Source organism: Somniosus microcephalus, chromosome 10 (assembly GCF_052327205.1).
Source record: "Somniosus microcephalus isolate GS21.2 chromosome 10, FLI_Smic_1.0, whole genome shotgun sequence".
NCBI lineage: Eukaryota > Metazoa > Chordata > Chondrichthyes > Squaliformes > Somniosidae > Somniosus > Somniosus microcephalus.
This window is the reverse complement of record NC_140996.1, coordinates 234527772-234598266: the sequence shown is the minus strand read 5'-3', so window position 1 is coordinate 234598266 and position 70495 is coordinate 234527772. Positions and strand designations below refer to the sequence as shown.

Genomic DNA, 70495 nt, shown 5'->3' with positions numbered 1-70495 from the left:
ACTGGTTTTGTTAAATTCCATGGGTGCAAAAACTTATGGGTTACTGCAAAATCTAATAACCCCAGAGAAGCCGGCGAACAAGAATTTCGAAAGCATAGTAGAAATCCTACAGGACCACTTAAACCCCACACCGCTGCTGATAGCAGAACGATTTAAGTTCCATAAAAGGAACCAACACAAAGACGAAAGCAATGCTGAGTACCTAACGGAACTGCGCAAGCTATCGAAACACTGCCAGTTTGGAGCGGGACTAGCAGATACGTTAAGGGACAAGTTTGTGTGTGGGCTACAAAGTGAAGGAACCCAGAAACGGCTTCTATCAGAAAAGGATCTTACGCTGGACAAGGCTTTCAGTATGGCAGTATCACACGAAGCAGCTGCAAGGGGCGCTGCAGAGATACAACGAAGACCGCAAGAATATGGCACCAATGAAATGTCCTATGGAACAGGGAAGTGCTATCGCTGCGGCAGAACAACACATGACCAGAAGGATTGTTGGTTCAAGGACCAAGTGTGCAGACAGTGTGGGAAAGCAGGACACATAGCAAGAGTCTGCAGGTCTGGGAAGAAAACCAACAGTAAGAAATCTCCACAGGAGAAGTACAAAAAGGTACACCAGGTGATGGACAGTGGTTCAGACGAACAGAAAAGTGACACAGACTCCGGAAGCAAGGAGCTGGGTTGTCTGAAACTACATAAGGTAACCGAAATGGAGGATCACCAGACTATCTGGGTTACACTCAAGATAGACGGAGTCCAAGTGAAAATGGAACTGGACACAGGATCAGCCCTAACAGTCATAAACCAAAGGGACTACAAGCGGCTATTTTCACATATACCCTTGAAAGCTACAGAGATTGTCTTGAAGACGTACACGGGGCAAAAAGTCTACCCCAAAGGAAAAATAAGGGTGAAAGTGATATATAAAGGCCAGGAAATACCTAAAATGGATATACAGGTATATGTATTGCCAGATGGAGGACCACCACTGCTAGGACGTGAATGGATCCGGAAGATACAATTAGATTGGCATTCCATACAGACACTGAAGGTTGAGGCCAAAAAGGATGACGACGTCACACCTGGACGACTGTCAAAAATGCTAACTGACGCAAAAGAAGTGTTCCAGGAGGGACTAGGAACACTAAAAGGCATAACAGCAACGATTAAAATAGAGGAAAATGCAAGCCCAAAGTTTCTTAAGGCCAGACCAGTGCCTTATGCGATCAGACCAGCGGTTGAAGCAGAGCTGGAAGGGTTGGAACGTTCAGGAGTACTGTCCAAAGTGGACTGGAGCGAGTGGGCTACACCCATCGTTCCTGTAATGAAGAGGTCGTTGAGTAATACGCCTGGGGAACCAAAGAAGGTCCGCATCTGTGGGGATTTTAAGGTGACAGTGAACCCAGTCCTTCACACGGTACAATATCCACTTCCACGAATTGAGGATATTTTCGCCTCGCTATCTGGAGGTAAACGCTTCACCAAAATTGATCCAGCCAAGGCGTACTTGCAAATGGAGGTAGAAGAAGCTTCGAAACAATACCTTACGATCAACACTCATAAAGGTCTCTATCAATACAACCGGCTGGTGTTCGGGGTAGCCTCGGCTCCGGCTATCTGGCAAAGGGCGATGGTTCAGGTCCTGCAAGGGATTCCAGGGACCCAGTGTTATTTGGACGACATCTTGGTCACGGGCGAAAATGACAGTGATCAATCATAATCATAATCAACTTTATTGTCATTGTTAGTGCACAAGTGCAGTACAACAAAATGTAGGCTTGCGGCTCCCGAGAGTGTACATTTAGATTAAGACATTTAAACATTCAACATACATTTGGCTTGTAATACATTGACATAAACATACCATAATAAAGTGCATTGGCAGATGTGCAGGCTTTAGAGTTTATTTGTGGAGTTCAGTAGGATGACAGCCCTGGGAAAGAAGCTGTTCCTAAATCTGGACGTACGGGTGCGAATGCATCTGTAGCGTCTCCCAGATGGCAGGAGGGCGAACAGTGTGGCTGGGGTGGGTAGGGTCTTTGATGATGGACTGTGACCTCCGTAAACAGCGTTTCTGGTATATGTGCTCTATGGTCGGTAGCCGGGTGCCAGTAATGCGTTGGGCAGTTTTGACTACCCGCTGCAGGGCTTTCCGGTCATAGTAGCTACAGCTGCCATACCATACTGTGATACAGTTCGTCAGGATGCTCTCTATTGTGCAGCGGTAAAAGTTAGAGAGGATCAGGGGTGACAGGTTACATCCCTTCAGCCTCCTTAGGAAATATAGGCGCTGCTGGGCCTTCTTCACCAGAGAGGAGTGATGTGCCTCAATAAATCCGAGACTCGATGTTAGCGAAACAAAACAAGGCTTTTATTGACTTAGAAGGTAACACACAGAGGAGAATGTATCTTCCATCCAGAGGTCTGCCGTACTGGATGTGCTGCAGGCTGGGCCAGCTTACATAGGAGCCAGGTATGGGCGGAGCCCTACACACAGTACAATACAATGGAAATGAAACTGAAACCAACCACAGTCACAGGCAGAGAAATACTGATGAGTGATGAATGGAATATTTCATCACATTCACCCCTTCTATAGATTTAGTCTGTTCGGGGGTTTGATAGTCCTCTGCGACCGACGTGGCTGTTGTGGTGCCGCGGGTGTCGACTGGGTGTCCCCGGTGGCCTCCTGGGTCTCTGCCGGGGGTGCCGCCAGGGTTGTTGAAGGGGTAGTTGGTGGGGGTACCATTGGTCGATGTTCTTCCGGGGGTGATGAAAGAGTAGTGGGTGGGTAAGAGTTGCTGTGGTCGTTGTTGCTGCTGTTGTCGTGGTTGTTGTCGTTACCGGCTGGGGCGACGTCTTTTATGGACACGGTGTCCTCCCTTCCGTCGGCGTGCCGGACATACGCGTATTGGGGGTTGGCGTGGAGTAGGTGCACTGACTCCACGAGAGGGTCCGTCTTGTGGCCCCTCACATGCCTTCGCACGAATACCGGACCTGGGGTGGAGAGCCATGACGGCATGGATACGCCTGAGGTGGATTTCCGGGAAAAGACAAACATTCGCTCGTGAGGCGTGGCATTAGTGGCAGTACACAATAGCGACCGTATCGAATGGAGCACATCTGGGAGGACTTCCTGCCAGCGGGAGATAGGGAGGCCTTTGGTCCTTAGAGCTAGAGTGACTGCTTTCCATACTGTCCCGTTCTCTCGCTCCACTTGACCGTTACCCCGGGGGTTGTAGCTGGTGGTACGGCTCGTGGCGATCCCTCTGGACAGCATGTACTGGCGTAGCTCTTCACTCATGAAGGACGCCCCCCTATCCGTATGGATGTAGCTCGGCATACCGAACAGGCAGAACAGGCTGTTGAGGCATTTAATGACCGTGGCGCTGGTCATGTCTGGGCAGGGGAAGGCGAATGGGAAACGAGAGTATTCGTCCACAATGTTCAGGAAGTAAACATTGCGGTCGACGGACGGGAGGGGGCCCTTGAAATCTAAGCTGAGCCGCTCAAAGGGCCGTGTAGCTTTGATTAAGTGGGCTCTATCTGGGCGGTAGAACCGAGGCTTGCTCTCAGCACAAGTGCGACAGTTCCTGGTCAGGGACCGAACTTCCTCAATCGAGTAGGGTAAGTTGCGGGACTTTATGAAGTGGAACAGCCGCGTGACCCCTGGGTGGCAGAGGTCGTTGTGGAGGGTCTGTAGCCGATCCCCGGTGGCGCTGGCACACATCCCTCGTGAGAGGGCATCGGGGGATTCGTTAAGGGCCCCTGGCCGGTAAATGATGTCATAATCGAAGGTGGAGAGCTCGATCCGCCACCTAAGAATCTTATCATTTTTAATCTTCCCCCTCTGTTTATTATTGAACATAAACGCTACCGACCGCTGGTCGGTAAGTAGGGTGAAGCGTTTGCCGGCTAGGTAGTGGCGCCAGTGGCGCACTGCCTCCACGATGGCTTGGGCCTCCTTTTCTACGGAGGAGTGTCTGATCTCGGGCCCTTGGAGGGTCCTCGAGAAGAAAGCTACGGGCCGCCCCGCCTGGTTGAGGGTGGCCGCCAAGGCAAAGTCAGACGCATCACTTTCCACTTGAAAGGGAGTGTTCTCGTCCACTGCCTGTAGCGTGGCCCGCTCAATATCCTGCTTAATGCTTTTGAAGGCGGCATGGGCCTCAGCAGAGAGCGGAAAAGAGGATGCTTTCAAGAGGGGGCGGGCTTTGTCGGAGTAGTTGGGGACCCATTGGGAATAATAAGAAAATAACCCCAGGCACCTTTTCAGGGCTTTGGGAGTGTTGGGCAGGGGCAGCTCCTGTAGGGGGCGCAATCGGTCGGGGTCTGGTCCGATTTCCCCATTCTCCACCACGCTGCCTAGTATGCAGAGGCGCGTGGTGTTGTAAACGCACTTGTCCTCGTTGTAGGTGAGGTTGAGTTTTTGTGCGGTTTTCAGGAACCTCTCGAGGTTCGAGTCGTGATCCTGCTGGTTGTGACCGCAGATGGTGACGTTGTCGAGGTAGGGGAAGGTTGCCTGCAAGTGGTGGTCATCGACCATGCGGTCCATCTCCCTCTGGAAGACCGAGACCCCATTCGTCACCCCAAAGGGGACTCTGAGGAATTGGTAGAGGCGTCCGTTCGCCTCGAAGGCGGTGTACGGGCGGTCCTCTGGTCTGATAGGGAGCTGGTGGTACGCTGACTTGAGGTCGATGGTGGAGAACACCCGGTATTGGGCGATTTGGTTCACCGTTTCTGATATGCGGGGTAGCGGGTAGGCGTCTAGTTGGGTGTACCTGTTGATCGTTTGGCTATAGTCGATCACCATCCGTTTCTTCTCGCTACCCCTTATCACCACCACTTGGGCGCGCCACGGGCTATTGCTGCGTTCAATAATGCGCTCTTTCAGGAGCCTGTCTACCTCGGTCGCGATAAACCGCCTGTCCTCCCAGCTGTACCTCCTGCTTTTGGTCGCTATTGGCCGGCAATTAGGGGTAAGGTTCGCGAATAGCGAAGGCGGCTTTACCTTCAGGGGGCGGCTGGGACCCACCGTAATTGAGCGTGATGCTTTGGTGGTAGCACTGGAAAGCCAGGCCCAAGATCACGCTCGCACATAGATTCTTCATGATTAATACTTTAAAATTATCGTATACAGTTCCGATAACGGACAATTGTACCGTGCAGTAACCCATAATGGTCGATGTCTGGGTTTTATCAGCCATAGAGATGGTACGCCGAGTAGGGACCACCTTTAGGGAGAGTTGTTGTACCAGTTCAGGGTGGATAAAACTCTCCGTGCTTCCACTGTCAATTAAACATTTAACCCTGCACCCGTTTACCTCGATGTCCACCATTGATTTGGATAGCGGGTGCGGCCTGGTCTGGTCCACTGTGACCGATGCCACTGTAGGGCCCTGATCGAGACAAGATGGCGTCCACGCTGTCTGCTCACAAGATGGCGGACCCCACGAGGTCAGGCAAGATGGCGTCCAAGATGGCTGCTCCCACGGCGCACACGCGGCGGTGGCGGGTTTTCCGGCGGGGTTCCCTCTGCACACCTTCCCGAAGTGCCCCTTCTTACCGCACTTAAAGCAGGTGGTGCCTTTCGCCGGGCACAGGTTTCTGGTGTGCTTCGGCTGCCCGCAGAAGTAGCAGTTGGGTCCCCGACGCGTCGCGGCTGTCGTAGGGCTTCTGGGGGGAGAGCGGGGCCCCGACGGTGTCGGGCTGCCGGGCGGGGAAGATGCCTTCCAAGATGGCGGCGCCCTTGGTGCACACGTGGCGGCGTGGACGGCGCGGGCTGAAGAGTAGGCGTCCGAGTTTCTCTGGGCCACATCCAGGGATCGTGCTGTGTCCGCAGCCTGTTTCAGGTCCAATCCCGTTTTTTCCAGCAGTCTCTGCCGGATGTAAGTGGAGCTGAGGCCTGTGATAAAGGCATCGCGAACAAGCTCGTCAGTGTACACTGCGGCTTTTACATCTTGGCACTTGCAGTCTTTGCCAAGCATTTTCAGGGTGCCTAGGAACTCCTCCACCGATTCCCCAGGTCGCTGTGCGCGAGTAGCGAGCAGATGCCTAGCATACACCTCATTCGTAGGCTGCTGGTAATGCGCCTTTAAGATGTCGCAGGCGGCCGGGTACGTGTCGGCGTCTTGGATGAGGGGGTAAACCCGGTGGCTTACCCAATTCCGCAGAATTCCGAGTTTCATACTCGCAGCGTCCGTAGCGTCTTTGACGGCTGCGGAATTGTCCAGGAAGAATTCCATACACATAAACCAGTGTCCGAAGCGTGCCGATGCGTCCGAAGCATGCTGGTTCAAATCCAAACGTTCGGGTTTCAAGAGTTGATCCATTGTGTTGAAAATTAAGTCAATAAAATTGATGTGCCTCAATAAATCCGAGACTCGATGTTAGCGAAACAAAACAAGGCTTTTATTGACTTAGAAGGTAACACACAGAGGAGAATGTATCTTCCATCCAGAGGTCTGCCGTACTGGATGTGCTGCAGGCTGGGCCAGCTTACATAGGAGCCAGGTATGGGCGGAGCCCTACACACAGTACAATACAATGGAAATGAAACTGAAACCAACCACAGTCACAGGCAGAGAAATACTGATGAGTGATGAATGGAATATTTCATCACAAGGAGGTATTGAGGGACCAGGAGAGGTCTTCCGTAATGTGGACTCCGAAGAACTTAAAGCTGTCCACCTCGCCAACTTGGAGAAGGTGCTCACCAGATTAAAGGAGTATGGGCTACGAGCTAATCGCCACAAGTGCGAGTTTTTCCAGAAACAGATCTCGTATTGTGGCCACGTCATCGATGAAGAGGGGTTACATAAGTCCCCTGAAAAGATTGAGGCAGTAGTCAAGGCTCCAGCACCGGAAAATGTGTCACAACTGAGGTCGTTCCTCGGGCTGGTAAACTACTACCACAAGTTCTTACCAAATTTGTCCACGGTATTACACCCACTGAACACCCTACTGCAAACAGGGGTACCATGGAAGTGGGATGACGAACGTAGACGAGCTTTCCAGAAGTGTAAAGAATTGATCACATCAAAAGAGGTGTTGGCCCATTTCAACCCAGCACTACCAATTCGTTTGGCATGTGATGCATCACCCTATGGTATTGGAGCGGTGCTGTCGCACAAATTCCCAGACGGGTTGGAGAGGCCAGTAGCCTTTGCGTCTCGGTCACTAACCTCAGCTGAGCGCAACTACGCCCAGATTGACAGGGAGGCCCTCAGCCTAGTATGGGGAGTAAAAAAATTCAACCACTATCTGCATGGGCAGAAGTTCACCTTGCTGACTGACTACCAACCACTTGTCTCCATCTTTAATCCTAAGAAGGGCGTTCCAGTGATGACTGCACAACGGTTACAAAGATGGTCCCTGTTTCTAGGGGCGAATCAATATGAAATAGAATATAAAGGCACGAAACAGCATGGGAACGCTGATGGGGTATCGTGCCTGCCACTGCCTACTGTGGAGGAAGCACCAGCAGTGGACCCTACCGAGATATTTTATTCGTCAATAATTGAACGATTGCCAGTGACGAACGCGGATATAGAGAAGGAGACCTGCAATGATCCGACGCTGTCTCGGGTATATGATTTGACGGTGAAGGGATGGCCAACACATGGCGACTCACTGTTGCCAGCATTCTCATCCAGAAGAGAACAGCTGTCAGTATGCCAGGGGACAGTGATGTGTGGATCCAGAGTGGTGATTCCACCCAAGTTAAGGGAGAGAGTGCTAAATGAGCTACATGAAGGTCATCTGGGGGGAGTGAAAATGAAAAGCCTTGCTAGGGCTTATGTGTGGTGGCCGGGAATCGATCAACAAATCGAAGACCTAACTAAGAGCTGCTTAGGATGCCAGAAGGTCCAAAATGCACCACCACATGCCCCTCTACACCCATGGGAGTGGCCTCCTCTCCATGGCAACAGGTGCATATTGATTTCGCTGGTCCATTCATGGACTCCATGTTCTTAATAGCAGTGGATGCTCATTCAAAATGGCCTGAGGTGATAAAAATGTCTTCAACCACTACAGAGAAAACGATTGCAGTCCTACGGACCATATTTGCCAGAAACGGTTTGCCAGAGCAGATTTGCTCTGATAATGGACCACAGTTTGTGTCCGAAGAGTTTCAAAAATTTATGAGAAGGAATGGGGTAAGGCATTACACATCCGCCCCGTATCATCCAGCCACAAATGGATTGGCTGAGAGGTTCGTACAAACCTTTAAGAAGGCGATAAAGGCCATGTGCGACGATGAAATTCCACTACAGCATAAGATGGACAATTTCTTATTAGCCTACCGAAACGCGACACATGCAGTTACCAACCAGACCCCGGCCATGATGTTCTTTAACCGAAGGTTGAGATCTCGTCTGGACTTGCTCCGACCAAATGTGCGAAGAAATGTTGAGGACAAACAATTCCAGCACATCAATGAGAAGCCGACAAGGAGCTTCAATGTAGGACAACCAGTCTTGGCCCGTGACTATCGAACAGAGAAATGGCAACCCGGAACGATATGCACAAGGCAGGGGCCATTAATGTACACAGTGGATGTCGGGGAGAACATTGTGAGACGCCACGTCGATCAGATCTTAGCGTCACAGGAACGCGTCAACCCCATGTCTCGAGTACCTGGGGATGAACCCGACATACCGGTAGCATCTACTTCAGGCCCAGTAGCAGTGGAACCCGATGAACTACCCGATGAAAAGGGGTCAGACTCGCCTCTGCACCAAGAACAAGAACCTCAGGAAAGGCGCTATCCCGAAAGGGTCAGGAAGCCGCCCCAAAGACTGAATCTATAAATGGACTATTGTTGTTTAATGTACATGTTAAAGTGTTAATTGTTATTTGAATATTAGGGGTACTACTAATTTAAAAGGGGAGGAATTGTAGTGTATGTACCTTTAAGACAGAACTACTTTTACAGCTCCTGTATACTGTAGTACCGGCAGTGACCACACCTGTATATAAGCTTTGCGCAGGCCTCTGTACCCCCAGTCTTGAGACTACCCTCCTCCAGTAAATACCTGTTTTATTGTTAAGTTACAGCATCCGTGTGGTTATTGAAAAACAGCATACCCTCAGAATCACGGATCTAACACTTACGCCCACCTCGGGTCGCCAATCTTCCCGCGTTGTCCTGGAGCCCCGTGGAGAGGAAAGATAATCTCCTAGCATCGCCTTGATTTTAAATTCTCATCCTCGTGTTCAAATCTCTCCATGGCCCTCGCCCCCTCCCTATCTCTGTAACCTCCTCCAGCCCCACAATCCCCCAGAGATCTCTGCGCTCCTCCAATTCAATCCTCTTGCGCATCCCCCGATTTCCATCGCTCCACCATTGGCGGCCGTGCCTTCAGCCGCCTGGGCCCCAAGCTCTGGAATTCCCTCCCAAAACCTCTCCGCCTCTCTCTCCTCCTTAAAAATTACCCTTTTGACCAAGCTTTTGGTCACCTGTCCTAATATCTCCTTATGTGGCTCGGTGTCAAATTTTGTTTGATAATCGCTCCTGTGAAGCGCCTTGGGCCGTTTTACTATGTTAAAGGCGCTATATAAATGCTAGTTGTTGCTGTTGCTGTTGCTGAGTTCTGACGCCACAGCAGGTGGTTAATCCATGCCCGGTGCCAGCCTGACTGACAGCTCAGCTCCTGGTCGGGCGGGGAACGCTCCAGAGGAGGCTGAACCCAGGAGCAGGTAGGTTTCCTTCTGCTGGGGTAGAGATTGCGAGGGGCGGTGGGGGGGGTACAGCATGGGATAGATCGGGGGGGGTGATTGTGGGGAGTCGTTGTGGGGGGTCGGTGATTGTGGGGCTGTCGGTGATTGTGGGGAGTCGGTGATTGTGGGGGGTCGGTGATTGTGTGGAGTCGGTGATTGTGGGGAGTCGGTGATTGTGGGGAGTCGGTGATTGTGGGGAGTCGGTGATTGTGGGGAGTCGGTGATTGTGGGGGGTCGGTGATTGTGGCGGGTCGGTGATTGTGGGGAGTCGGTGATTGTGGTGGGTCGGTGATTGTGGGGAGTCGGTGATTGTGGGGAGTCGGTGATTGTGGTGGGTCGGTGATTGTGGGGGGAGTCGGTGATTGTGGGGAGTCGGTGATTGTGGGGAGTCGGTGATTGTGGGGAGTCAGTGATTGTGGGGAGTCGGTGATTGTGGGGAGTCGGTGATTTTGGGGTGTCGGTGATTGTGGGGAGTCAGTGATTGTGGGGAGTCGGTGATTGTGGGGAGTCGGTGATTGTGGGGAGTCAGTGATTGTGGGGAGTCGGTGATTGGGGGAGTCGGTGATTGTGGGGAGTCAGTGATTGTGGGGAGTCGGTGATTGGGGGAGTCGGTGATTGTGGGGAGTCAGTGATTGTGGGGAGTCGGTGATTGTGGGGGGTCGGTGATTGTGGGGAGTCGGTGATTGTGGGGAGTCGGTGATTGTGGGGAGTCGGTGATTGTGGGGAGTCAGTGATTGTGGGGAGTCGGTGATTGGGGGAGTCGGTGATTGTGGGGAGTCAGTGATTGTGGGGAGTCGGTGATTGGGGGAGTCGGTGATTGTGGGGAGTCAGTGATTGTGGGGAGTCGGTGATTGTGGGGAGTCAGTGATTGTGGGGAGTCGGTGATTGTGGGGAGTCAGTGATTGTGGGGAGTCGGTGATTGGGGGTGTCGGTGATTGTGGGGAGTCAGTGATTGTGGGGAGTCGGTGATTGTGGGGAGTCAGTGATTGTGGGGAGTCGGTGATTGGGGGAGTCGGTGATTGTGGGGAGTCAGTGATTGTGGGGAGTCGGTGATTGGGGGAGTCGGTGATTGTGGGGAGTCAGTGATTGTGGGGAGTCGGTGATTGTGGGGGGTCGGTGATTGTGGGGAGTCGGTGATTGTGGGGAGTCGGTGATTGTGGGGAGTCGGTGATTGTGGGGAGTCGGTGATTGTGGGGAGTCGGTGATTGTGGGGAGTCGGTGATTGTGGGGAGTCGGTGATTGTGGGGTGTCGGTGTTTGTGTGGAGTCGGTGATTGTGGGGAGTCGGTGATTGTGGGGGGTCGGTGATTGTGGGGAGTCGGTGATTGTGCGGAGTCGGTGATTGTGGGGGGAGTCGGTGATTGTGGGGAGTCGGTGATTGTGGGGAGTCGGTGATTGTGGGGGAGTCGGTGATTGTGGGGGGTCGGTGATTGTGGGGTGTCGGTGATTGTGGGGAGTCGGTGATTGTGGGGGGTCGGTGATTGTGGGGAGTCGATGATTGGGGGGTCGGTGATTGGGGGAGTCGGTGATTGTGGGGAGTCGGTGATTGTGGGGGTGTCGGTGATTGTGGGGAGTCGGTGATTGTGGGGAGTCGGTGATTGTGGGGAGTCGGTGATTGTGGGGAGTCGGTGATTGTGGAGTCGATGATTGTGGGGGTCGGTGATTGTGGGGGTCGGTGATTGTGGAGTTGGTGATTGTGGGGAGTCGGTGATTGTGGGGGGAGTCGGTGATTGTGGGTGTGTCGGTGATTGTGGGGAGTCGGTGATTGTGGGGGTCGGTGATTGTGGGGGGGTCGGTGATTGTGGGGAGTCGGTGATTGTGGAGTTGGTGATTGTGGGGAGTCGGTGATTGTGGAGTTGGTGATTGTGGGGGGGTCGGTGATTGTGGGGAGTCGGTGATTGTGGGGAGTCGGTGATTGTGGGGGTCGGTGTTTGTGGGGGGTCGGTGATTGTGGGGGTTGGTGATTGTGGGGAGTCGGTGATTGTGGAGTCGGTGATTGTGGGGAGTCGGTGATTGTGGAGTCGGTGATTGTGGGGAGTCGGTGATTGTGGAGTCGGTGATTGTGGGGAGTCGGTGATTGTGGGGAGTCGGTGATTGTGGGGGTCGGTGATTGTGGGGAGTCGGTGATTGTGGGGAGTCGGTGATTGTGGAGTCGGTGATTGTGGGGAGTCGGTGATTGTGGGGAGTCGGTGATTGTGGAGTCGGTGATTGTGGGGAGTCGCTGATTGTGGGGAGTCGGTGATTGTGGGGGGTCGGTGATTGTGGGGGGTCGGTGATTGTGGAGTTGGTGATTGTGGCGAGTCGGTGATTGTGGGGGTCGGTGATTGTGGGGAGTCGGTGATTGTGGAGTCGGTGATTGTGGGGGTGTCGATGATTGTGGGGATTGGTGATTGTGGGGAGTCGGTGATTGTGGGGAGTCGATGATTGTGGGGGGTCGGTGATTGTGGGGGGTCGGTGATTGTGGAGTTGGTGATTGTGGGGAGTCGGTGATTGTGGGGGTCGGTGATTGTGGGGAGTCGGTGATTGTGGAGTCGGTGATTGTGGGGGGGTCGGTGATTGTGGGGGTCGGTGATTGTGGGGAGTCGGTGATTGTGGGGAGTCGGTGATTGTGGGGAGTCGGTGATTGTGGGGGTCGGTGATTGTGGGGAGTCGGTGATTGTGGAGTCGGTGATTGTGGGGGGTCGGTGATTGTGGGGAGTCGATGATTGTGGGGAGTCGGTGATTGTGGGGGGTCGGTGATTGTGGGGAGTCGATGATTGTGGGGAGTCGGTGATTGTGGGGAGTCGGTGATTGTGGGGGGTCGGTGATTGTGGGGTAGTCGGTGATTGTGGGGAGTCGGTGATTGTGGGGGGTCCGTGATTGTGGGGAGTCGGTGATTGTGGGGGTCGTCGGTGATTGTGGGGGTCGGTGATTGTGGGGGGAGTCGGTGATTGTGGGGGGAGTCGGTGATTTTGGGGAGTCAGTGATTGTGGGGGGAGTCGGTGATTGTGGGGGGAGTCGGTGATTGTGGGGAGTCGGTGATTGTGGGGAATCGTTGATTGTGGAGTCGGTGATTGTGGGGGTTCGGTGATTGTGGAGTCAGTGATTGTGGGGGTCGGTGATTGTGCGGATTCGGTAATTGTGGCGGGCCGGTGATTGTGGGGGGTCGGTGATTGTGGGGGTTCGGTGATTGTGGGGAGTCGGTGATTGTGGGGGGGTCGGTGATTGTGCGGAGTCGGTGATTGTGGGGGTTGGTGATTGTGGGGGGTCGGTGATTGGGGGGAGTCGGTGATTGTGGGGGGTCGGTGATTGTGGGGAGTCGGTGACTGTGGGGAGTCGTTGATTGTGGGGGTGTCGGTGATTGTGGGGGGGTCGGTGATTGTGAGGGGATTGGTGATTGTGGGGAGTCGGTGATTGTGGGGAGTCGGTGATTGTGGGGAGTCGGTGATTGTGGGGAGTCGGTGATTGGGGGAGTCGGTGATTGTGGGGAGTCGTTGATTGTGGGGGTGTCGGTGATTGTGGGGGGGTCGGTGATTGTGAGGGGATTGGTGATTGTGGGGAGTCGGTGATTGTGGGGAGTCGGTGATTGTGGGGAGTCGGTGATTGTGGGGGGGTCGGTGATTGTGGAGTCGATGATTGTGGGAGTTGGTGATTGTGGGGAGTCGGTGATTGTGGGGAGTCGGTGATTGTGGAGTCGATGATTGTGGGGGTCGGTGATTGTGGGGAGTCGGTGATTGTGGAGTTGGTGATTGTGGGGGGGTCTGTGATTGTGGGGAGTCGGTGATTGTGGGGAGTCGGTGATTGTGGGGGGCTCGGTGATTGTGGGGAGTCGGTGATTGGGGGAGTCGGTGATTGTGGGTGGTCGGTGATTGTGGGGAGTCGGTGATCGTGGGGAGTCGGTGATTGTGGGGAGTTGGTGATTGTGGGGGGTCGGTGATTGTGGGGAGTCGGTGATTGTGGGGAGTCGGTGATTGTGGGGGGTCGGTGTTTGTGGGGGGTCGGTGATTGGGGGGGTCGGTGATTGGGGGAGTCGGTGATTGTGGGGAGTCGGTGATTGTGGGGGGTCGGTGATTGTGGGGGGTCGGTGATTGTGGGGAGTCGATGATTGGGGGGTCGGTGATTGGGGGAGTCGGTGATTGTGGGGAGTCGGTGATTGTGGGGTTGGTGATTGTGGGGAGTCAGTGATTGTGGGGAGTTGATGATTGGGGTGTCGGTGATTGTGGGGAGTCGGTGATTGTGGGGAGTCGGTGATTGTGGGGGTTCGGTGATTGTGGGGAGTCGGTGATTGTGGGGGGGTCGGTGATTGTGCGGAGTCGGTGATTGTGGGGGGAGTCGGTGATTGTGGGGTTGGTGATTGTGGGGGGAGGGTGATTGTGGGGAGTCAGTGATTGTGGGGAGTCAGTGATTGGGGGGAGTCGGTGATTGTGGGGGGGTGATTGTGGGGAGTCAGTGATTGTGGGGAGTCGGTGATTGTGGGGAGTCGGTGATTGTGGGGGGTCGGTGATTGTGGGGAGTCGGTGATTGTGGGGAGTCGGTGATTGTGGGGAGTCGGTGATTGTGGGGAGTCGGTGATTGTGGGGAGTCGGTGATTGTGGAGTTGGTGATTGTGGGGAGTCGGTGATTGTGGGGGTCGGTGATTGTGGGGAGTCGGTGATTGTGGAGTCGGTGATTGTGGGGGGGTCGGTGATTGTGGGGAGTCGGAGATTGTGGGGAGTCGGTGATTGTGGGGAGTCGGTGATTGTGGGGGGTCGGTGATTGTGGGGAGTCGGTGATTGGGGGAGTCGGTGATTGTGGAGGGCCGGTGATTGTGGGGAGTCGGTGATTGTGGGGAGTCGGTGATTGTGGGGAGTCGGTGATTGTGGGGAGTCGGTGATTGTGGGGGGTTGGTGATTGTGGGGAGTCGGTGATTGTGGGGAGTCGGTGATTGTGGGGGGTCGGTGATTGTGGGGGGTCGGTGATTGTGGGGGGTCGGTGATTGGGGGGGTCGGTGATTGGGGGAGTCGGTGATTGTGGGGAGTCGGTGATTGTGGGGGTGTCGGTGATTGTGTGTAGTCGGTGATTGTGGGGGGTCGGTGATTGTGATGAGTCGGTGATTGTGGGGAGTCTGTGATTGTGGGGAGTCGGTGATTGTGGGGAGTCAGTGATTGTGGGGGTCGGTGATTGTGGGGGGTCGGTGATTGTGATGAGTCGGTGATTGTGGGGAGTCTGTGATTGTGTGGAGTCGGTGATTGTGGGGAGTCTGTGATTGTGGGGAGTCGGTGATTGTGGGGAGTCAGTGATTGTGGGGAGTCGGTGATTGTGGGGGGAGTCGGTGATTGTGTGGAGTCGGTGATTGTGGAGTCGGTGATTGTGGGGAGTCGGTGATTGTGGGGAGTCGGTGATTGTGGGGAGTCGGTGATTGTGGGGAGTCGGTGATTGTGGGGGGTCGGTGATTGTGGGGAGTCGGTGATTGTGGGGAGTCGGTGATTGTGGGGGGTCGCTGATTGTGGGGGGTCGGTGATTGGGGGGGTCGGTGATTGGGGGAGTCGGTGATTGTGGGGAGTTGGTGATTGTGGGGGGTCGGTGATTGCGGGGGGTCGGTGATTGTGGGGAGTCGATGATTGGGGGGTCGGTGATTGGGGGAGTCGGTGATTGTGGGGAGTCGGTGATTGTGTGGAGTCGGTGATTGTGGGGAGTCGGTGATTGTGGGGAGTCGGTGATTGTGGGGAGTCGGTGATTGTGGGGAGTCGGTGCTTGTGGGGAGTCGGTGATTGTGGAGTTGGTGATTGTGGGGAGTCGGTGATTGTGGGGGTCGGTGATTGTGGAGTCGATGATTGTGGGAGTTGGTGATTGTGGGGAGTCGGTGATTGTGGGGAGTCGGTGATTGTGGAGTCGATGATTGTGGGGGTCGGTGATTGTGGGGAGTCGGTGATTGTGGAGTTGGTGATTGTGGGGGGGTCTGTGATTGTGGGGAGTCGGTGATTGTGGGGAGTCGGTGATTGTGGGGGGCTCGGTGATTGTGGGGAGTCGGTGATTGGGGGAGTCGGTGATTGTGGGTGGTCGGTGATTGTGGGGAGTCGGTGATTGTGGGGAGTCGGTGATTGTGGGGAGTTGGTGATTGTGGGGGGTCGGTGATTGTGGGGAGTCGGTGATTGTGGGGAGTCGGTGATTGTGGGGGGTCGGTGATTGTGGGGGGTCGGTGATTGGGGGGGTCGGTGATTGGGGGAGTCGGTGATTGTGGGGAGTCGGTGATTGTGGGGGGTCGGTGATTGTGGGGGGTCGGTGATTGTGGGGAGTCGATGATTGGGGGGTCGGTGATTGGGGGAGTCGGTGATTGTGGGGAGTCGGTGATTGTGGGGTTGGTGATTGTGGGGAGTCAGTGATTGTGGGGAGTTCATGATTGGGGTGTCGGTGATTGTGGGGAGTCGGTGATTGTGGGGAGTCGGTGATTGTGGGGGTTCGGTGATTGTGGGGAGTCGGTGATTGTGGGGGGGTCGGTGATTGTGCGGAGTCGGTGATTGTGGGGGGAGTCGGTGATTGTGGGGTTGGTGATTGTGGGGGGAGGGTGATTGTGGGGAGTCAGTGATTGTGGGGAGTCAGTGATTGGGGGGAGTCGGTGATTGTGGGGGGGTGATTGTGGGGAGTCAGTGATTGTGGGGAGTCGGTGATTGTGGGGAGTCGGTGATTGTGGGGGGTCGGTGATTGTGGGGAGTCGGTGATTGTGGGGAGTCGGTGATTGTGGGGAGTCGGTGATTGTGGGGAGTCGGTGATTGTGGGGAGTCGGTGATTGTGGAGTTGGTGATTGTGGGGAGTCGGTGATTGTGGGGGTCGGTGATTGTGGGGAGTCGGTGATTGTGGAGTCGGTGATTGTGGGGGGGTCGGTGATTGTGGGGAGTCGGAGATTGTGGGGAGTCGGTGATTGTGGGGAGTCGGTGATTGTGGGGGGTCGGTGATTGTGGGGAGTCGGTGATTGGGGGAGTCGGTGATTGTGGAGGGCCGGTGATTGTGGGGAGTCGGTGATTGTGGGGAGTCGGTGATTGTGGGGAGTCGGTGATTGTGGGGAGTCGGTGATTGTGGGGGGTTGGTGATTGTGGGGAGTCGGTGATTGTGGGGAGTCGGTGATTGTGGGGGGTCGGTGATTGTGGGGGGTCGGTGATTGTGGGGGGTCGGTGATTGGGGGGGTCGGTGATTGGGGGAGTCGGTGATTGTGGGGAGTCGGTGATTGTGGGGGTGTCGGTGATTGTGTGGAGTCGGTGATTGTGGGGGGTCGGTGATTGTGGGGAGTCGGTGATTGTGGGGAGTCTGTGATTGTGGGGAGTCGGTGATTGTGGGGAGTCAGTGATTGTGGGGGTCGGTGATTGTGGGGAGTCGGTGATTGTGGGGAGTCTGTGATTGTGGGGAGTCGGTGATTGTGGGGAGTCAGTGATTGTGGGGAGTCGGTGATTGTGGGGGGAGTCGGTGATTGTGTGGAGTCGGTGATTGTGGAGTCGGTGATTGTGGGGAGTCGGTGATTGTGGGGAGTCGGTGATTGTGGGGAGTCGGTGATTGTGGGGAGTCGGTGATTGTGGGGGGTCGGTGATTGTGGGGAGTCGGTGATTGTGGGGGGTCGCTGATTGTGGGGGGTCGGTGATTGGGGGGGTCGGTGATTGGGGGAGTCGGTGATTGTGGGGAGTCGGTGATTGTGGGGGGTCGGTGATTGCGGGGGGTCGGTGATTGTGGGGAGTCGATGATTGGGGGGTCGGTGATTGGGGGAGTCGGTGATTGTGGGGAGTCGGTGATTGTGTGGAGTCGGTGATTGTGGGGAGTCGGTGATTGTGGGGAGTCGGTGATTGTGGGGAGTCGGTGATTGTGGGGAGTCGGTGATTGTGGGGAGTCGGTGATTGTGGAGTTGGTGATTGTGGGGAGTCGGTGATTGTGGGGGTCGGTGATTGTGGGGAGTCGGTGATTGTGGAGTCGGTGATTGTGGGGGGTTCGGTGATTGTGGGGAGTCGGAGATTGTGGGGAGTCGGTGATTGTGGGGAGTCGGTGATTGTGGGGGTGTCGGTGATTGTGGGGAGTCGGTGATTGGGGGAGTCGGTGATTGTGGGGGGCCGGTGATTGTGGGGAGTCGGTGATTGTGGGGAGTCGGTGATTGTGGGGAGTCGGTGATTGTGGGGGGTTGGTGATTGTGGGGAGTCGGTGATTGTGGGGAGTCGGTGATTGTGGGGGGTCGGTGATTGTGGGGGGTCGGTGATTGGGGGGGTCGGTGATTGGGGGAGTCGGTGATTGTGGGGAGTCGGTGATTGTGGGGGTGTCGGTGATTGTGTGGAGTCGGTGATTGTGGGGGGTCGGTGATTGTGGGGAGTCGGTGATTGTGGGGAGTCTGTGATTGTGGGGAGTCGGTGATTGTGGGGAGTCAGTGATTGTGGGGGTCGGTGATTGTGGGGAGTCGGTGATTGTGGGGAGTCTGTGATTGTGGGGAGTCGGTGATTGTGGGGAGTCAGTGATTGTGGGCAGTCGGTGATTGTGGGGGGAGTCGGTGATTGTGTGGAGTCGGTGATTGTGGAGTCGGTGATTGTGGGGAGTCGGTGATTGTGGGGAGTCGGTGATTGTGGGGAGTCGGTGATTGTGGGGAGTCGGTGATTGTGGGGGGTCGGTGATTGTGGGGAGTCGGTGATTGTGGGGAGTCGGTGATTGTGGGGGGTCGGTGATTGGGGGGGTCGGTGATTGGGGAGTCGGTGATTGTGGGGAGTCGGTGATTGTGGGGGGTCGGTGATTGCGGGGGGTCGGTGATTGTGGGGAGTCGATGATTGGGGGGTCGGTGATTGGGGGAGTCGGTGATTGTGGGGAGTCGGTGATTGTGGGGGTGTCGGTGATTGTGGGGAGTCGGTGATTGTGGGGAGTCGGTGATTGTGGGGAGTCGGTGATTGTGGGGAGTCGGTGATTGTGGGGGAGTTGGTGATTGTGGGGAGTCGGTGATTGTGGAGTTGGTGATTGTGGGGGGTTCGGTGATTGTGGGGGGGCCAGTGATTGTGGGGGTTCGGTGATTGTGGGGGTCGGTGATTGTGGGGGGGTCGGTGATTGTGGGGTGTGTCGGTGATTGTGGGGAGTTGGTGATTGTGGGGGTCGGTGATTGTGGGGGGGTCGGTGATTGTGGGGAGTCGGTGATTGTGGGGAGTCGGTGATTGAGGGGGGTCGGTGATTGTGGGGGGTCGGTGATTGGGGGGGTCGGTGATTGGGGGAGTCGGTGATTGTGGGGAGTCGGTGATTGTGGGGGTGTCGGTGATTGTGGGGTGATCGGTGATTGTGAGGGGGTTGGTGATTGTGGGGAGTCGGTGATTGTGGGGAGTCGGTGATTGTGGGGGAGTTGGTGATTGTGGGGAGTCGGTGATTGTGGGGAGTCGGTGATTGTGGAGTCGATGATTGTGGGGGTCGGTGATTGTGGGGGGAGTCGGTGATTGTGGGGAGTCGGTGATTGTGGAGTTGGTGATTGTGGGGGGAGTCGGTGATTGTGGGGGGTCTGTGATTGTGTGGAGTTGGTGATTGTGGGGAGTCGGTCATTGTGGGGAGTCGGTCATTGTGGAGTCGGTGATTGTGGGGGGGTCGGTGATTGTGGGGAGTCAGTGATTGTGGGGGTCGGTGATTGGGTGGAGTCGGTGATTGTGGGGAGTCGGTGATTGTGGGGAGTCGATGATTGTGGGGGTCGGTGATTGTGGGGGGTCGGTGATTGTGGGGGTCGGTGATTGTGGGGAGTCGGTGATTGTGGAGTCGGTGATTGTGGGGGGGTCGGTGATTGTGGGGAGTCGGTGATTGTGGGGAGTCGGTGATTGTGGGGAGTCGGTGATTGTGGGGGGGTCGGTGATTGTGGGGAGTCGGTGATTGGGGGAGTCGGTGATTGTGGGGAGTCGGTGATTGTGGGGGGTCGGTGATTGTGGGGGGGTCGGTGATTGTGGGGGTCGGTGATTGTGGGGAGTCGGTGATTGTGCAGTCGGTGATTGTGGGGAGTCGGTGATTGTGGGGAGTCGGTGATTGTGGGGGTCGGTGATTGTGGGGAGTCTGTCATTGTGGAGTCGGTGATTGTGGGGGGGTCGGTGATTGTGGGGAGTCAGTGATTGTGGGGGTCGGTGATTGGGTGGAGTCGGTGATTGTGGGGAGTCGGTGATTGTGGGGAGTCGATGATTGTGGGGGTCGGTGATTGTGGGGGGTCGGTGATTGTGGAATCGGTGATTGTGGAGTCGGTGATTGTGGGGTGTCGGTGATTGTGGAGTCGGTGATTGTGGAGTCGGTGATTGTGGGGTGTCGATGATTGTGGGGGTCGGTGATTGTGGGGGGTCGGTGATTGTGGGGACGGTGATTGTGGGGATCAGTGATCATGGGGAGTCGGTGATTGTGGAGTCGGTGATTGTGGAGTCGGTGATTGTGGGGAGTCGATGATTGTGGGGGTCGGTGATTGTGGGGGGTCGGTGATTGTGGGGGGTCGGTGATTGTGGAGTCGGTGATTGTGGAGTCGGTGATTGTGGGGATTGGTGAGTGTGGGGAGTCGGTCATTGTGGGGGTCGGTGATTGTGGGGGGGTCGGTGATTGTGGGGAGTTGGTGATTGTGGGGGTGTCGATGATTGTGGGGGGTCGGTGATTGTGGGGGTCGGTGATTGTGGGGTGTCGGTGATTGTGGGGAGTCGGTGATTGTGGGGGTCGGTGATTGTGGGGAGTCGGTGATTGTGGGGTGTCGGTGATTGTGGGGAGTCGGTGATTGTGGGGGTCGGTGATTGTGGGGGGTCGGTGATTGTGGGGACGGTGATTGTGGGGAGTCGGTGATTGTGGGGGGTCGGTGATTGTGGGGAGTCGGTGATTGTGGGGAGTCGGTGATTGTGGGGAGTCGGTGATTGTGGGGGTCGGTGATTGTGGAGTCGGTGATTGTGGGGAGTCGGTGATTGTGGGAAGTCTGTGATTGTGGGGAGTCGGTGATTGTGGGGAGTCGGTGATTGTGGGGAGTCGGTGATTGTGGGGGTCGGTGATTGTGGAGTCGGTGATTGTGGGGAGTCGGTGATTGTGGGGAGTCGGTGATTGGGGGGGTCGGTGATTGTGGGGGGTCGGTGATTGTGAGGAGTCGGTGATTGTGGGGAGTCGGTGATTGTGGGGAATCGGTGATTGTGGGGGGGTCGCTAATTGTGGGGAGTCGATGATTGGGGGGTCGGTGATTGGGGGAGTCGGTGATTGTGGGGGTCGGTGATTGTGGGGAGTCGGTGATTGTGGGGTGTCGGTGATTGTGGGGTGTCGGTGATTGTGGGGGGTCGGTGATTGTGGGGAGTCGGTGATTGTGGGGAGTCAGTGATTGTGGGGAGTCGGTGATTGTGGGGGGTCGGTGATTGTGGGGGTCGGTGATTGTGGGGGGTCGGTGATTGTGGGGAGTCGGTGATTGTGGGGGGTCGGTGATTGTGGGGAGTCGATGATTGGGGGGTCGGTGATTGGGGGAGTCGGTGATTGTGGTGGGAGTCGGTGATTGTGGGGGTGTCGGTGATTGTGGGGGGCTCGGTGATTGTGGGGTAGTCGGTGATTGTGGGGTGGTCGGTGATTGTGGGGGGAGTCGGTGATTGTGGGGGTGTCGGTGATTGTGGGGGTGTCGGTGATTGTGGGGAGTCGGTGATTGTGGGGGGAGTCGGTGATTGTGGGGGGAGTCGGTGATTGTGGGGTGGTCGGTGATTGTGGGGGGAGCCGGTGATTGTGGGGGTGTCGGTGATTGTGGGGGAGTCGGTGATTGTGGGGAGTCGGTGACTGTGGGGGGTCGGTGATTATGGGGAGTCGGTGATTGTGGGGAGTCGGTGATTGTGGAGTTGGTGATTGTGGGGTGGTCGGTGATTGTGGGGGTGTCGGTGATTGTGGGGGGGTCGGTGATTGTGGGGAGTCGGTGATTGTGGGGGGTCCGTGATTGTGGGGAGTCGGTGATTGTGGGGGGAGTCGTTGATTGTGGGGGGAGTCGGTGATTGTGGGGTGGTCGGTGATTGTGGGGGGAGTCGGTGATTGTGGGGGTGTCGGTGATTGTGGGGAAGTCGGTGATTGTGGGGAGTCGGTGACTGTGGGGGGTCCGTGATTGTGGGGAGTCGGTGATTGTGGGGGTCGGTGATTGTGGGGAGTCGGTGATTGTGGGGAGTCGGTGATTGTGGGGAGTCGGTGACTGTGGGGGGTCCGTGATTGTGGGGAGTCGGTGATTGTGGGGAGTCGGTGATTGTGGGGGGTCGGTGATTGTGGGGTGTCGGTGACTGTGGGGGGTCCGTGATTGTGGGGAGTCGGTGATTGTGGGGAGTCGGTGATTGTGGGGAGTCGGTGATTGTGGGGGGTCGGTGATTGTGGGGAGTCGGTGACTGTGGGGGGTCCGTGATTGTGGGGAGTCGGTGATTGTGGGGGAGTCGGTGATTGTGGGGAGTCGGTGATTGTGGGGGGTCGGTGATTGTGGGGAGTCGGTGACTGTGGGGGGTCCGTGATTGTGGGGAGTCGGTGATTGTGGGGGTCGGTGATTGTGGGGAGTCGGTGATTGTGGGGAGTCGGTGATTGTGGAGTCGGTGATTGTGGGGAGTCGGTGATTGTGGAGTCGGTGATTGTGGGGGTCGGTGATTGTGGGGGGAGTCGGTGATTGTGGGGGGAGTCGGTGATTGTGGGGGGTCGGTGATTGTGGGGAGTCGGTGATTGTGGGGGGTCGGTGATTGTGGGGAGTCGGTGATTGTGGGGAGTCGGTGATTGTGGGGGGGTCGGTGATTGTGGGGAGTCGGTGATTGTGGAGTTGGTGATTTTGGGGGGGTCGGTGATTGTGGGGGGGTCGGTGATTGTGGGGGGGTCGGTGATTGGGGGGAGTCGGTGATTGTGGGGGGGTCGGTGATTGTGGCGGTGTCGGTGATTGTGTGGAGTCGGTGATTGTGGGGGTTGGTGATTGTGGGGGGTCGGTGATTGTGGGGGGTCGGTGATTGTGGGGGTCGGTGATTGTGGGGGGTCGGTGATTGTGGGGAGTCGGTGATTGTGGGGAGTCGATGATTGTGGGGGTCGGTGATTGTGGGGGGTCGGTGATTGTGGAATCGGTGATTGTGGAGTCGGTGATTGTGGGGTGTCGGTGATTGTGGAGTCGGTGATTGTGGAGTCGGTGATTGTGGGGTGTCGATGATTGTGGGGGTCGGTGATTGTGGGGGGTCGGTGATTGTGGGGACGGTGATTGTGGGGATCAGTGATCATGGGGAGTCGGTGATTGTGGAGTCGGTGATTGTGGAGTCGGTGATTGTGGGGAGTCGATGATTGTGGGGGTCGGTGATTGTGGGGGGTCGGTGATTGTGGGGGGTCGGTGATTGTGGAGTCGGTGATTGTGGAGTCGGTGATTGTGGGGGTGTCGGTGATTGTGGGGATTGGTGAGTGTGGGGAGTCGGTCATTGTGGGGGTCGGTGATTGTGGGGGGGTCGGTGATTGTGGGGAGTTGGTGATTGTGGGGGTGTCGGTGATTGTGGGGGGTCGGTGATTGTGGGGGTCGGTGATTGTGGGGTGTCGGTGATTGTGGGGAGTCGGTGATTGTGGGGGTCGGTGATTGTGGGGAGTCGGTGATTGTGGGGTGTCGGTGATTGTGGGGAGTCGGTGATTGTGGGGGTCGGTGATTGTGGGGGGTCGGTGATTGTGGGGACGGTGATTGTGGGGAGTCGGTGATTGTGGGGGGTCGGTGATTGTGGGGAGTCGGTGATTGTGGGGAGTCGGTGATTGTGGGGAGTCGGTGATTGTGGGGGTCGGTGATTGTGGAGTCGGTGATTGTGGGGAGTCGGTGATTGTGGGAAGTCGGTGATTGTGGGGGTCGGTGATTGTGGGGGGTCGGTGATTGGGGGGGTCGGTGATTGTGGGGGGTCGGTGATTGTGAGGAGTCGGTGATTGTGGGGAGTCGGTGATTGTGGGGAATCGGTGATTGTGGGGGGGTCGGTGATTGTGGGGAGTCGATGATTGGGGGGTCGGTGATTGGGGGAGTCGGTGATTGTGGGGGTCGGTGATTGTGGGGAGTCGGTGATTGTGGGGTGTCGGTGATTGTGGGGTGTCGGTGATTGTGGGGGGTCGGTGATTGTGGGGAGTCGGTGATTGTGGGGAGTCAGTGATTGTGGGGAGTCGGTGATTGTGGGGGGTCGGTGATTGTGGGGGTCGGTGATTGTGGGGGGTCGGTGATTGTGGGGAGTCGATGATTGGGGGGTCGGTGATTGTGGGGAGTCGGTGATTGTGGGGGGTCGGTGATTGTGGGGAGTCGATGATTGGGGGGTCGGTGATTGGGGGAGTCGGTGATTGTGGGGGTGTCGGTGATTGTGGGGGGCTCGGTGATTGTGGGGTAGTCGGTGATTGTGGGGTGGTCGGTGATTGTGGGGGGAGTCGGTGATTGTGGGGGTGTCGGTGATTGTGGGGGGGTCGGTGATTGTGGGGAGTCGGTGATTTTGGGGAGTCATTGATTGTGGGGGGAGTCGGTGATTGTGGGGGGAGTCGGTGATTGTGGGGTGGTCGGTGATTGTGGGGGGAGCCGGTGATTGTGGGGGTGTCGGTGATTGTGGGGGAGTCGGTGATTGTGGGGAGTCGGTGACTGTGGGGGGTCGGTGATTATGGGGAGTCGGTGATTGTGGGGAGTCGGTGATTGTGGAGTTGGTGATTGTGGGGTGGTCGGTGATTGTGGGGGGGTCGGTGATTGTGGGGAGTCGGTGATTGTGGGGGGTCCGTGATTGTGGGGAGTCGGTGATTGTGGGGGGAGTCGTTGATTGTGGGGGGAGTCGGTGATTGTGGGGTGGTCGGTGATTGTGGGGGGAGTCGGTGATTGTGGGGGTGTCGGTGATTGTGCGGGAGTCGGTGATTGTGGGGAGTCGGTGACTGTGGGGGGTCCGTGATTGTGGGGAGTCGGTGATTGTGGGGGTCGGTGATTGTGGGGAGTCGGTGATTGTGGGGAGTCGGTGATTGTGGGGAGTCGGTGACTGTGGGGGGTCCGTGATTGTGGGGAGTCGGTGATTGTGGGGAGTCGGTGATTGTGGGGGGTCGGTGATTGTGGGGAGTCGGTGACTATGGGGGGTCCGTGATTGTGGGGAGTCGGTGATTGTGGGGAGTCGGTGATTGTGGGGAGTCGGTGATTGTGGGGGGTCGGTGATTGTGGGGAGTCGGTGACTGTGGGGGGTCCGTGATTGTGGGGAGTCGGTGATTGTGGGGGAGTCGGTGATTGTGGGGAGTCGGTGATTGTGGGGGGTCGGTGATTGTGGGGAGTCGGTGACTGTGGGGGGTCCGTGATTGTGGGGAGTCGGTGATTGTGGGGGTCGGTGATTGTGGGGAGTCGGTGATTGTGGGGAGTCGGTGATTGTGGAGTCGGTGATTGTGGGGAGTCGGTGATTGTGGAGTCGGTGATTGTGGGGGTCGGTGATTGTGGGGGGAGTCGGTGATTGTGGGGGGAGTCGGTGATTGTGGGGGGTCGGTGATTGTGGGGAGTCGGTGATTGTGGGGGGTCGGTGATTGTGGGGAGTCGGTGATTGTGGGGAGTCGGTGATTGTGGGGGGGTCGGTGATTGTGGGGAGTCGGTGATTGTGGAGTTGGTGATTTTGGGGGGGTCGGTGATTGTGGGGGGGTCGGTGATTGTGGGGGGGTCGGTGATTGGGGGGAGTCGGTGATTGTGGGGGGGTCGGTGATTGTGGCGGTGTCGGTGATTGTGTGGAGTCGGTGATTGTGGGGGTTGGTGATTGTGGGGGGTCGGTGATTGTGGGGGGTCGGTGATTGTGGGGGTCGGTGATTGTGGGGGGTCGGTGATTGTGGGGAGTCGGTGATTGTGGAGTTGGTGATTTTGGGGGGGTCGGTGATTGTGGGGGGGTCGGTGATTGTGGGGGGGTCGGTGATTGGGGGGAGTCGGTGATTGTGGGGGGGTCGGTGATTGTGGGGAGTCAGTGATTGTGGGGGGAGTCGGTGATTGTGGGGAGTCAGTGATTGTGGGGAGTCAGTGATTGTGGGGGGAGTCGGTGATTGTGGGGAGTCAGTGATTGTGGGGGGAGTCGGTGATTGTGGGGGGTCGGTGATTGTGGGGAGTCGGTGATTGTGGGGGTCGGTGATTGTGGAGTTGGTGATTTTGGGGGGGTCGGTGATTGTGGGGGGGTCGGTGATTGTGGGGGGGTCGGTGATTGGGGGGAGTCGGTGATTGGGGGGGTCGGTGATTGTGGCGGGGTCGGTGATTGTGTGGAGTCGGTGATTGTGGGGGTCGGTGATTGTGGGGGGTCGGTGATTGTGGGGGTCGGTGATTGTGGGGTTCGGTGATTGTGGGGGGTCGGTGATTGTGGGGAGTCGGTGATTGTGGGGGTCGGTGATTGTGGGGTTCGGTGATTGTGGGGGTCGGTGATTGTGGGGGGTCAGTGATTGTGTGGAGTCGGTGATTGTGGGGGTCGGTGATTGTGGGGGGTCGGTGATTGTGGGGGGGTCGGTGATTGTGGCGGGGTCGGTGATTGTGGGGGGTCGGTGATTGTGGAGTTGGTGATTGTGGGGGGGTCGGTGATTGTGGGGAGTTGGTGATTGTGGCGGGGTCGGTGATTGGGGGGAGTCGGTGATTGTGGGGGTCGGTGATTGTGGGGGGAGTCGGTGATTGTGGGGAGTCGGTGATTGTGGGGAGTCGGTGATTGTGGGGGGTCGGTGATTGTGGGGGGTCGGTGATTGTGGGGGTCGGTGATTGTGGGGGGTCGGTGATTGTGGGGGTCGGTGATTGTGGGGGGTCCGTGATGAGGGGGGGTCTGTTCGTGGTGCGGGTACAATCGTGGTGGGGGGGTGGAAGCGGGTTAGTTTGTGGGGGGGTGCCAGGGGGAAGCACTCCCGCTCCTCCCGGCCCACAAGCAGTGCTGGGAAAGTACTAACCTTTTCCAGACAGCAGCTCTCGCCTCCCTGTAGCTGCCGGGACCCCGAGGAGGAGAGATAAAATCTGAGGAACACAGCCTTATAATATTTAAACGAGCGACCCGCCTTCCAGGGGGCGGGTCATCCAATTTAATATTTTAATGAGGGCCGGAGCCTCTGATTTAACTTGTTTTGCAGGTGTAATTGTGGCCGGCCTGGTTTCCCAGGCTTCGGGAAACCCGACAGCTGCAGCGAGGCGAGGCCAGCCTCGGGGAACAACCTTTGTGGGCCGGGAGGAGCTGGAATGCTTTCTTCCGGCCCCCACAAACTCACCCACCAGAGTGAGGGGCAACCTGGACATCCGGGTTTCCTGCGCTTTACCTGCCGCCCCCACCCCCATGGTGTCCAATTCGGGACATCACACTTTAGGAAAGATGTCAAGGCCTTGGAGAGGGTGCGGAGGAGATTTATTAGAATGGTACCAGGGATGAGGGACTTCAGTTAGGTGGAGAGACTGGAGAAGCTGGGGTTGTTCTCCTTAGAGCAGAGAAGGTTGAGGGGAGATTTGATAGAGGTGTTCAATATCATGAGGGGTTTTGTTAGAGTAAATAAGGAGAAACTGTTTCCAGTGGCAGGAGGGTCGTTAACCAGAGGACACAGATTGAAGGGAATTGGCAAAAGAACCAGAGGGGACATGAGGAGAATTTTTTTTAAAGAACATAAGAACATAAGAATTAGGAGCAGGAGTCGGCCCCTCGAGCCTGCTCCGCCATTCAATGAGATCATGGCTGATCTTCGACCTCAACTCCACTTTCCCGCCCGATCCCCATATCCCTCGATTCCCCGAGAGTCCAAAAATCTATCGATCTCAGCCTTGAATATACTCAACGACTGAGCCTCCACAGCCCTCTGGGGCAGAGAATTCCAAAGATTCACCACCATCTGAGTGAAGAAATTCCTCATCTCAGTCCTAAATGGCCGACCCCTTATCCTGAGACTGTGACCCCTGGTTCTAGACTCTCCAGCCAGGGGGAAACAACCTCTCAGCATCGACCCTGTCAATCCCCCTCAGAATCTTGTATGTTTCAATGAGATCACCTCTCATTCTTCTAAACTCCAGAGAGTATCGGCCCATTCTACACAATCTCTCCTCATAGGACAGCCCTCTCATCCCAGGAATCAATCTAGTGAACCTTCGTTGCACCGCCTCCAAGACAAGTATATCCTTCCTTAGATAAGGAGACCAAAACTGTGCCCAGTACTCCAGGTGTGGTTACGCAGCGAGTTGTTGTGATCTAGAACACGCTGCCTGAAAAGGCGGTGGAAGCAGATTCAATAGTAACTTTCAAAAGGGAAATTGGATAAATACTTGAAAAGGAAAAAAAAAATGAGAGCTCTGGGGAAAGAGCAGGGGGGAGTGGGACTAATCGGAGAGCTCGTTCAAAGAGCCCGCAGAGGCACGATGGGCCGAATGGCCTCCTTCTGTGCTGCATCATTCTATGAAACAATTTCAGAAAGTGCCAAAAATATACATTCAAAAAAACAGACACGCACCCAGATAAAATCAGCATGTTCCTGTCCAGACTCTCAGTTTCAGTGTTACTTGTTGCAAGAATGTATTTAAAGTAGAAAAAAGTGCTAGAAGCAGGCTGTGGGGGGGGGGCGGGACGAGTCTCTCCCGGAGTATTTTAATAACTGTTCCCTCCCACCGGCTATAATATCCTCTCATTATGCAAACTGCACCCAGTTGGTGTGTGTGAATCTCGGGAGTCATGTCGTCCACGGGTTGCAGTCAGTGTCTGTGGTTTTCCCCAGCTGCCAGGACTCTGCATGTGAGGAGCTGAGAGCCATCACTACCAGCCGTGAACTTTTGGACAAGTTTCTCGTGGCAAGCGGCCGTTTCGATAAAGGAGCCCGCAGCACCGGGTGAGATTTAACTTAACCCTTCGGGGTAGCGCTTGAGGCTCGTGACGCCAACCTGTACTTTTATTAATCGGGAGAGAGAATTAAAAAAAAGGAATTGTTTCCACTTGTGTGGGGAGAGTCTGAAACTAGAGGGTCATAAATATAAGATAGACACTAATAAATCCAATCGGGAATTCAGGAGAAACTTCTTTACCCAGAGAGAGGTGAGAATGTGGAACTCGCTCCCACAGGGAGTGGTTGAGGTGAATAGTATCGATACATTTAAGGGGAAGCTGGATAAACACATGAGGGAGAAAGGAACAGAAGGATATGGGGATGGGGTGAGATGAAGAGGGGCGGGAGGAGGCTGGTGTGGAGAATAAACACCGGCACGGAGCAGTGGAGCCTGTTTCTGTGCTGTAAAGTAATTCTATTTAAAGAAAGTTTTGCATTTCTGTAGCGCCTTTCACGACCTCAGGACATCTCAAAGCGCTTTACAGCCAATGAAGTACTTTTTTTGAAGTGTAGTCACTGTTGTAATGTAGGAAACGCGGCAGCCAATTTGCGCACAGCAAGCTCCCACAAACGGCAATGTTCAGTGATGTTGGTCGAGAGATAAATATTGGCCCCGGGATACCGGGGAGAACTCCCCCTGCTCTTCTTCAGAATGGTGGCCTAGTGATCTTTTACGTCTACCTGACAGGGCAGACGGGGCCTCGGTTTAACGTCTCAAAGACGGCACCTCCGACAGACGGTGCTATTTAAGTTCTCTCTTTTTTAGACTAGGGGGAGTTATTAAAGCTGTCCGATCAGACATGTGATTAGCTGTTTAAACCTGCAGTTCACCCGACGCTGCCTGCAACAAAAGTGTATTTAAAAATAGTCACAGTCTGGTTTGGGCAAGAGAGATGGGTGGGGGGCGGTGGGGGAGATATTCAGAACGTCGGTCCAGAACTGCAATGTTCTTTCACCAGCATGGGACTTGTGAAAGGTGATTGTGAGACTCTCTCAGGTGACAGAATATAAACAGAAACTGTTTTAAGTTTCATGTTGCCTCAGTGAAACTCACATTTCTTCATTCCAGTGAGTTTGAGAGCAAGCTAGACAGGTTGTGCCTTCGGGTAGGTGGCTGACAGCTCGTCTGTGCACGATCCTTTCACTGAGATTGGTATGGGCTGGGTTTTAATGAACAGTCAGTGTCGCTCCCACTCCCTATAGATTGTGAATCTCTCTCTACGGCGCCCTCTCATAAAGCCAGTGAGTTTAAAGTCACAGCGAGTGTACAATCCGGGCAGATATAACTTGCCTGTAGGATTCCTCACCTATTTCTGGATCCCGAGCTGTCACTGTGATCTTTAATGTTTGTCAAAGGACCAAATAATTCCGCAGCTGTTAGCAACCGTACTGGACCTTAAACCAGCCACGGCTCAGCAAGGCTGACAGTAGAGGACAGGACCGGACCGGACCGAGGTTGGAAAAGGGTAGGGGAGGGTAACAGTGACATCAAGCTTGGGTTCTAGCGACAGTGCAGCAAGGCGAGGCTGAGGAGTCCCATCTTCCCCATGACGTGCGTAAGAGGGAGTTAGTTAGGAGACACGGTGAGGACGCGAGGAGCAGTGTGTGGGACGGGGGGATTTGGAGCTTAAGAGGATCGAGAGAGGAACGCTCTGAGGAGCCCCGACCCTGGTATTATTGATTTGAAGGTGAGAGAGACACATGAAAGATTTAGATAGGGTGGAGGGGCTGGAGGTAAGATCAGATTCAATTATCAGAGGACAAACCAATTCTGCTACCCTACTGAGATGCTCAGGTTTTACGGGAATGCCGTGGCTCAGTGGTTAGCACACTCGCCTCTGATTCAGATGGTCGTGGGTTCAATCCCCACTCCAGAGACTCAAGTCCATAATCCAGGCTGACACTCCAGTGCAGTACTGAGGGAGCGCCGCACTGTCGGAGGGGCAGTACTGAGGGAGCGCCGCACTGTCGGAGGGGCGGTACTGAGGGAGCGCCGCACTGTCGGAGGGGCAGTACTGAAGGAGCGCCGCACTGTCGGAGGGGCAGTACTGAGGGAGCGCCGCACTGTCGGGGGGGCAGTACTGAGGGAGCGCCGCACTGTCGGAGGGGCAGTACTGAGGGAGAGCCGCACTGTCGGAGGGGCAGTACTGAGGGAGAGCCGCACTGTCGGAGGGGCAGTACTGAGGGAGCGCCGCACTGTCGGAGGGGCAGTACTGAGGGAGCGCCGCACTGTCGGAGGGGCAGTACTGAGGGAGCGCCGCACTGTCGGAGGGGCAGTGCTGAGGGAGCGCCGCACTGTCGGAAGGGCAGTACTGAGGGAGTGCCGCACTGTCGGAGGGGCAGTACTGAGGGAGCGCCGCACTGTCGGAGGGGCAGTACTGAGGGAGCGCCGCACTGTCGGAGGGGCAGTACTGAGGGAGCGCCGCACTGTCGGAGGGGCAGTACTGAGGGAGCGCCGCACTGTCGGGGGGGCAGTACTGAGGGAGAGCCGCACTGTCGGAGGGGCAGTACTGAGGGAGTGCCGCACTGTCGGAGGGGCAGTACTGAGGGAGCGCCGCACTGTCGGAGGGGCAGTACTGAGGGAGCGCCGCACCTTCGGAGGGGCAGTACTGAGGGAGCGCCACACTGTCGGAGGGGCAGTAGTGAGGGAGCGCTGCACTGTAGGAGGGGCAGTACTGAAGGAGCGCCGCACTGTCGGCGGGGCAGTACTGAGGGAGCGCCGCACTGTCGGAGGGGCAGTACTGAGGGAGCACCGCACTGTCGGAGGGGCAGTACTGAGGGAACGCCGCACTGTCGGAGGGGCAGTACTGAGGGAGCGCCGCACTGTCGGAGGGGCAGTACTGAGGGAGCGCCGCACTGTCGGAGGGGCCGTCTTTCAGATGAAACATTAAACCAAGGCCCCGTCTGTCCTCTCAGGTGAACGTAAAAGATCCCATGCTAACTATTGGATGAAGAGCAGGGTAATTCTCCCGGGTGTCCTGGGGCCAATATTTATCCCTCAATCAGCATCACTAAAGCAGATTATCTGGTCATTATTACATTGCTGTTTGTGGGAGCTTGCTGTGCGCAAATTGGCTGCCGCGTTTCCTACATTACAATAGTGACCACACTTCAAAAAGTACTTCATTGGCTGTGAAGCACTGTAATGCAAGTCTTCGTATTTTTTGAAAATTGTAGAACAAACAACAGTAAGAACAAACCAGTCACAGTGTGCTGGAGCTCCCGACAGGTTTCCTATCTCAGTCACGTTGCTGTGAGCAGGTTCTACCCCTCCCCAGGCCAGAGAGCGAGAGAATCAGCCCAGAGCTGCCTTTGCTCGGCTCCCAGTGACTGATTTCAGAGGCTGTGCCTGCCTGGCGAAACCATATCCCCATAATGTCTCCATCATCAAAGACCACCTACTTCCACCTCCGTAACATCTCACGTCTCCGCCCCTGCCTCACCCCTCTGCTGAAACCCTCATCCATGCCTTTGTTACCTCTAGACTTGACTATTCCAACGCACTCCTGGCTGGCCTCCCACATTCTGCCCTACGTAAACTTGAAGTCATCCAAAACTCTGCTGCTCCATGTCCTAACTCGCACCAAGTCCCGTTCACCCATCACCCCCTGTGCTCACTGCCCCGTGTCCTAACTCGCACCAAGTCCCGTTCACCCATCGCCCCCTGTGCTCACTGCCCCGTGTCCTAACTCGCACCGAGTCCCGTTCACCCATCACCCCCTGTGCTCACTGCCCCGTGTCCTAACTCACACCCAGTCCCGTTCACCCATCACCCCCTGTGCTCACTGCCCCGTGTCCTAACTCGCACCCAGTCCCGTTCACCCATCACCCCCTGTGCTCACTGCCCCGTGTCCTAACTCACACCCAGTCCCGTTCACCCATCACCCCCTGTGCTCACTGCCCCGTGTCCTAACTCACACCCAGTCCCGTTCACCCATCACCCCCTGTGCTCACTGCCCCGTGTCCTAACTCACACCCAGTCCCGTTCACCCATCACCCCCTGTGCTCACTGCCCCGTGTCCTAACTCACACCCAGTCCCGTTCACCCATCACCCCCTGTGCTCACTGCCCCGTGTCCTAACTCGCACCCAGTCCCGTTCACCCATCACCCCCTGTGCTCACTGCCCCGTGTCCTAACTCACACCCAGTCCCGTTCGCCCATCACCCCCCTGTGCTCCCTGCCCCGTGTCCTAACTCGCACCAAGTCCCGTTCGCCCATCACCCCCTGTGCTCACTGCCCCGTGTCCTAACTCACACCAAGTCCCGTTCGCCCATCACCCCCTGTGCTCGCTGACCTACACTGGCTCCCGGTCCAGCAACGCCTCGATTTTAAAATTCTCGTCCTTGCTTTCAAATCCCTCCATCCCATCTCTGTAACCTCCTCCAGCCCTACAACCCTCCGAGATCTCTGCGTTCCTCCAATTCTGGCCTCTTGCATATTCCCGATTATAATCGCTCCACCACTGGCGGCCGCGCCTTCAGCTGCCTGGGCCCCAAGCTCTGGAATTCCCTCCCTAAACCTTTATGCCCCCTCCTTCTTGAAGACACTCCTTAAAACCTACCTCTTTTGACCAAGCTGTCCTCGTATCTCTTTATCTGGCTCGGTGTCAAATTTTGTCTGATTTACGCTCATGTGAAGCACCCTGGGACATTTTACTGCGTTAAAGGCGCTATATAAATGCAAGTTGTTGTTGTTGTTGAAGCAATAAGATCAGGAAGCCTCATCTTCTGGGGGATGGGGGAGTGGGGGGCTTGTGACCATCTGGCACTGACCTGGGAGACGTAAAGAGACTAGTGAAAAATCCCCAGATAAAGGACTGAGTCAGGTCTGGGACAAGGGTCTGGAATTACCCTCAGTGCCCCAGGCAAGGGGCAAGGGGAGGCAAACAATGAACATAAGAATGTAAGAAATAGGAGCAGGAGTCGGCCATTCGGCCCTTCGAGCCTGCTCCGCCGTTCAATAAAATCATGGCTGATCTTCGACCTCAACTCCACTTTCCTGCACCACCCCCATATCCCTTGATTCCCTTAATATTCAAAAATCTATCGATCTCCATCTTGAATATACTCAACGACCGAGCCTCCACAGCCCTCTGGGGCAGAGAATTCCAAAGATTCACCACCCTTTGAGTGAAGAAATTCCTCCTCATCTCAGTCCTAAATGGCCGACCCCTTATTCTGAGACTGTGACCCCTGGTTCTAGACTCCCCAGCCAGGGGAAACATCCTCCCTGCATCTACCCTGTCAAGTCCCTTCAGAATTTTGTATGTTTCAATGAGATCACCTCTCATTCTTCTAAACTCTAGAGAATATAGGCCTAGTCTACTCAATCTCTCCTCATAGGACAGTCCCCCCATCCCAGGAACCAGTCTGGTGAACCTTCGTTGCACTCCCTCTATGGCAAGTATATCCTTCCTTAGGTAAGGAGACCAAAACTGTCCACAATACTCCAGGTGTGGTCTCACCAGGGCCCTATATAATTGCAGTAAGACGTCTTTACTCTTATACTCAAATCCATTGTAATAAAGGCCAACATACGATTTGCTTTCCTAATTGCTTGCTGTACCTGCATGTTAACTTTCAGTGATTCGTGTACAAGGACACCCAGGTCCCTCTGAACACCAACATTTCCCAATCTCTCACCATTTAAAAAATAAGCTGCTTTTCTATTTTTCCGACCAAAATGGATAACTTCATATTTCTCCACATTATATTCCATTTGCCATGTTCTTGCCCACTCACTTAGACGGCCTATATCCCCTTGAAGCATCTTTGCATCCTCCTCACAACTTACATTTCCACCCAGCTTTGTATCATCGGCAAACTTGGATATATTACATTTGGCCCCCTCATCCAAATCATTGATATAGATTGTGAATAGCTGAGGCCCAAGCACTGATCCTTGCGGTACCCCACTAGTTACAGCCTGCCAACCCGAAAATGACCCGTTTATTCCTAATCTCTGTTTTCTGTCCGTTAACCAATCCTCAATCCATGCTCGTACATTACCCCCAATCCCATGAGCCCTAATTTTGTTTAATTACCTCTTGTGTGGCACCTTATCGAATGCCTTCTGAAAATCCGAATACACCACATCCACTGGTTCCCCCTTATCTATTCTGCTAGTTACAACCTCAAAAACTCAAAAAACAAATTTGTCAAACGCGATTTCCCTTTCATAAATCCGTGTTGACTCTGCCCAATCCTATTATTATTTTCTAAGTGCCCTGTTACCACATCCTTAATAATAGATTCTAGCATTTTCCCTACGGCTGATGTGAGGCTAACTGGTCTGTAGTTCTCTGTTTTCTCTCTCCCTCCTTTCTTAAATAGTGGGGTTATATTTGCTACCTTCCAATCCGCAGGAACCGTTCTAGAATCTATGGAATTTTGGAAAATGACAACCAATGCATCCACTATCTCTATAGCCACCTCTTTCAAAACCCTAGGATGTAGGCCATCAGGTCCAGGAGATTTATCGGCTTTCAGTCCCATGAATCTCTCCAGTACTAATTTATTACTAATATTAATTTCTTTCAGTTCCTCATTCTCACTACACCCTTAGTTCTCCACTATTTCCGGGAAGATTTTTACACCGATTGCTCTCTTGAGGTCAGGATTGGGTTAACATTAACCACAGGGTTCAGCTGAAGTTAATTTCCCCATTTATTTTTGGAAATTCTAGAGAACGCTGATGATGTTACAGGGAAACTGACTCAGAGGCATGACCGAGATCGATAGTGTGGACACTCATTAACCCTTCAGTCATCATTTTAATTCTGCGAATGTGCGTCTGCGTGTGTATTTTGTTTTATTTGTTCCTGGGATGTGGGCCTTGCTGGCAAAGATGGCAATTATTGCCCATCCCGAATTGCCCTCGAGAAGGTGGTGGTGAGCCGCCTCACTGAACCGCTGCTGTATACTTCTTTGTAGCGGTTAGTTACAACTGAGTGTCTCGCTGGGCCATTTCAGACGGCAATTAAGAGTCAACCACATTGCTGTGGGTCTGGAGTCACATATCGGCCAGACCGGGTAAGGGCGGCAGATTTCCTTCCCTGAAGGACATCAGTGAACCAGCTGGATGTTTGCGACAATCCGATAGCTTCATGGTCACCATTACCAGCTTTTTATTCCAAATTTATTTAATTAATTGAATTTAAATTCCCCAGCTGCCGTGGTGGGATTTGAACTCACGTCTCTGGATCATTGCTCGGCAGCAACTCGCCAAGGCTTCTTCGGCAGCATCTCCCAAACCCGCGACCTCTTCCACCTAGAAGGACAAGGGCAGCAGGCGCATGGGAACACCACCACCTCCAAGTTCCCCTCCAAGTCACACATCATCCTGACTTGGAAATATATCGGCCAATCCTTCATCGTCGCTGGGTCAAAATCCTGGAACTCCCTCCCTAACAGCACTGTGGGAGCACCTTCACCACAAGGACTGCAGCGGTTCAAGAAGGCAGCTCACCACCACCTTCTCAAGGGCAATTAGGGGCGGGCAATAAATGCTGGTCTTGGCAGCGATGCCCACATCCCAGGAAAGAACAAAAAAAAGTCCTGCACTGGGAGCGTCAGCCTGGATTATGGGCTCGTGTCTCTGGAGTGGGACTTGAACCCACAACCTCCTGACTCAGGCTTGTAAATACTTAACAAATCCTCCGAGAGCTGGGGAACGTTACCTTGCTAAAATTAAAACAGAACTCGGTATCTGGTTTCATTAATTTATTCAGAGTCTTCGCAGGCACAGATGTTTATTAACAGGTCCAAAATATTCCTTTTTATTTTTACTCATTCTCGGGATCTGGGCGTCACTGGCAAGGCCGACACTCATTGCCCATCCCTAGTTGCCCTTGAGGAGGTGGTGGTGAGCCGCCTCACTGAACAGTGTGGTAGCGGGTTTGATACAACGGAGTGTCTCGCTCGGCCACTTCAGAGGACAGTTGGTGTGGGCCTGGAGTCACATATAGAGTCATAGAGTTATACAGCACAGAAAGAGGCCCTTCGGCCCATCGCGTCCACGCCGGCCATCAAGCCCTGTCTAATCTAATCCCATTTTCCAGCATTTGGTCCGTAGCCTTGTATGCTATGGCGTTTCAAGTGCTCATCCAAATGCTTCTTGAATGTTGTGAGGGTTCCTGCCTCTACCACCCTTTCAGGCAGTGAGTTCCCGATTCCAACCACCCTCTGGGTGAAAAAGTTCCTCCTCAAATCCCCTCTAAACCTCCTGCCCCTTACCTTAAATCTATGCCCCCTTGTTATTGACCCCCCTACTAAGGGGAAAAGTTCCTCTTTATCTACCCTATCTATGCCCCTCATCATTTTGTACACCTCAATCAGGTCCCCCCTCAGCCTTCTTTGCTCCAAGGAAAACAACCCCAGCCTGTTTAGTCTTTCTTCATAGCTGAGGCGCTCCATCCCAGGTAACATCCTGGTGAATCTTCTCTGCACCCTCTCCAAAGCAATCACATCCTTCCTATAGTGAGGCGACCAGAACTGCACACAGTACTCCAGCTGTGGCCTCACCAGCGTTTTGTACAGCTCCATCATAACCTCCCTGCTCTTATATTCTATGCCTCGGCTAATGAAGGCAAGTATCCCATATGCCTTTTTAACCACCTTATCTACCTGTTCCGCTGCCTTCAGGGATCTATGTACATGTACACCAAGGTCCCTCTGACCCTCTATAGGCCCAGACCGGGTAAGGACGGCAGGTTTCCTTCCCTGAAGGACATCAGATGGGTTTTTATGACAATTCGACAGATTCACGGTCACTTTTACTGAGACCAGTATAGTTTTTTTTTCTAAATGGTCCAATTTTAAAGGGGGTGCAGGAACAGTGAGACCTGGGGGTGTACGTACACAAATCATTGGAGGTGGCGGGGCAGGCTGAGAAGGTTGTTTAGAAGGTAAACGGGACCCTGGGCTTTATTAATAGAGGCACAGAGTACAAAAGCGTGGAAGTTATGCTGAACCTTTATAAATCACTGGTTAGGTCCCAGCTGGAATATTGTGTCCAATTCTGGGCACCGCACTTTAGGAAGGATGTCAAGGCCTTGGAGACGGTGCGGAGGAGATTTACTAGAATGGTACCAGGGATGAGGGGCCTCAGCTATGTGGAGAGACTGGAGAAGCTGGGAGGAGCTGTCGAGCAAGCCTTGGCGAGTTGCTGCAGTGCATCTTTACATAGGATTACATAGGATATACGGCACAGATACAGGCCATTCGGCCCAACCAGTCCGTGTCGGGGTTTATGCTCCACTCGAGCCTCCTCCCGTCTTTCCTCATCTAACTCTATCAGCGTAACCCTCTATTCCCTTCTCCCTCATGTGTTTGTCCAGCCTCCCCTTAAATGTATCTATACTATTCGCTTCAACCACTCCCTGTGGTAGCGAGTTCCACATTCTCACCACTCTCTGGGTAAAGAAGTTTCTTCTGAATTCCCTATTGGATTTCTTGGTGACTATCTTATATTGATGGCCTCTAATTATGCTCTTCCCCACATCTTGTAGATGGTACACACTGCAGCCACGGTGCGCAGTGCTGCACTGTCGGAGGTGCCATTTTTCAGATGAGACATTAAACCGAGGCCCCGTCTGCTCTCTCAGGTGGACGTAAAAGATCCCACGGCCGCTATTTCGAAGAAGAGCAGGGCAGTTCTCCCTGGTGTCCTGGGGCCAATAGTTATCCCTCAATCAACATCACAAACAGATGATCTGGTCATTATCACATTGCTGTTTGTGGGAGCTTGCTGTGCGCAAATTGGCTGCCGCGTTTCCTACATTACAACAGTGACTACACTTCAAAAAAATACTTCAGTGGCTGTAAAGCGCTTTGGGATGTCCTGAGGTGGTGAAAGGCGCTGGAGAAATGTGAGTTCTTTCGTTAATTTATGGTTGAATTTATTGCAGGTTGGGTGGGAAGCGGCTCTGAAGGATGGTGACCATCAAGGTGATGTTGCTGGGCAACGAGCTTGTGGGGAAGACCTCGCTGATTGTGTGCTTGACCACCAGCGCCTTCCCCAGGGACAGTCTGCCTACCGTCTTCGACACCTTCAGCACCCAGATAACCGTGGACGAGCGGATGGTGATCCTGAACCTGTGGGACACGGCGCCCCAGGAGGAGCACCGTCTCTCTATCCGGCAGTTCTACTACCCCCAGACAGACATCTTCATCATTTGCTTCTCCATCTGCGACCCGGGCTCCTTTGAGGACATCTGGAATGACTGGTACCCCGAGGTCAAGCGCCATCGCCCCAATGTGCCTGTGCTCTTGGTGGGCACCAAGAAGGACCTCCGGCACGACCCAGCCACCATCCTGAGCCTGCTCAAGCGCGAGTCGGCGCCGGTCAGTTACCAGCAGGGCGCCAGCCTGGCCAGGAGAATGAAGGCGGTGAAGTACCTGGAGTGCTCGGCGCTGCTCCGGGAGGGGGTCAGCGAGGTGTTTGAGGAGGCCGTGCGCGCAGTCCTGCACAGAAACCACGGCAAGCGCGCCAAGTCGTGCGTGCTGACGTGACGAGAGGGGGGCAGCGTAGCCATGGACCCAAAGCCTTCGTCCGCAAAACAATTTTCTTTTTGTTGCACTAAAACCTTCGCCGGCAGGAGAAGATTAAAAAAAAAACCTTCACTTCAGCTGATGTTCTGGATCCTTCCAACCCAGGGACTTCCTCTTGGGTTCCAGGACTGCGAAATCCTTCAGATCGAAGATCACCGAGGGGAAACGCGAGCTGCGATTTCCCAGTCAGGCGCCACCCACCCAACCCCAGCGGGAGGGCTCCTGACCGGCAGTGCAATGTTGTGCCGTCGGCGTATTAACCGTACCTGCTAGAGACATCTATCGTCAGAAGCACGGCTCCGCACTAGCTGTTAATTGCAATGCCAGCTTTCGAGGTCGCGTCTAATTTTGCAACAGCAGATTTCTGATTGGTCCCCTTGGAGGACAAGTCACACCCGGCAGTTTATCTGGAATGTGTAACTTGCCTTACTTGATGCCCAGTGGACAGATTGTGTGTACGCCCAGCCCAGCAGATGGACCTACTCATGGGTCAGAGCGTACAAGGAGCGACAGAGTCCTCAGCATTGGGATTTGAAAACCGAAACACGCCCAAGTACCAGAGATTGCCAACCCTCTAGGATTGGCCTGGAGTCTCCTGGAATTAATCGCCAGGACACTGCCGCCAACAAAATACCTGGGAGAAAAATCCCGGGGACATTAAAGAAATTATATTTTGTTTACTAGTTATAAAAATATTGGACGTGGGGTAAAAGGTCAAGAATCATTCAGTCGGTTAATGAAGAGTCTGCTTGCTTTCCAATTGGCCGTGGGAATTGTATAATGGTGCAGCACAGGAGGAGGCCATTCGGCCCATCGTGCCTGTGCCGGCTCTTTGAAAGAGCTCTCCAATTAGTCCCACTCCCCCCTGCTCTTCCCCCCCCCATAACCTTTTGTCCAATTGCCTCCTAGTGCCCCGCCCCCACACTCCCATCATTTGTCATCCGACCAGCCCATCCGCATGATGCCCCTGCCTTCCCGACCAATTGGAAAACGAACAGTTACTCGACTGAATGACACTTGACTCTCAGTCAAACAGCTTTTCTCCACCTCCCCACCGTCCCGTCTCCAGTATTTTTTTAATAAGAAAATGAAAAACAACAGACAATTATTTTTAACCCCCCCCCCCGCTTTATGATTCATCTCCTGGGTTGCTTGCAACTGTGTCCGGGCATGATGGGCCGAATGGCCTCCTTCTAAGAACATAAGAAATAGGAGCAGGAATAGGCCACTCGGCCCCTCGAGCCTGCTCCGCCATTCAATAAGATCATGGCTGATCTTGGGCTCAAAGCCACTTCCCTGCCCGCTCCCCATAACCCTTCACTCCCTTATCTTGCAAAAATCTATCTATCTCCACCTTAAATGTATTTAATGACCCAGCCTGCACTGTTTTTTGGGCAGAGGATTCCACAGATTTACGACCCTCTGAGAGAAGAAATTCCTCCTCATCTCAGTTCTAAAAGGGCGACCCTTTATTCTGAAACTATGCCCCCTAGTTCTAGATTTCCCCACGAGGGGAAACATCCTCTCAGCATCTACCCTGTCGAGCCCCCTCAGAATCTTAGATGTTTCAATAAGTTCACCTCTCATTCTTCTAAACTCCAATGAGTATAGGCCCAACCTGCTCAACCTTTCCTCATAAGACAACCCCTTCATCCCAGGAATCAACCTCGTGAACCTTCTCTGAACTGCCTTCTGTTCTGTTGGAGGAGATTAATCTTCAAGTCCTGCCGACTCCAGGGCGATCCTTGGAGGGTTGGCGATCCTGACGCTGCCGGATGTCTGGGTGGAAAAGCAAATCAACTACTGGAGGCACCAGTTTACAGTTTTAAAGAAATAAGAATTATTATTATTGTGTAAGAGTAATTTTACCAATATGTCACTCATGGGATTGTCCACAATCCTGCCCCCTCGCCCCGCCATTGACCAATCACCGACTATCCCAACAAAACGAACCACAGGCAATGGAGTGTTCTGATTGGCTGAGACCTTCAGAGGTGTGATTGGGTGAAAGCTTCCAACAGAACATTGAGACTGGCCAACAGCTATACCTCAAATAGAGTTTTATGATTGGTTGACGGCTTGAAGCAGTGTGCTGTGATTGGCTGATTAGCTTGATAGGGCATTACGATTGGCCAACTGCTGCAAAACAGTGTTGTGATTGGCTGGCCGCATCCAAGAAGTTTCTGGAATCCGTCCCGGGAGAAACCATTTCTGCCTCTGTGTGGGGGGGGATGGAGTTTTACTGTTAATCATTTAATCCAAATAAAATGCCTTTAACAAACAATGAAACTGTCAGAGCGTAAAAGGAAATGTAAAACTTTGCACCTGAATGACTTTTCCTTTTATTAAACATAGTTTATAACTGGTCTGTACGGAGTCTCCTCTTCATTGTGAGTGATTTTTTTTAGTTTCATCAAATTCGGTGTTTTGGGGAAGAATATAATCAAAATGGAGCGAAAACAAGGTGAAAATCAGACCCGGGATTCACCGGGAAAAGGGAACAACTTTGACAAAATTAATGGGCAGGAGGTTTACCGGAATGGTAGCGGGGCTGAGGGACTTCAGTTCTGTGGAGACACTAGAGAACAACAACAACTTGCATTTATACAGCACCTTTAACGTAGTAAAACATCTCAAGGCGCGTCACGGGAGCGATTATCAAACAAAATTTACACCGAGCCACATAAGGAGATATTAGGGCAGGTGACCAAAAGCTTGGTCAAAGTGGTAGATTTTAAAGAGCATCTTAAAGGAGGAGAGAGAGGCGGAGAGGTTTAGGGAGGGAATTCCAGAGCTCAGGGCCCAGGCAGCTGAAGGCACGGCCGCCAATGGTGGAGCGATTAAAATCAGGGATGCTCAAGAGGGCAGAATTAGAGGAGCGCAGAGATCTCGGAGGGTTGTGGGGCTGGAGGAGGTTACAGAGATAGGGAGGGGCGAGGCCATGGAGGGATTTGAAAACAAGGATGAGAATTTTAAAATCGAGGCGTTGCCGGACTGGGAGCCAGTGTAGGTCAGTGAGCACAGGGGGTGATGGGTGAATGGGACTGGGTGTGAGTTAGGACACGGGGCAGTGAGCACAGGGGTGATGGGTGAACGGGACTGGGTGTGAGTTAGGACACGGGGCAGTGAGCACAGGGGGTGATGGGTGAACGGGACAGGGTGTGAGTTAGGACACGGGGCAGTGAGCACAGGGGGTGATGGGTGAACGGGGTGAGCACAGGGGTGATGGGTGAACGGGACAGGGTGCGAGTTAGGACACGGGGCAGTGAGCACAGGGGGTGATGGGTGAACGGGATTTGGTGCGAGTTAGGACACGGGGCAGTGAGCACAGGGGGTGATGGGTGAACGGGACTGGGTGTGAGTTAGGACACGCGGCAATGAGCACAGGGGGTGATGGGTGAACGGGACTGAGTGTGAGTTAGGACACGGGGCAGTGAGCACAGGGGGTGATGGGTGAACGGGACTGGGTGTGAGTTAGGACACGGGGCAGTGAGCACAGGGGGTGATGGGTGAACGGGACTGGGTGTGAGTTAGGACACGGGGCAGTGAGCACAGGGGGTGATGGATGAACGGGACTTGGTGCGAGTTAGGACACGGGGCAGTGAGCACAGGGGGCGATGGGTGAACGGGACTGGGTGTGAGTTAGGACACGGGGCAGTGAGCACAGGGGGCGATGGGTGAACGGGACTGGGTGTGAGTTAGGACACGGGGCAGTGAGCACGGGGGGATGGGTGAACGGGACTGGGTGTGAGTTAGGACACGGGGCAGTGAGCACAGGGGGTGATGGGTGAACGGGACTGGGTGCGAGTTAGGACACGGGGCAGTGAGCACAGGGGGTGATGGGTGAACGGGACTGGGTGTGAGTTAGGACACGGGGCAGTGAGCACAGGGGGTGATGGGTGAACGGGACTCGGTGTGAGTTAGGACACGGGGCAGTGAGCACAGGGGGCGATGGGTGAACGGGACTGGGTGTGAGTTAGGACACGGGGCAGTGAGCACAGGGGGTGATGGGTGAACGGGACTGGGTGTGAGTTAGGACACGGGGCAGTGAGCACAGGGGGTGATGGGTGAACGGGACTGGGTGTGAGTTAGGACACGGGGCAGTGAGCACAGGGGGTGATGGGTGAACGGGACTGGGTGCGAGTTAGGACACGGGGCAGTGAGCACAGGGGGTGATGGGTGAATGGGACTGGGTGTGAGTTAGGACACGGGGCAGTGAGCACAGGGGGTGATGGGTGAACGGGACTGGGTGTGAGTTAGGACACGGGGCAGTGAGCACAGGGGGCGATGGGTGAACGGGACTGGGTGTGAGTTAGGACACGGGGCAGTGAGCACAGGGGGTGATGGGTGAACGGGACTGGGTGTGAGTTAGGACACGGGGCAGTGAGCACAGTGGGTGATGGGTGAATGGGACTGGGTGTGAGTTAGGACACGGGGCAGTGAGCACAGGGGGTGATGGGTGAACGGGACTCGGTGTGAGTTAGGACACGGGGCAGTGAGCACAGGGGTCGATGGGTGAACGGGACTGGGTGTGAGTTAGGACACGGGGCAGTGAGCACAGGGGGTGATGGGTGAACGGGACTGGGTGTGAGTTAGGACACGGGGCAGTGAGCACAGGGGGTGATGGGTGAACGGGACTGGGTGCGAGTTAGGACACGGGGCAGTGAGCACAGGGAGTGATGGGTGAACGGGACTGGGTGTGAGTTAGGACACGGGGCAGTGAGCACAGGGGGTGATGGGTGAACGGGACTGGGTGTGAGTTAGGACACGGGGCAGTGAGCACAGGGGGTGATGGGTGAACGGGACTTGGTGCGAATTAGGACACGGGGCAGTGAGCACTGGGGGTGATTGGTGAACGGGACTGGGTGTGAGTTGGGACACGGGGCAGTGAGCACGGGGTGATGGGTGAACGGGACTGGGTGTGAGTTAGGACACGGGGCAGTGAGCACAGGGGGTGATGGGTGAACGGGACTGGGTGTGAGTTAGGACACGGGGCAGTGAGCATCGGAGTGATGGGTGAACGGGACTGGGTGTGAGTTAGGACACGGGGGCAATGAGCACAGGGGGTGATGGGTGAACGGGACTGGGTGTGAGTTAGGACACGGGGCAGGGAGCACAGGGGGTGATGGGTGAACGGGACTGGGTGTGAGTTAGGACACGGGGCAGTGAGCACAGGGGGTGATGGGTGAACGGGACTGGGTGTGAGTTAGGACACGGGGCAGTGAGCACAGGGGGTGATGGGTGAACGGGACTTGGTGCGAGTTAGGACACGGGGCAGTGAGCACGGGGTGATGGGTGAACGGGACTGGGTGTGAGTTAGGAGACGGGGCAGTGAGCACAGGGGGTGATGGGTGAACGGGACTGGGTGCGAGTTGGGACACGGGGCAGTGAGCACAGGGGGTGATGGGTGAACGGGATTTGGTGCGAGTTAGGACACGGGGCAGTGAGCACAGGGGGTGATGGGTGAACGGGACTGGGTGCGATTTAGGACACGGGGCAGTGAGCACAGGGGGTGATGGGTAAATGGGATTGGGTGTGAGTTAGGACACAGGGCAGTGAGCACAGGGGGTGATGGGTGAACGGGACTCGGTGTGAGTTAGGACACGGGGCAGTGAGCACAGAGGGTGATGGGTGAATGGGACTGGGTGCTAGTTAGGACACGGGGCAGTGAGCACGGGGCGATGGGTGAACGGGACTGGGTGCGAGTTAGGACACGGGGCAGTGAGCACAGGGGGTGATGGGTGAACGGGACTGGGTGCGAGTTGGGACACGGGGCAGTGAGCACAGGGGGTGATGGGTGAACGGGATTTGGTGCGAGTTAGGACACGGGGCAGTGAGCACAGGGGGTGATGGGTGAACGGGACTGGGTGTGAGTTAGGACACGGGGCAGTGAGCACAGGGGGTGATGGGTGAACGGGACTGGGTGTGAGTTAGGACACGGGGCAGTGAGCACAGGGGGTGATGGGTGAACGGGACTGGGTGTGAGTTAGGACACGGGGCAGTGAGCACAGGGGGTGATGGGTGAACGGGACTGGGTGTGAGTTAGGACACGGGGCAGTGAGCACGGGGTGATGGGTGAACGGGACTGGGTGCGAGTTAGGACACGGGGCAGTGAGCACGGGGGGGTGATGGGTGAACGGGACTTGGTGCGAGTTAGGACACGGGGCAGTGAGCACAGTGGGTGATGGGTGAACGGGACTGGGTGTGAGTTAGGACACGGGGCAGTGAGCACAGGGGGTGATGGGTGAACGGGACTGGGTGTGAGTTGGGACATGGGGCAGTGAGCACAGGGGGTGATGGGTGAACGGGACTGGGTGTGAGTTAGGACACGGGGCAGTGAGCACAGGGGGTGATGGGTGAACGGGACTGGGTGTGAGTTAGGACACGAGGCAGTGAGCACAGGGGGTGATGGGTGAACGGGACCGGGTGTGAGTTAGGACACGGGGCAGTGAGCACAGGGGGTGATGGGTGAACGGGACTGGGTGTGAGTTAGGACACGGGGCAGTGAGCACAGGGGGTGATGGGTGAACGGGACTCGGTGCGAGTTAGGACACGGGGCAGTGAGCACAGGGGGTGATGGGTGAACGGGACTGGGTGCGAGTTAGGACACGGGGCAGTGAGCACAGGGGGTGATGGTTGAACGGGGCTGGGTGTGAGTTAGGACACGGGGCAGTGAGCACAGGGGGTGATGGGTGAACGGGACTGGGTGTCAGTTAGGACAGGGGGCAGTGAGCACAGCGGGTGATGGGTGAACGGGACTTGGTGCGAGTTAGGACACGGGGCAGTCAGCACAGGGGGTGATGGGTGAACGGGACTGGGTGTGAGTTAGGACACGGGGCAGTGAGCACAGGGGGTGATGGGTGAACGGGACTGGGTGTGAGTTAGGACACGGGGCAGTGAGCACGGGGTGATGGGTGAACGGGATTGGGTGCGAGTTAGGACACGGGGCAGTGAGCACAGGGGGTGATGGGTGAACGGGACTTGGTGCGAGTTAGGACACGGGGCAGTGAGCACGGGGTGATGGGTGAACGGGATTGGGTGCGAGTTAGGACACGGGGCAGTGAGCACGGGGTGATGGGTGAACGGGACTGGGTGTTAGTTAGGACACGGGGCAGTGAGCACGGGGTGATGGGTGAACGGGACTGGGTGTGAGTTGGGACACGGGGCAGTGAGCACGGGGTGATGGGTGAACGGGACTGGGTGTGAGTTAGGACACGGGGCAGTGAGCACGGGGTGATGGGTGAACGGGATTGGGTGCGAGTTAGGACACGGGGCAGTGAGCACAGGGGGTGATGGGTGAACGGGACTTGGTGCGAGTTAGGACACGGGGCAGTGAGCACAGGGGGTGATGGGTGAACGGGACTGGGTGTGAGTTAGGACATGGGGCAGTGAGCACAGGGGGTGATGGGTGAACGGGACTGGTGTGAGTTAGGACACGGGGCAGTGAGCACGGGGTGATGGGTGAACGGGACTGGGTGTGAGTTAGGACACGGGGCAGTGAGCACAGGGAGTGATGGGTGAACGGGACTGGGTGTGAGTTAGGACACGGGGCAGTGAGCACAGGGGGTGATGGGTGAACGGGACCGGGTGTGAGTTAGGACACGGGGCAGTGAGCACGGGGTGATGGGTGAACGGGACTGGGTGCGAGTTAGGACACGGGGCAGTGAGCACAGGGGGGTGATGGGTGAACAGGACTGGGTGTGAGTTAGGACACGGGGCAGTGAGCACAGAGGGTGATGGGTGTACGGGACTGGGTGTGAGTTAGGACACGGGGCAGTGAGCACAGTGGGTGATGGGTGAACGGGACTGGGTGTGAGTTAGGACACGGAGCAGTGAGCACAGGGGGTGATGGGTGAACGGGACTGGGTGTGAGTTGGGACATGGGGCAGTGAGCACAGGGGGTGATGGGTGAACGGGACTGGGTGGGAGTTAGGACACGGGGCAGTGAGCACAGGGGGTGATGGGTGAACGGGACTGGGTGTGAGTTAGGACACGGGGCAGTGAGCACAGGGGGTGATGGGTGAACGGGACTGGGTGTGAGTTAGGACACGAGGCAGTGAGCACAGGGGGTGATGGGTGAACGGGACTGGGTGCGAGTTAGGACACGGGGCAGTGAGCACAGGGGGTGATGGGTGAACGGGACTGGGTGTGAGTTAGGACACGGGGCAGTGAGCACAGGGGGCGATGGGTGAACGGGACTCGGTGTGAGTTAGGACACGGGGCAGTGAGCACAGGGGGCGATGGGTGAACGGGACTGGGTGTGAGTTAGGACACGGGGCAGTGAGCACAGGGGGTGATGGGTGAACGGGACTGGGTGTGAGTTAGGACACGGGGCAGTGAGCACAGGGGGTGATGGGTGAACGGGACTGGGTGCGAGTTAGGACACGGGGCAGTGAGCACAGGGGGTGATGGGTGAACGGGACTGGGTGCGAGTTAGGACACGGGGCAGTGAGCACAGGGGGTGATGGGTGAATGGGACTGGGTGTGAGTTAGGACACGGGGCAGTGAGCACAGGGGGTGATGGGTGAACGGGACTGGGTGTCAGTTAGGACACGGGGCAGTGAGCACAGGGGGCGATGGGTGAACGGGACTGGGTGTGAGTTAGGACACGGGGCAGTGAGCACAGGGGGTGATGGGTGAACGGGACTGGGTGTGAGTTAGGACACGGGGCAGTGAGCACAGTGGGTGATGGGTGAACGGGACTGGGTGTGAGTTAGGACACGGGGCAGTGAGCACAGGGGGTGATGGGTGAACGGGACTCGGTGTGAGTTAGGACACGGGGCAGTGAGCACAGGGGGCGATGGGTGAACGGGACTGGGTGTGAGTTAGGACACGGGGCAGTGAGCACAGGGGGTGATGGGTGAACGGGACTGGGTGCGAGTTAGGACACGGGGCAGTGAGCACAGGGAGTGATGGGTGAACGGGACTGGGTGTGAGTTAGGACACGGGGCAGTGAGCACAGGGGGTGATGGGTGAACGGGACTGGGTGTGAGTTAGGACACGGGGTAGTGAGCACAGGGGGTGATGGGTGAACGGGACTTGGTGCGAATTAGGACACGGGGCAGTGAGCACCGGGGGTGATTGGTGAACGGGACTGGGTGTGAGTTGGGACACGGGGCAGTGAGCACGGGGTGATGGGTGAACGGGGCTGGGTGTGAGTTAGGACACGGGGCAGTGAGCACAGGGGGTGATGGGTGAACGGGACTGGGTGTCAGTTAGGACAGGGGGCAGTGAGCACAGCGGGTGATGGGTGAACGGGACTGGGTGTGAGTTAGGACACGGGGCAGTGAGCACGGGGTGATGGGTGAACGGGATTGGGTGCGAGTTAGGACACGGGGCAGTGAGCACAGGGTGATGGGTGAACGGGACTGGGTGCGAGTTAGGACACGGGGCAGTGAGCACAGGGGGTGATGGGTGAACGGGACTGGGTGTAAGTTAGGACACGGGGCAGTGAGCACAGGGGGTGATGGGTGAACGGGACTGGGTGTGAGTTAGGACACGGGGCAGTGAGCACAGGGGGTGATGGGTGAATGGGACTGGGTGCGAGTTAGGACACGGGGCAGTGAGCACAGTGGGTGATGGGTGAACGGGACTTGGTGCGAGTTAGGACACGGGGCAGTGAGCACGGGGTGATGGGTGAACGGGATTGGGTGCGAGTTAGGACACGGGGCAGTGAGCACGGGGTGATGGGTGAACGGGACTGGGTGTTAGTTAGGACACGGGGCAGTGAGCACGGGGTGATGGGTGAACGGGACTGGGTGTGAGTTGGGACACGCGGCAGTGAGCACGGGGTGATGGGTGAACGGGACTGGGTGTGAGTTAGGACACGGGGCAGTGAGCACGGGGTGATGGGTGAACGGAATTGGGTGCGAGTTAGGACACGGGGCAGTGAGCACGGGGTGATGGGTGAACGGGACTGGGTGTGAGTTAGGACACGGGGCAGTGAGCACAGGGAGTGATGGGTGAACGGGACTGGGTGTGAGTTAGGACACGGGGCAGTGAGCACAGGGGGTGATGGGTGAACGGGACCGGGTGTGAGTTAGGACACGGGGCAGTGAGCACGGGGTGATGGGTGAACGGGACTGGGTGCGAGTTAGGACACGGGGCAGTGAGCACAGGGGGGTGATGGGTGAACAGGACTGGGTGTGAGTTAGGACACGGGGCAGTGAGCACAGGGGGTGATGGGTCTACGGGACTGGGTGTGAGTTAGGACACGGGGCAGTGAGCACAGTGGGTGATGGGTGAACGGTACTGGGTGTGAGTTAGGACACGGGGCAGTGAGCACAGGGGGTGATGGGTGAACGGGACTGGGTGTGAGTTGGGACATGGGGCAGTGAGCACAGGGGGTGATGGGTGAACGGGACTGGGTGGGAGTTAGGACACGGGGCAGTGAGCACAGGGGGTGATGGGTGAACGGGACTGGGTGTGAGTTAGGACACGAGGCAGTGAGCACAGGGGGTGATGGGTGAACGGGACTGGGTGTGAGTTAGGACACGGGGCAGTGAGCACAGGGGGTGATGGGTGAACGGGACTGGGTGTGAGTTAGGACACGAGGCAGTGAGCACAGGGGGTGATGGGTGAACGGGACTGGGTGTGAGTTAGGACACGGGGCAGTGAGCACAGGGGGTGATGGGAGAACGGGACTGGGTGCGAGTTAGGACACGGGGCAGTGAGCACAGGGGGTGATGGGTGAACGGGACTGGGTGTGAGTTAGGACACGGGGCAGTGAGCACAGGGGGCGATGGGTGAACGGGACTCGGTGTGAGTTAGGACACGGGGCAGTGAGCACAGGGGGCGATGGGTGAACGGGACTGGGTGTGAGTTAGGACACGGGGCAGTGAGCACAGGGGGTGATGGGTGAACGGGACTGGGTGCGAGTTAGGACACGGGGCAGTGAGCACAGGGGGTGATGGGTGAACGGGACTGGGTGCGAGTTAGGACACGGGGCAGTGAGCACAGGGGGTGATGGGTGAACGGGACTGGGTGCGAGTTAGGACACGGGGCAGTGAGCACAGGGGGTGATGGGTGAACGGGACTGGGTGTGAGTTAGGACACGGGGCAGTGAGCACAGGGGGTGATGGGTGAACGGGACTGGGTGTCAGTTAGGACACGGGGCAGTGAGCACAGGGGGCGATGGGTGAAAGGGACTGGGTGTGAGTTAGGACACGGGGCAGTGAGCACAGGGGGTGATGGGTGAACGGGACTGGGTGTGAGTTAGGACACGGGGCAGTGAGCACAGTGGGTGATGGGTGAACGGGACTGGGTGTGAGTTAGGACACGGGGCAGTGAGCACAGGGGGTGATGGGTGAACGGGACTCGGTGTGAGTTAGGACACGGGGCAGTGAGCACAGGGGGCGATGGGTGAACGGGACTGGGTGCGAGTTAGGACACGGGGCAGTGAGCACAGGGGGTGATGGGTGAACGGGACTGGGTGCGAGTTAGGACACGGGGCAGTGAGCACAGGGAGTGATGGGTGAACGGGACTGGGTGTGAGTTAGGACACGGGGCAGTGAGCACAGGGGGTGATGGGTGAACGGGACTGGGTGTGAGTTAGGACACGGGGTAGTGAGCACAGGGGGTGATGGGTGAACGGGACTTGGTGCGAATTAGGACACGGGGCAGTGAGCACCGGGGGTGATTGGTGAACGGGACTGGGTGTGAGTTGGGACACGGGGCAGTGAGCACGGGGTGATGGGTGAACGGGACTGGGTGTGAGTTAGGACATGGGGCAGTGAGCACGGGGGGTGATGGGTGAACGGGACTGGGTGCGAGTTAGGACACGGGGCAGTGAGCACAGGGGGTGATGGGTGAACGGGACTGGGTGCGAGTTAGGACACGGGGCAGTGAGCACAGGGGGTGATGGGTGAACGGGACTGGGTGCGAGTTAGGACACGGGGCAGTGAGCACAGGGAGTGATGGGTGAACGGGACTGGGTGTGAGTTAGGACACGGGGCAGTGAGCACAGGGGGTGATGGGTGAACGGGACTGGGTGTGAGTTAGGACACGGGGCAGTGAGCACAGGGGGTGATGGGTGAACGGGACTGGGTGTGAGTTAGGACACGGGGCAGTGAGCACAGGGGGTGATGGGTGAACGGGACTGGGTGTGAGTTAGGACACGGGGCAGTGAGCATCGGAGTGATGGGTGAACGGGACTGGGTGTGAGTTAGGACACGGGGGCAATGAGCACAGGGGGTGATGGGTGAACGGGACTGGGTGTGAGTTAGGACACGGGGCAGTGAGCACAGGGGGTGATGGGTGAACGGGACTGGGTGTGAGTTAGGACACGGGGCAGTGAGCACAGGGGGTGATGGGTGAACGGGACTGGGTGTGAGTTAGGACACGGGGCAGTGAGCACAGGGGGTGATGGGTGAACGGGACTTGGTGCGAGTTAGGACACGGGGCAGTGAGCACGGGGTGATGGGTGAACGGGACTGGGTGTGAGTTAGGAGACGGGGCAGTGAGCACAGGGGGTGATGGGTGAACGGGACTGGGTGCGAGTTGGGACACGGGGCAGTGAGCACAGGGGGTGATGGGTGAACGGGATTTGGTGCGAGTTAGGACACGGGGCAGTGAGCACAGGGGGTGATGGGTGAACGGGACTGGGTGCGATTTAGGACACGGGGCAGTGAGCACAGGGGGTGATGGGTGAATGGGATTGGGTGTGAGTTAGGACACGGGGCAGTGAGCACAGGGGGCGATGGGTGAACGGGACTGGGTGTGAGTTAGGACACGGGGCAGTGAGCACGGGGTGATGGGTGAACGGGACTGGGTGCGAGTTAGGACACGGGGCAGTGAGCACGGGGGGTGATGGGTGAACGGGACTGGGTGTGAGTTAGGACACGGGGCAGTGAGCACAGGGGGTGATGGGTGAACGGGACTGGGTGTGAGTTAGGACACGGGGCAGTGAGCACAGGGGGTGATGGGTGAACGGGACTGGGTGTGAGTTAGGACATGGGGCAGTGAGCACAGGGGGTGATGGGTGAACGGGACTGGGTGTGAATTAGGACACGGGGCAGTGAGCACAGGGGGCGATGGGTGAACGGGACTGGGTGTGAGTTAGGACACGGGGCAGTGAGCACAGGGGGTGATGGGTGAACGGGACTGGGTGTGAGTTAGGACACGGGGCAGAGAGCACAGGGTGATGGGTGAACGGGACTGGGTGTGAGTTAGGACACGGGGCAGTGAGCACAAGGGGTGATGGGTGAACGGGACTGGGTGTGAGTTAGGACACGGGGCAGTGAGCACAGGGGGTGATGGGTGAACGGGACTGGGTGTGAGTTAGGACACGGGGCAGTGAGCACGGGGTTATGGGTGAACGGGACTGGGTGTGAGTTAGGACACGGGGCAGTGAGCACGGGGTGATGGGCGAACGGGACTGGGTGTGAGTTAGTACACGGGGCAGTGAGCACAGGGGGTGATGGGTGCACGGGGTGAGCACAGGGGGTGATGGGTGAATGGGACTGGGTGTGAGTTAGGACACGGGGCAGTGAGCACAGGGGGGATGTGTGAACGGGACTGGGTGTGAGTTAGGACACGGGGCAGTGAGCACAGGGGGCGATGGGTGAACGGGACTGGGTGTGAGTTAGGACACGGGGCAGTGAGCACAGGGGGTGATGGGTGAACGGGACTCGGTGTGAGTTAGGACACGGGGCAGTGAGCACAGGGGGTGATGGGTGAACGGGACTGGGTGTGAGTTAGGACACGGGGCAGTGAGCACAAGGGGCGATGGGTGAACGGGACTGGGTGTGAGTTAGGACACGGGGCAGTGAGCACCGGGGGTGATTGGTGAATGGGACTGGGTGTGAGTTAGGACACGGGGCAGTGAGCACAGGGGGTGATGGGTGAATGGGACTGGGTGTGAGTTAGGACACGGGGCAGTGAGCACAGGGGGTGATGGGTGAACGGGACTGGGTGCGAGTTGGGTCACGGGGCAGTGAGCACAGGGGGTGATGGGTGAACGGGACTTGGTGCGAGTTAGGACACGGGGCAGTGAGCACAGGGGGTGATGGTTGAACGGGACTGGGTGCGAGTTAGGACACGGGGCAGTGAGCACAGGGGGTGATGGTTGAACGGGACTGGGTGTGAGTTAGGACACAGGGCAGTGAGCACAGGGGGTGATGGGTGAACGGGACTGTGTGTGAGTTAGGACACGGGGCAGTGAGCACGGGGTGATAGGTGAACGGGACTGTGTGTGAGTTGGGACACGGGGCAGTGAGCACGGGGTGATGGGTGAACGGGACTGGGTGTGAGTTAGGACACGGGGCAGTGAGCACGGGGTGATGGGTGAACGGGATTGGTTGCGAGTTAGGACACGGGGCAGTGAGCACAGGGGGTGATGGGTGAACGGGACTTTGTGCGAGTTAGGACACGGGGCAGTGAGCACAGGGGGTGATGGGTGAACGGGACTGGGTGTGAGTTAGGACACGGGGCAGTGAGCACAGGGGGTGATGGGTGAACGGGACTGGTGTGAGTTAGGACACGGGGCAGTGAGCACGGGGTGATGGGTGAACGGGACTGGGTGTGAGTTAGGACACGGGGCAGTGAGCACAGTGGGTGATGGGTGAACGGGACTGGGTGTGAGTTAGGACACGGGGCAGTGAGCACAGGGGGTGATGGGTGAACGGGACTGGGTGTGAGTTGGGACATGGGGCAGTGAGCACAGGGGGTGATGGGTGAACGGGACTGGGTGTGTGTTAGGACACGGGGCAGTGAGCACAGGGGGTGATGGGTGAACGGGACTGGGTGTGAGTTAGGACACGAGGCAGTGAGCACAGGGGGTGATGGGTGAACGGGACCGGGTGTGAGTTAGGACACGGGGCAGTGAGCACAGGGGGTGATGGGTGAACGGGACTGGGTGTGAGTTGGGACACGGGGCAGTGAGCACAGGGGGTGATGGGTGAACGGGACTGGGTGTGAGTTAGGACACGGGGCAGTGAGCACAGGGGGTGATGGGTGAACGGGACTGGGTGTGAGTTAGGACACGGGGCAGTGAGCACAGGGGGTGATGGGTGAACGGGACTCGGTGCGAGTTAGGACACGGGGCAGTGAGCACAGGGGGTGATGGGTGAACGGGACTGGGTGCGAGTTAGGACACGGGGCAGTGAGCACAGGGGGTGATGGTTGAACGGGGCTGGGTGTGAGTTAGGACACGGGGCAGTGAGCACAGGGGGTGATGGGTGAACGGGACTGGGTGTCAGTTAGGACGGGGCAGTGAGCACAGCGGGTGATGGGTGAACGGGACTTGGTGCGAGTTAGGACACGGGGCAGTGAGCACAGGGGGTGATGGGTGAACGGGACTGGGTGTGAGTTAGGACACGGGGCAGTGAGCACAGGGGGTGATGGGTGAACGGGACTGGGTGTGAGTTAGGACACGGGGCAGTGAGCACGGGGTGATGGGTGAACGGGATTGGGTGCGAGTTAGGACACGGGGCAGTGAGCACAGGGGGTGATGGGTGAACGGGACTTGGTGCGAGTTAGGACACGGGGCAGTGAGCACAGGGGGTGATGGGTGAACGGGACTTGGTGCGAGTTAGGACACGGGGCAGTGAGCACAGGGGGTGATGGGTGAACGGGACTGGGTGTGAGTTAGGACACGGGGCAGTGAGCACAGGGGGTGATGGGTGAACGGGACTGGGTGTGAGTTAGGACACGAGGCAGTGAGCACAGGGGGTGATGGGTGAACGGGACTGGGTGTGAGTTAGGACACGGGGCAGTGAGCACAGGGGGTGATGGGTGAACGGGACTGGGTGTGAGTTAGGACACGGGGCAGTGAGCACGGGGTGATGGGTGAACGGGACTGGGTGTGAGTTAGGACACGGGGCAGTGAGCACGGGGTGATGGGCGAACGGGACTGGGTGTGAGTTAGTACACGGGGCAGTGAGCACAGGGGGTGATGGGTGCACGGGGTGAGCACAGGGGGTGATGGGTGAATGGGACTGGGTGTGAGTTAGGACACGGGGCAGTGAGCACAGGGGGGATGTGTGAACGGGACTGGGTGTGAGTTAGGACACGGGGCAGTGAGCACAGGGGGCGATGGGTGAACGGGACTGGGTGTGAGTTAGGACACGGGGCAGTGAGCACAGGGGGTGATGGGTGAACGGGACTCGGTGTGAGTTAGGACACGGGGCAGTGAGCACAGGGGGTGATGGGTGAACGGGACTGGGTGTGAGTTAGGACACGGGGCAGTGAGCACAAGGGGCGATGGGTGAACGGGACTGGGTGTGAGTTAGGACACGGGGCAGTGAGCACCGGGGGTGATTGGTGAATGGGACTGGGTGTGAGTTAGGACACGGGGCAGTGAGCACAGGGGGTGATGGGTGAATGGGACTGGGTGTGAGTTAGGACACGGGGCAGTGAGCACAGGGGGTGATGGGTGAACGGGACTGGGTGCGAGTTGGGTCACGGGGCAGTGAGCACAGGGGGTGATGGGTGAACGGGACTTGGTGCGAGTTAGGACACGGGGCAGTGAGCACAGGGGGTGATGGTTGAACGGGACTGGGTGCGAGTTAGGACACGGGGCAGTGAGCACAGGGGGTGATGGTTGAACGGGACTGGGTGTGAGTTAGGACACAGGGCAGTGAGCACAGGGGGTGATGGGTGAACGGGACTGTGTGTGAGTTAGGACACGGGGCAGTGAGCACGGGGTGATAGGTGAACGGGACTGTGTGTGAGTTGGGACACGGGGCAGTGAGCACGGGGTGATGGGTGAACGGGACTGGGTGTGAGTTAGGACACGGGGCAGTGAGCACGGGGTGATGGGTGAACGGGATTGGTTGCGAGTTAGGACACGGGGCAGTGAGCACAGGGGGTGATGGGTGAACGGGACTTTGTGCGAGTTAGGACACGGGGCAGTGAGCACAGGGGGTGATGGGTGAACGGGACTGGGTGTGAGTTAGGACACGGGGCAGTGAGCACAGGGGGTGATGGGTGAACGGGACTGGTGTGAGTTAGGACACGGGGCAGTGAGCACGGGGTGATGGGTGAACGGGACTGGGTGTGAGTTAGGACACGGGGCAGTGAGCACAGTGGGTGATGGGTGAACGGGACTGGGTGTGAGTTAGGACACGGGGCAGTGAGCACAGGGGGTGATGGGTGAACGGGACTGGGTGTGAGTTGGGACATGGGGCAGTGAGCACAGGGGGTGATGGGTGAACGGGACTGGGTGTGTGTTAGGACACGGGGCAGTGAGCACAGGGGGTGATGGGTGAACGGGACTGGGTGTGAGTTAGGACACGAGGCAGTGAGCACAGTGGGTGATGGGTGAACGGGACCGGGTGTGAGTTAGGACACGGGGCAGTGAGCACAGGGGGTGATGGGTGAACGGGACTGGTGTGAGTTAGGACACGGGGCAGTGAGCACGGGGTGATGGGTGAACGGGACTGGGTGTGAGTTAGGACACGGGGCAGTGAGCACAGTGGGTGATGGGTGAACGGGACTGGGTGTGAGTTAGGACACGGGGCAGTGAGCACAGGGGGTGATGGGTGAACGGGACTGGGTGTGAGTTGGGACATGGGGCAGTGAGCACAGGGGGTGATGGGTGAACGGGACTGGGTGTGTGTTAGGACACGGGGCAGTGAGCACAGGGGGTGATGGGTGAACGGGACTGGGTGTGAGTTAGGACACGAGGCAGTGAGCACAGGGGGTGATGGGTGAACGGGACCGGGTGTGAGTTAGGACACGGGGCAGTGAGCACAGGGGGTGATGGGTGAACGGGACTGGGTGTGAGTTGGGACACGGGGCAGTGAGCACAGGGGGTGATGGGTGAACGGGACTGGGTGTGAGTTAGGACACGGGGCAGTGAGCACAGGGGGTGATGGGTGAACGGGACTGGGTGTGAGTTAGGACACGGGGCAGTGAGCACAGGGGGTGATGGGTGAACGGGACTCGGTGCGAGTTAGGACACGGGGCAGTGAGCACAGGGGGTGATGGGTGAACGGGACTGGGTGCGAGTTAGGACACGGGGCAGTGAGCACAGGGGGTGATGGTTGAACGGGGCTGGGTGTGAGTTAGGACACGGGGCAGTGAGCACAGGGGGTGATGGGTGAACGGGACTGGGTGTCAGTTAGGACGGGGCAGTGAGCACAGCGGGTGATGGGTGAACGGGACTTGGTGCGAGTTAGGACACGGGGCAGTGAGCACAGGGGGTGATGGGTGAACGGGACTGGGTGTGAGTTAGGACACGGGGCAGTGAGCACAGGGGGTGATGGGTGAACGGGACTGGGTGTGAGTTAGGACACGGGGCAGTGAGCACGGGGTGATGGGTGAACGGGATTGGGTGCGAGTTAGGACACGGGGCAGTGAGCACAGGGGGTGATGGGTGAACGGGACTTGGTGCGAGTTAGGACACGGGGCAGTGAGCACGGAGTGATGGGTGAACGGGATTGGGTGCGAGTTAGGACACGGGGCAGTGAGCACGGGGTGATGGGTGAACGGGACTGGGTGTGAGTTAGGACACGGGGCAGTGAGCACGGGGTGATGGGTGAACGGGACTGGGTGTGAGTTGGGACACGGGGCAGTGAGCACGGGGTGATGGGTGAACGGGACTGGGTGTGAGTTAGGACACGGGGCAGTGAGCACGGGGTGATGGGTGAACGGGATTGGGTGCGAGTTAGGACACGGGGCAGTGAGCACAGGGGGTGATGGGTGAACGGGACTTGGTGCGAGTTAGGACACGGGGCAGTGAGCACAGGGGGTGATGGGTGAACGGGACTGGGTGTGAGTTAGGACACGGGGCAGTGAGCACAGGGGGTGATGGGTGAACGGGACTGGTGTGAGTTAGGACACGGGGCAGTGAGCACGGGGTGATGGGTGAACGGGACTGGGTGTGAGTTAGGACACGGGGCAGTGAGCACAGTGGGTGATGGGTGAACGGGACTGGGTGTGAGTTAGGACACGGGGCAGTGAGCACAGGGGGTGATGGGTGAACGGGACTGGGTGTGAGTTGGGACATGGGGCAGTGAGCACAGGGGGTGATGGGTGAACGGGACTGGGTGTGAGTTAGGACACGGGGCAGTGAGCACAGGGGGTGATGGGTGAACGGGACTGGGTGTGAGTTAGGACACGAGGCAGTGAGCACAGGGGGTGATGGGTGAACGGGACTGGGTGTGAGTTAGGACACGGGGCAGTGAGCACAGGGGGTGATGGGTGAACGGGATTGGGTGTGAGTTGGGACACGGGGCAGTGAGCACAGGGGGTGATGGGTGAACGGGACTGGGTGTGAGTTAGGACACGGGGCAGTGAGCACAGGGGGTGATGGGTGAACGGGACTGGGTGTGAGTTAGGACACGGGGCAGTGAGCACAGGGGGTGATGGGTGAACGGGACTCGGTGCGAGTTAGGACACGGGGCAGTGAGCACAGGGGGTGATGGGTGAACGGGACTGGGTGCGAGTTAGGACACGGGGCAGTGAGCACAGGGGGTGATGGTTGAACGGGGCTGGGTGTGAGTTAGGACACGGGGCAGTGAGCACAGGGGGTGATGGGTGAACGGGACTGGGTGTCAGTTAGGACAGGGGGCAGTGAGCACAGCGGGTGATGGGTGAACGGGACTTGGTGCGAGTTAGGACACGGGGCAGTGAGCACAGGGGGTGATGGGTGAACGGGACTGGGTGTGAGTTAGGACACGGGGCAGTGAGCACAGGGGGTGACGGGTGAACGGGACTGGGTGTGAGTTAGGACACGGGGCAGTGAGCACAGGGGGCGACGGGTGAACGGGACTGGGTGTGAGTTAGGACACGGGGCAGTGAGCACAGGGGGCGACGGGTGAACGGGACTGGGTGTGAGTTAGGACACGGGGCAGTGAGCACAGGGGGCGATGGGTGAACGGGACTGGGTGCGAGTTAGGACACGGGGCAGTGAGCACAGGGGGTGATGGGTGAACGGGACTGGGTGTGAGTTAGGACACGGGGCAGTGAGCACAGGGGGCGATGGGTGAACGGGACTGGGTGTGAGTTAGGACACGGGCAGCAGAGGTTTGGACGAGCTGATGTTTACAGAAGGTGGAAGGTGGGAAGCTGGGATAGAGAAGCTGGGATTGTTCTTCTTAAAGCAGAAAGATTAAGGGAAGAGTTAATGGAGGTGTTCGAAATTATAAAGGCTTTTGATCGAGTAAATAAGGAGAAACTGTTTCCAGTGGCAGGAGGGTCGGTAACCAGAGGACACAGATTGAAGATCGTCAGTAAAAGAACCAGAGGGGAGACGAGGAGAATGTTTTTACGCAGCGAGTTGTTGTGACCTGGAACGCGCTGCCTGAAAGGGCGGTGGAAGCAGATTCAATAGTGACTTTCAAAAAAGAATTGGATAAATACTTGAAGAGGAAAAATTTGCAGGGATGAGAGTTGGAACGATCAGAACGAGAGAGGTCAGCTTGGTTATAATTAGCTCTTTTCAGCAAGGAGCGGGATGCGAAAACATTTGCCTTGACACAGCGTTCCAAATGAAGGAGAGAGTGCAGAGAGAAACTATCTCCTCTGGTGGGGAATCCAGAACAAGAGGTCATAATCTTAAAATCAGAGCCAGGCCGTTTACATAACATCAAATCCACAGCACAGAAAAAGGCCATTCGGTCCCACAGGTCCGTGCCGGTGTTTCCGCTCCTCCCACTCCTCTTCATCTCACCCCATCAACATATCCTTCTATTCCTTTCTCCCTCATGTGTTTATCCAGCTTCCCCTGAAATGCATCCATACTATTCGCCTCAACCACTCCCTGTGGGAGCGAGTTCCACATTCTCACCACCCTCTGGGTAAAGAAGTTTCTCCTGAATTCCCGATTGGATTTATTAGTGACTATCTTGTATTTAGGAGTGAAATCAGGAAGCTCTTCTCCACACAAAGGTTAGTGGAAATCTGGAACTCTCTCCCCCAAAAGGCTGTGGATGCTGGGAGTCAACTGGAATTTCAAAACTGAGATTTTTGGTTTTTTGTTGGGTAAAGGTGTCAAGTGATATCGAGTAAAGGCTTGTAAAAGGAGTTGAGAAACAGATCAGCCTTGATCCAATTGAGTTGTGCAACAGGCTCGAGGGGCTCAACGGCCTCCTCCTGTATCTATGCAAGAGTTCAGCTCATCTCGCCTTGAAACACGTAGTTTTATTAATTGTCGATGATTCCACAAGTTCCTCTTTCCATATTCACAAATAAAAGGCCAGCACAAAGAACAAAGGAACAGGAAGAGGCCATTCAACCTGTTCCGTCATTCAATGAGATCATGGCTGATCTGCGACCTAACTCCATATACCCACCTTTGGTCCAGATCCCTTAATACCTTTGGTTAACAAAAATCTATCAGTCGCTGATTTAAAATTAACAATTGATCTAGCATCAACTGCCGTTAGCGGAAGAGAGTTCCAAACTGTAAGGGGTTTTAGATCGCAGAGGTTTCTCTCTCTAGAGGCCTCTCTCTCTTGCACAGTAAAACCTTGAGTGGTTCGACCCACTCGCCCCTTAGGTTCTAGACACTGGACTTTGATGCAGGAACTACAATGTAGAGAATACTCGATAGGCCAGGTTTAACGGAAACGAAATGACATTTTATTGCATAGAGAAACACAAATCAAATGCAAGTCAATAAAAGGTACATGGGAGGGAAAAACAAATTCATAATACATTACTAACTGAGATAGATACAGGCATATTATACTTTACAAAGGTCATCATGAAATGGGGAAGCACACGGAACATCGAGGGACAACAACTCATTGTTAAAATTACCCCTTAAATGCCCACCCCTAAACCTATCTAGATCAGATTGTGAGGGGCCAGAAACATGCTCACCAATCCAGTTGGAAAGTATAGAGTTTTGAAACAGGTCTGCGTTTTGATCCTTTCAGGTGTCCTGTCTCCACGTGGTCAGCGGAATGCAGCCGGCTGCGACACACCTTCTCCTCCCTCGAGGTGAAGATCATGGACAGGCTGAATGCCAGCAGGCCTGGAAGTTGATGCGGGGCGAGACCTACTGTTTGACCATTTTCATATAGGTCTCTTCCTGTCTCGTCAGTGTCCCGGGGTTGGTCGATGATCTCCCGATAGTTACCCCGGGGCTAGATGCTGACTTGATCTCCCATCTCGAACCTCGTCGTCCCCACCCGAACTCTGCACCGAACAGGGCTGCGTTGTCGATGGCTGGCGATGTTCTTACTTCTCCAGCCCTTCCTAGCTGGCGATCTGCGAAGGATGATTCCCCCAGCTGAAGCAACAGATCCTGTGAACCTCCTCAGCACCTCGATCTTTCTCAGAACATCAATCGCTACCCCGGGTCTCCAGTTATACTTCTCAAAGAAGCCTTTATCTACCGCCAAATCAAGGTTAGTCTTTGTTTAGCTTTTGGCGGGCTTGTAGCACAGTGGGGTAGTCATTATATTTAAACTGCTTTCGGGATGGCCGGTGATGGCCATCTCTGGTCTGGAATGACCTGGTATTGTTTTGAATGTCTTCTTGATGTCTTTAATGGGTCTTTGATGCTCCCCTTATGAATATAAAACTGTTCCCCTTTGTCTGGGTAAACATTTGATGGCCTTTATCTACAGGCCGATCTGACTGGATCTGCATCCAATCCATATGTATGGAGTTCTGTCTGGTTTTGTTTCTCCGAAACGGCCTTCCAGAACTTACTGTGGGCTGAATCCACAAAGGCTGTCTGGGGACTGCAGGAACCATTTTAAAGTGTCCAAAAAGCTAGTCACGGGGTCTGGCGGCCATTTTGTATGCCCCTTTTCCTGGGCTTCTTTTAAAACAGTCTTTTAAAAGTAAAGGCCTTTTCTGCCAAAGGACCCTTATCTGACAATATTAATTTTGCGGATCTTACAAAACTTCTACCACCCTTTGTGTGTCGAAGTGTTTCCTAATTTCACTCCTGAAAGGTCGGGCTCTAATTTTTAGACGATGCCCCCTAGTCCTAGACTCCCCAACCAGCGGAAATAGTTTCTCTCTCTCTACCCTATCTGTTCCTCTTAATATTCTGAAAACTTCGATCAGATCACCCCTTAACCTTCTAAATTCCAGGGACTACAACCCTAATTTGGGTAATCTCTCCTCGTAACTTAACCCTTGGAGTCCGGGTATCATTCTGGTAAACCTACGCTGCACTCCCTCCAAGGCCAATAGATCCTTCCTAAGGTGTGGTGCCCAGAACTGCTCACAGTGCTCCAGGTGTGGTCTAACCAGGGTTTGTACAGCTGCAGCATAACTTCTACCCCCTTGTATTCTAGTCCTCTGGATATAAAGGCCAGCATTCCATTATCCTTTTAACTTATTTTCTGTACCTGTTCATGACATTTTAATGATCTATGTACCTGAACCCCCAAGTCTCTTTGGACCGCCACTATTTCTAGCGTTTCACCATTTAGAAAGTACTCTGATCTATACAGGGAGTTTCATACATGAAGGGGGAGTTGTACTTGATCCTTCCACATGTGCAGGTTATAGCCAGGATCACTGATTTGCATTCAGGAGCAGGATCCCTGGCTGATTTGTTTCCTGGGGGCACTAAGAACAGTTCTAGCACCTCTAGCACTATCCCGAGTGGACATCAGCTGAAAGCACACACCTTGGTGATAATGGTACTGGACTATTAACCTCGACATTGCTAGTTAAAATCCCATGGTGGATGTAAAAGATCCCACGGTCACTATTTGAAGAAGAGCAGGGGAGTTCTCCCCGGTATCCTGACCAATATTTATCCCTCAATCAACATCACTAAAAACAAATGATCCGGTCATTATCACATTGCTGTTTGTGGGAGCTTGCTGTGCGCAAATTGGCTACTGCGTTTCCTACATTACAACAGTGACTCCACTTCAAAAAGTACTTCATTGGCTGTAAAGTGCTTTGGGATGTCCTGAGGATGTGAAAGGTGCTATAGAAATGCAAGCCTTTCACTTTCTTATGGCAAGTTGTGAAATTGAAATCCATAAATCTGGTGATTTGTGGGCAGCACCAGGAAAAATATCCATGAAATTGTCGGATTGTCGTAAAAACTCATCTGGTTCACTAATGTCCTTTAGACTGGGCTTGTATTCCCTCGAGTTTAGAAGATTAAGGGGTGATCTAATCGAGGTGTTTAAGATGATTAAAGGATTCAATCGGGTCGAGAGAGAGAAACTATTTCCTCTGGTGGGGGGAGTCCAGAACAAGGGGGCAGAACCTTAAAATTAGAGCCAGGCCGTTCAGGGGTGATGTCAGGAAGCACTTCACACAAAGGGTGGCGGAAATCTGGAACTCTCTCCCCCAAAAAACTGTTGAGGCTGGGGGTCAATTGAAAATGTCAAAACTGAGATCGATAGATTTTCTCTTGGGTAAGGGTATTAAGGGTTACAGAACCAAGGCGGGTAGATGGAGTTGATACAGATCAGCCACGATCTAATTGAATGACAGAACAGGCTCAAGGGGCAGAATGGCCTCCTCCTATTCCCATATTCCTTTAGGGAAGGGAATCTGCCATCCTTACCCAGTCTGGGTGTACATGTGACTCCAGTCCCATGCAGGTGGTTAAGTCAATGCCCTCCCCTCAGTCTTAAATGGCCGACCCCTTATCCTGAGACTGTGCCCCTGTGATGAAATAACTCTGTGTTCTGGCATTTGTATTGTCTGTTGTTGTACTTGTTAATGTCTGGAATGTTCTACCGGTGTAACCACTAATGCTCCTCCCTAGCCCCGCCCCTCTTCTGGAATGTTCTACCAAGGGCTGGGTCAGTGATGAATGATGGTTGCCCTGTGTTAACTTGATGCCATGTTCTTACTTAATAAAAGCCTTTAGTTTTAAGCTTTAACCTCATGGATTCAGGCAATTATTTGGCACATCAATTTTATTAAGTAACAACTTTTGGAAGATGGATCGATTTTTGAAACCAGAGCGTCTGGATATCGATCCCCATTCGGCAGACGCGTCGAAGAAATTTACGCATTGGCTTCGATGTTTTGAACACTTCATCGCATCGGTCGATTTGACGGTTAACAAGTTGGGTCTTCTAACCAACTTGGTAAGTCATCAAACTTACTCGATAATTGAAGATATTACTAAATATGAAGAGGCCCTCGCAGCCCTTAAGGCCCAGTACCTTAAGTCGGTTAACGAAGTATACGCCAGGTATCTTTTGTCTACTCGCAGGCAATTACCCGAGGAATCTCTGGACGATTTCCTGCAGGACCTTAAGGCTTTGGCTAAGGATTGCAACTACAAGGCTGTCTCTGCCATAGTGTATCAGGAAGAAGCCATCCGCGATTCTTTCATATCTGGCCTCCGATCTAATTATATTAGACAGAGACTTCTCGAGAATGACTCGTTAGTTTTAAAACGGTCGTCGCTACTGCCCGATCGTTAGATGTAGCCCAGAAGAATTTAGAAGTGTATGCATCAGCCCACGCGTCTCTCTCAGCCTCGTGTGTTCCGAGTATGGAGGCATCCATAACACCAATGGAGCCTCCATTTAATCCTATTGTTGCAGCTGTACCCCATGGGTCTAAGTGTTATTTTTGTGGCCAATCTAAACATCCCAGGCAACGATGCCCAGCCAGAGAGGCTACCTGTTTTAAATGTAAGAAATGGGGACATTTTAGTAAAGTGTGTAAGGGTAATCCTGTACCCGATGTCTTTTCTGCTGCCGCCTATCGTTTTATCTTCTGAACTATACCGTCGACTCTTAGTCGCTATAGGTCTACAATTAGGAGCAAGGTTCACGAACAAAGAAGGCGGACTTATTATTAAAGTAGAAAGGCCGCAGACTGTGAGCGGAGGCTGGGATCCACCATACTTAAGGGTGACGCTCTCATGCTGACACTGGAAGTCCAAGCCTAAAATTAAGTTCACACACAACTGAGGTAATATGAGGAGTTTAAAATCCTTATACTCCGTATCCTTAACGGTCAATGTGACTTTACAATATCCAGTTACCTCCGAAGTAAGGGACTTGGACGCCATCACGATTTCACTTCGAGTAGGATACACCTTCAATGAACAGGAGTTAACAAGAAAAGACTTGTGGTCGATTATAGCCAGACTATAAACTTGTATACCCAATTAGACGCCTATCCTTTGCCTCGTATTTCTGAGATGGTGAACCAGATAGCTCAGTACCGCGTGTTCTCCACCATTGATTTAAAGTCTGCCTACCATCAACTCCCCATTAAAATAGAAGACCGACCTTATACGGCCTTCGAAGCTAATGGGCGCCTGTACCAATTCCTTAGGGTGCACTTTGGAGTGACGAATGGGGTATCCGTCTTCCAATGGGAGATGGATCGTATGGTGGATGAATACGCGTTGGAAGCAACATTCCCGTACCTGGACAATGTTACTATCTGTGGGCGTGACCAACGGGAGCATGATCAAAATCTCGCGAAGTTCCTAGAGACTGCAAAGAGGTTAAACCTGACCTACAACGAAAACAAGTGTACCTTCAATACTACACGTTTGTGTATTCTTGGTTGCGTTGTGGAGAATGGGGTAATCAGGCCAGATCCTGAAAGATTACGCCCACTTAAGGAATTACCTTTACCTCACACTGTAAAAGCTTTAAGAAGGTGTCTGGGATTCTTCTCATAGTATGCCCAGTGGGTGGCTAACTACTCAGATAAAGTCCGACCTCTTATTAAGTCGACGTCTTTTCCGCTATCGGCGGAAGCTCAGGAGGCTTTCTTTAATATCAAACGGGACATTGAGAAGGCAGTGGTATGTGCCGTGGATGAGAAGATCCCTTTTCAAGTGGAAAGTGATGCATCTGATTTTGCGTTGGCAGCAACTCTTAACCAAGCTGGTAGACCAGTAGCTTTTGATATACCTATCAATTCGTCCAATGAAAAGCGACGAGTTAAGAAAGTAACTATAGGTTTTTATTGACTAAATAACAGAGCCCACCCTCGTGGGTGATCAGATCCAAGAAGGAGGAATACCAGCCAGTCGACCACCTTTATACCCGGGCAGGTAGGTGGAGCCATGGGCGGAGTCGGCAGTGGTCAGCCCAGGTATAGCAGCGTGACAAGAGGCGACCTCGTACAGTGATACAACAATGTGAACAGTGATAACTATAGGGAAACGATCTAACAGTGATAACTATAGTGTAACGATAGTAAACGGTAAAAGTGGTTTACCACATTCACCCCTTGTTTAGATTTGAGTCTGGCGGGGTGAAGTGTACTACCAGTTCTGGTATGTCAGTCTGTCCGGAGGCCTCGTAAGCCTGTCTGATCGTCGCAGCGGCGGTGTTGCGTTCTCCGGTGTTAATGCTGGCGTCTGCGAGGTAGGCGAAGGCTCTTGGGGTTCCGGCGTACCGTCTACCTGGGCTGGAATTGGGGGGGTGGTGGGGGGGGGTAGCGGTGGTGGCTCCGGAGTGCCCGAGGGTGCGAGGTCTCGTAAGGAGACTGTGTCCTCCCGCCCGTCTGGGTATGCCACGTAGGCGTACTGGGGGTTGGCGTGCAGGAGGTTCACCCTCTCGACCAGGGGGTCCATTTTATGGGCCCTCACGTGCTTTCGCAGCAAGACAGGTCCCGGAGAGGTCAGCCAGGTTGGTAGCGTGGTTCCCGTAGTCGACTTCCTGGGGAAAACAAACATTCGTTCATGGGGGGTGGCGTTAATGGCAGTGCAAAGTAGTGACCGGGTGGAATGCAGCGCCGCCGGGAGGACCTCCTGCCAGCGAGAGGTTGGGAGGCCCTTAGACTTTAAGGCTAAGAGGACGGCCTTCCATACCGTCGCGTTCTCTCTTTCCACCTGGCCGTTCCCTCGGGGGTTGTAGCTGGTGGTCCTGCTAGTGGCGATGCCTCTCGCTAGTAGGAACTGACGGAGTTCCTCGCTCATGAAGGAGGAGCCCCGGTCACTATGTATATAGTTTGGGAACCCGAACAAGGCAAAGAGGTCGTTCAGGCATTTAATGACCGTGGTGCTGGTCATGTCTGGGCAGGGGAAGGCAAAGGGGAAACGGGAGTACTCATCAACAATGTTGAGGAAGTACACATTACGGTCAGAGGACGGGAGGGGCCCCTTAAAATCGATGCTCAAGCGCTCGAAGGGGCAGGTGGCCTTGATCAGGCTTGCTCTGTCTGGCCTAAAGAAGTGCGGTTTGCACTCGGCACAGGTCTGGCAGTTCCTGGTCATGGTCCTGACCTCCTCGATGGAGTAGGTCAGGTTGCGGGCCTTAATGAAGTGGTAAAGCCTGGTGACCCCGGGGTGGCAGAGGTCGTTGTGGAGGGTCTGAAGTCTATCAATTTGCGCGTTGGCGCATGTAATTCGCGATAGAGCGTCAGGGGGTTCGTTCAGCTTACCAGGCCGGTACAAGATATCATAATCGTAGGTGGAGAGCTCGATTCTCCACCTCAAGATCTTGTCGTTCTTGATTTTACCCCTCAGCTTGTTATTAAACATAAAAGCGACCGAACGCTGGTCGGTGAGGAGGGTAAATCGCTTGCCTGCGAGGTAATGCCTCCAGCGGCGTACCGCCTCCACAATCGCCTGGGCCTCCTTCTCGACCGAAGAGTGTCGGATCTCGGGGCCCTGTAGGGTCCTTGAGAAGAAGGCCACCGGTCTCCCCTCCTGGTTGAGGGTAGCGGCTAGGGCGAAGTCGGATGCATCGCTCTCCACTTGGAAGGGGATGGACTCATCCACTGCGTGCATAGTGGCCTTAGCAATGTCTCCCCTGATGAGGGAGAAGGCCGCGCGCGCTTCTTCCGTAAGGGGGAAGGAGGTGGACTTCATGAGGGGTCTGGCTTTGTCCGCATAATTCGGCACCCATTGGGCATAGTAGGCGAAGAGCCCCAGGGTTCTCTTCAGCGCCTTTGGACAGTGGGGAAGGGGTAGCTCCATGAGGGGACGCATTCTTTCGGGATCGGGGCCGATGATTCCGTTCTCTACTACGCAGCCGAGGATGGCAAGGCGCGAGGTGTTAAACACACATTTCTCCTTATTGTAGGTGAGGTTCAGCCGTTGGGCCGTACGGAGGAATCTTTCCAGATTAGCGTCATGGTCTTGCCGGTCGCGGCCGCAGATGGTGACGTTATCTAGATAGGGGAACGTGGCTTGCAGCCCGTTCTGGTCAACCATCCGGTCCATCTCCCTTTGGAAGACCGAAACCCCGTTGGTGACGCCGAAGGGGACCCTAAGGAAGTGGTAGAGGCGGCCATTCGCCTCGAAGGCGGTATACTGGCGGTCCTCGGGGCGGATAGGGAGTTGGTGGTAGGCCGACTTAAGGTCGATGGTAGAGAATACCCGGTATTGAGCAATCTGATTGACCATATCAGATATGCGGGGAAGGGGGTATGCGTCCAGCTGGGTGTACCGGTTTATGGTTTGGCTGTAGTCGATGACCAGGCGGTTTTTATTGCCGGTCTTAACGACTACAACCTGGGCACGCCAGGGGCTGCTGCTCCCCTCGATGATGCCCTCCTTCAGGAGACGCTGCACCTCAGAGCTAATGAAAGCTCTGTCCCCGGCGCTGTACCGCCTGCTCTTGGTAGCGACGGGTTTGCAGTCGGGGGTGAGGTTAGCGAACAGGGAAGGTGGCGGGACCTTGAGGGTGGATAGGCCGCAGGTGTTACGCGGTGGGCGATTTAAAGGCTGCTGGTTGTCGACTGTGAGCGGGGGGAGGGGTCCACCGTATGCTAGAGTGACGCTTTGGAGGTGGGATTGAAAATCCAGCCCTAGTAGGACGGCAGCGCATAGCTGGGGCAGGACGAGGAGTTTAAAGTTTTTATACTCCGTGCCCTTAACCGACAGGGTCACAACACAGTAGCCGCTGATGTCTGTGGCGTGGGACCTCGATGCCATCGAGATCCGGTTGCGCGTTGGCTGGACAGTGAGGGAGTAGTGGCTCACCGTGTCTGGATGTATGAAGCTCTCCGTGCTTCCGCTGTCGAACAGGCAGGTCGTGGCGTGGCCGTCTACTTTGATGTCCATCATTGACTTGGACAGCTGATGCGGGCGAGCTTGGTCTAGCGTGACGGAGGCTAGTGTGTGGCTGAGCGGGTCGCTGTAGTCTGTAGGTGAAGCGGTCGTCAGGTCTGGAGGTAAGGTGGCGGTCGAGCGTGGTGGGTAAAATGGAGGCGCCCACGAGGTGGGGCAAAATGGCGGAGAAGATGGCTGCCCCCACAACCCACGAGGCACTGCTGGCGTCGGTTGCCTGGATCAAAGATGGCCGCCCCCATTGCTCATCTGTGGCCTTGATAGAAGATGGCCGCCCCCACAGTTCGCATGAGGCACTGCTGGCCTCTGCTGCTCTCCCTCTGCAGGCCTTCGCGAGGTGGCCTTTCTTCAGGCAGCTGGAGCACGTCGCGTTTTTGGCTGGGCAGCGCGACCTCGGGTGTTTCGCCTGCCCACAGAAGAAGCAGCCGGCGGCCCGGTCGCGGGGCTCCGATGTCGCAGCCGGTACCGGGGGGTGGCGGTCCCGATCGGGTCCGGGACGCCGACGCTGAGGTAGGTCCCGGGGGCGGCGCTACGAGGGGTATTGCGGTCGGGGTCGGGCCCGAGTCCCAGAGTCGCGAACTGTACCTGGAATACACCTCGAGGTCCCGCTGGGTCACTTCTAGGGAGTAGGCCAAGGCTGCAGCTGAGTTCAGGTCGAGGTCCTTTGATTCCAGCAGTCTCTGCCGTGAGTAGTCGGACCGAAGGTCTTTCACGAAGGCATCGCGGATGTTATCTTCAGTGTTTTCTGCAGCCGATACTGCTTTAAAGTCACAGTCCCTGCCGAGTGTTCGTAGCGCCCGTAGAAAATTCAGCTACAGACTCTCCTGGCTGTTGCGGGCGGGATCTTAGGAGGTGTCTGGCATACATGGAATTTACCGGGCTCCGGTACTGCTGTTTCAGTAGGTTGATAGCGGCCTCGTAAGTAGTAATGTCCTGGATGAGTGCGTATACTTTAGGGCTCGCTTGGGTGGTCAGAACTCTTAGTTTGGATCTCTGAGGGACGCCGGATTCTTCCAGGTAGGATTCGAAGCAGCACAGCCAGTGTTTGAAGTCGAGGGCTGCGTTTGTTGCTTGTGGGTTTAGATCCAGCTACGGTGGTTTGAGGGCTCGCAGCCAAGCCGGCTGCTGTGGCTGTTGTAGCTGGGCGTCTGGCTGGTCGTTTGGCTGCTCCGTTGACTGGTTGTTTGGCTGCTCAAGTGACGACATTTTAAAATTTAGTCAATAAAATTGATATACCTATCAATTCGTCCAATGAAAAGCGACGAGTTAAGAAAGTAACTATAGGTTTTTATTGACTAAATAACAGAGCCCACCCTCGTGGGTGATCGGATCCAAGAAGGAGGAATACCAGCCAGTCGACCACCTTTATACCCGGGCAGGTAGGTGGAGCCATGGGCGGAGTCGGCAGTGGTCAGCCCAGGTATAGCAGCGTGACAAGAGGCGACCTCGTACAGTGATACAACAATGTGAACAGTGATAACTATAGGGAAACGATCTAACAGTGATAACTATAGTGTAACGATAGTGAACGGTAAAAGTGGTTTACCACAGCTTTCTTCTCTCGTACATTACAAGGACCAGAAGTTCGACATTCTTCAGTGGAAAAGGAGGCACAGGCGATTATCGAAGCAGTCAGGTATTGGAG

General features: G+C 55.6%; 1 protein-coding gene and 1 long non-coding RNA gene across 5 annotated transcripts in view; one reads left to right on the top strand and one right to left on the bottom strand.

Moving 5' to 3' along the window:
* Positions 1–28197: 28197 nt before the first annotated feature.
* LOC147112185 (rho-related GTP-binding protein RhoG-like) lies at positions 28198–41339 on the top strand. Of its 4 annotated transcripts, none has more exons than XM_085999807.1 (2): positions 28198–28427; positions 38330–41339. In XM_085999807.1, the coding sequence occupies exon 2, from the start codon at positions 38355–38357 to the stop codon at positions 38931–38933; it is 579 nt and encodes a 192-aa protein (XP_085855933.1). In that variant the 5' UTR covers positions 28198–28427; positions 38330–38354; the 3' UTR covers positions 38934–41339. The 4 variants fall into 4 exon arrangements, with proteins under 4 accessions (XP_085855933.1, XP_085855936.1, XP_085855935.1 ...); XM_085999810.1 differs by lacking the exon at positions 28198–28427 and adding an exon at positions 29337–30004; XM_085999809.1 differs by lacking the exon at positions 28198–28427 and adding an exon at positions 30011–30109.
* Positions 41340–70073: 28734 nt separating this feature from the next.
* LOC147112184 (uncharacterized) overlaps positions 70074–70495 on the bottom strand; it is a 10088-nt gene continuing 9666 nt past the window's right edge. Inside the window, exon 3 of the long non-coding RNA XR_015079865.1 lies at positions 70074–70495. This exon is cut by the window's right edge and continues 68 nt beyond it. This is a non-coding gene — a long non-coding RNA (uncharacterized LOC147112184).

What these genes read in the sequence shown, in the direction of transcription:
- LOC147112185 (XM_085999807.1), top strand. Translation starts at nt 38,355, where the DNA reads ATGGTGACCATCAAGGTGATGTTGCTGGGCAACGAGCTTGTGGGGAAG.